Source organism: Lolium rigidum, chromosome 2, assembly GCF_022539505.1.
Source record: "Lolium rigidum isolate FL_2022 chromosome 2, APGP_CSIRO_Lrig_0.1, whole genome shotgun sequence".
Classification (NCBI taxonomy): Eukaryota; Viridiplantae; Streptophyta; class Magnoliopsida; order Poales; family Poaceae; genus Lolium; species Lolium rigidum.
Window position 1 is genome coordinate 221,534,311 of NC_061509.1, and position 72,089 is coordinate 221,606,399.

At 45.3% G+C, this 72,089-nt stretch overlaps 2 protein-coding genes and 1 pseudogene across 2 annotated transcripts; 1 reads left to right on the plus strand and 2 right to left on the minus strand.

The window, feature by feature from the left end:
* Window positions 1–19,456: 19,456 nt before the first annotated feature.
* Window positions 19,457–24,969, plus strand: LOC124690578 (annotated as a pseudogene).
* Window positions 24,970–25,491: 522 nt separating this feature from the next.
* LOC124693013 (GPI-anchored protein LLG1-like) lies at window positions 25,492–27,751 on the minus strand. Its single transcript, XM_047226455.1, has 3 exons — window positions 27,352–27,751; window positions 27,199–27,258; window positions 25,492–26,122 (listed from the first exon to the last, which is right to left on the minus strand). The coding sequence occupies exons 1-3, from the start codon at window positions 27,434–27,436 to the stop codon at window positions 25,773–25,775; spliced, it is 495 nt and encodes a 164-aa protein (XP_047082411.1). The 5' UTR covers window positions 27,437–27,751; the 3' UTR covers window positions 25,492–25,772.
* Window positions 27,752–29,033: 1,282 nt separating this feature from the next.
* On the minus strand, window positions 29,034–34,514 carry LOC124693012 (phosphatidylinositol/phosphatidylcholine transfer protein SFH13-like). The gene is made up of 14 exons (XM_047226454.1): window positions 34,403–34,514; window positions 34,003–34,309; window positions 33,803–33,902; window positions 33,366–33,632; window positions 32,201–32,278; window positions 32,016–32,117; window positions 31,889–31,938; window positions 31,691–31,790; window positions 31,478–31,576; window positions 31,255–31,374; window positions 30,866–31,028; window positions 30,375–30,733; window positions 29,745–29,819; window positions 29,034–29,517 (listed from the first exon to the last, which is right to left on the minus strand). Exons 1-14 carry the CDS (start codon window positions 34,407–34,409, stop codon window positions 29,497–29,499), a joined length of 1,848 nt encoding a protein of 615 aa, XP_047082410.1. The 5' UTR covers window positions 34,410–34,514; the 3' UTR covers window positions 29,034–29,496.
* Between the last annotated feature and the right edge of the window lie 37,575 nt (window positions 34,515–72,089).

A 72,089-nucleotide genomic window follows, 5' to 3' on the forward strand; every position in this document is an offset into this window, starting at 1 on the left:
ATGATGGGCTAAAGTTAGCTCATGAGGCAAGTATCACTAAGGTAACATCTTGTGAGCCTCATATGGACATTAGCACAATCTCTACTACAAATGCTATATTGCCATGTGCTAGTCCTTGTAATCCATCTAGTCAAACTAGTGATACACCTTGTGTTGGATTACTTGCTTTGCCTTGTTGCTCTAACTATGAAGCTTCTACTTCCTCTAGTACTTGTATTTCTACTAACCATGTAGAGGAAATAAAAGAGCTCGAGGCCCAAGTCCTTTCTTTAAAGAAAGACTTGGAAAAGCGTCATGAAGGGAAATCCGCACTTGACAAGATGTTGAGTATGCAACAATCCCCCAATGACAAGAGTGGACTTGGATTAAATTCCGATAACAAGAACAAGTCCAAGAGCAAGAGCAACAAAAAGAAGGGCCAAGACAAAGTCAAGGATCCGGCCAAGTTGGTTTGTTTCAAGTGCAAAGTTGAAGGGCATCATGTTAGATCATGCCCATTGAAGAAGAAGAAGCACTTGAGTGAGAAACAACAAGGGAAACGGCCACAAGGTCAAGGTCAAGCTCATGCTCAACCTCAAGTTGAAGATAGGCCACTTCCCAAGAAGAATCAAGATATTGTTCCCCAAGAGAAGAAATCAATAAAGAAGAGAAAGGGGAACACTTGCTACTTATGCCGTGTGAAGGGGCACTTTGCTTCTTCATGTTTAGGTAGTACCTTATCTAACCCTATAATTGTTGATGATGATTATTCTCTAGGGAAGGATAAGGATGGCAATGTGTTTGCCAAGTTTGTTGGAACTCAAATTGGTCTCAAGAAAAGGACCATTTGGGTTGCCAAGACTATTGTGACTAACCTCTTAGGACCCAACTTGGTTGGGGACCAACAAGCTCAAACATGATCAATAGGTACATATGGAGGTCATTGTAGACTTGTCTAATTCATGAAGAATTAAGGGATCTTCATATATTATTTGACCAAGCCAAGTCGTATGGATCATTATCTATATCTTATATCCAATGTTCCTCCTTGCGGTAACTTATACTTCAACTCTTCATATTCATTGTAAGTTACTTGCCCCTTTTCATGTTTGGTTTTGTATCAAATATGTGTTTGTATGTGTTGAGTCTTACTTGCCTATCTTGTGTATTCAAGTATGCTTGTTTGACTCATCATATACTTGTGTATTGTTTTGAGCCTAATGCATCTTGATGATATCTTATTTGGCTCTCTTTGAAGTGATTAATGGAACATCCCATTTTGGGGGAGTGATATGCTTTGCGCATCTTTTCTTTAAAATGTGTGTTCATGTGTACCACCACTTAGTATTGATATTGCAAGATTATCTAGTCACTATGTGGTGTGTCATACACATGAGAAATTCAAATTCTAAATGTCCATTAATCATCTCTAGTTGAATTTTAGTTGCCTCTTGTTTAGAAGAAATGTTTTATCACATTATGGGGGAGTAATATGTTTTGTACATATCACAAGCCTAGAAAATGTGAACATATGAGGTTATGCCACTTAGTGTTAATACACGTAATTATCTTGATCCTAGGTGGCATTTTTGCTCAAACAAGCTCCACTTGTAGTAAAAAGCTTTTATTGCTCATCTTTTGGTTCTTGTTTGAGTAAGAAATTCTTGGTACGGTTCTTCCTCAAATACATATCTCTATATCTTATTTGGGACACCGTTTGCTTCAAGTTATTCTAATCATTGCCGTGCGTGATTGTTTGACTAGTTGAAGCTATCAAGAATCTTCATCCGTGCATAGTGCTTAATTCTATATACTTATCCTATGCCTTTTATTGTGAAATTGATCCTTGTTGTAAATTCACCACCGGAAATTATTTCCAATATACTCATTGTCTTTGACAATTGATAACCTTGTATGTGGTTGAATTCATGGAACATCTTCATCTTGGATTGCTTCTTATTTACTTATTTTATTTCCAAGAAATCTTTGTTGCTCCCATGTGTCTTCTTTGTCCCTTTAAAAAAAAATCTTTTGATAAATTCTTTTGATTCATACCAAATGTTTGTTTTGGAAGACAAACCTTTTCCTTACGGTACATTGTGCCATTGTGAAAAGTGTAGAGAGTTAGGTTTAATTGTTCGAACCTTGCTCTTTTGGGAGTTTTGCTATCTCATTCCTTCCTACATAATTTATTTGCTTGAATGAGATAAATCCTTGAGCATGTGTGCTTTATTTCATCCTTTATGCTCAATGGTTTCTTCTTAGTTCATTTGTTGAACTTTGTTGAACAAATCTTTTGTGATTTGCGTCTTTGATATAATTTGGACAACAAATTTGTTTGGTCACACCTTTTATGCCTTATTCAATTCATTTGGTGTTTTGTCCAAAGTATATCTCTCTTGGATCTTTAAAAGTCTTTGTGCGTGCTTATATGTAATTTATTTATATTTATAGCATGCTTTCTTTCTTCGATCCATTATATAGGGTATACTCCATCAAATCCTAAACGGCTAAGATGTGCATGAAATTCAAATTTCATCTAAATATGCACATATTGATATGGAGTGTATCCTATGTATTGTGGTTAGTCTAACCATTTTGGACCCAATGAGTTTGGGGACCAAGATGTACTTGAATGTTGTTTTAGGTACATTGGAGATGCAATGGAGGCTTGTCTCATTTATAAGGAAGGTGTTGTCACCATATGATAATTGGAGTCAAGCTAGGATGTTCGATGAACTCGTATCTACTACATCATGCCATTGCTATCTCGGTAACAAGTATCTTATCCATGCATACTCATATAGCATCCAACCTCTTGTAGGTTGCATCTTGGCATGAAATTCTTTATTTCGAAAATATTGCGATTCTTGAAAAATCCTTTTAAAGAAAACTTCTTATTGTACATTTGAGTAATTTGAGAAGATGCATATGATAGGAATATATATATATATCATGTTTATGATTCACCTATCTCAAATATGCCCTCTAGCAATTTATTGCATATCAATTCCTCAAAGAGCTCTTATGTCCAATATTGATGAAATTGCGAAATAAATCCATATTTATGATACTTGTTGCCTTTCTCAAAACATTCTAACTAGCTTTACTTCCCTTATTGTTGGTTGTGATGTTTTTGAGATTTTCTTAGTTGAAGCTCATTCATATACCACTAGTGAAAATTGGAGCCATAGGCTATATATGCTTTTAAGCAAACATCCTTTGGAATATTTTATGACTTCATTTTGGATATCTAGTCCTATTTATTTTGTTAACCTCTTGTGTGTGCATGTTTCTTTATGGATCGTTTTGTCCACTTTAGAAACTTATATACATAAGAGCGTTAATCCATCACCTTGATATCTTTGTTCTTTGCCAACCATCTTTTATCCTTTGTTTCTTAGTGGTGTTGGTAAAGGAGATTTATGAGTGCTTGGTTTATTTGTTTTCCTTCTTGCAGTCATATCTCGTAATTGTTGGACTAAAGTTGTTCTTGATAAGCATATTCTCTTTATCCTAGTTGCGTTCTAAATGATATATAGGGAGTGAGGATTCCATGTTTATGCATATTGTATTCAAATGCAAACATTATAAATTATGCATGAACCTTGGGGAGCTTCCTTATTTTTATTTAGAGCACTATATCTCTCTTATCAAGATATGTTTGTTCGTCCAATTGGATCTTTGATTGCTTGCTTTATTTGTTAAAACTTCCTTCACCATGTTATCCTTGTGCAATCTTTGATCCTCAATATAGTTTGACTTCCTTCAAGTATTCATCATTGGATATGTGCATTTGATTCCACTCAAATTATGAGAAGTGCACACCTTGGGGAGGAACTCACATTATATTGGCTTTCTAAATTTTTCATCCATTTTGACAATCGATGCCAATGGGGAGAAGTTTAGAGGGTTTAAGGGAATGGTTTTATACTTAAGTTTGGTTTGTGCTTAAGTGTTTTGCCTCTCATGCATTCCATATTTATATGTCTTGCATGGTTGTATATATATAGTGGAAATTGTCCCAAAGGTTAATCTTGACAATGTATGCAATGAATTCATGTTCATCACACGTGCATACATTGTGGGGGAGTTTGCTCTATATATATATTGGTTCTACAAACATCCCTTGCATTAGTTGTAGTTGTGTGAGTAGAGTTGGTTTTGATATGGGATAGTAGCTTTGTGTTACTTGACCATATCAAATACAACCTCTTGTATACAACTTACTCTCGAATAAGTTGCGTACTTGTCTCTAATATTCATTATATAAACCCTCTTATTGTGGTTGTCATCAATTACCAAAATGGGGGAGATTGTAAGGGTATATTGCCCCTATGTGTGGTTTTGGTAATTAATGACAACCCCTATGGACTAATGTTTTCATTGAGTTTATATGAAGGAATATTCCATAGGTTCTACTTGTACTCCATATGTTGGATTCAAGTATGGATGCCATGAAGATAAAGATATACCTTGTGTATTGGCATCAAGATCATCGGTTTGAAGATAAATATGTGATATGATCAACAAGAAGAAATGAAGATGGAGTTCTTATGTGGAACTCAATATTAGCCATGCTCTATCTTAAGTGAGTATGAGAAGATACAAGGTTGAGTCGTGCAAGTTCAATATGAGCATCTCAAGTGGATCACATGCTTGAAGCTTGCCGTCCATTTGGTGACATTGGACATGTGAAGATGTGCATCAATGGAGCTTTCCCATCATAGTGTATGGGGGAGCATTTGTGAGTCTTCACAAAGCAACATTGGTCAAGTGAGGCATTCCGGCTTGAGTGGAGCGTGAAGAGCTATCATCAAGATCAAGCGGGATGCGCAAGGCAAAGGTATGACCTTGCTAGGTTTTCCTTTTACCGGTCTCAAGGTGGTTGTTGGGAGACCGGATTATAGGATAGATAGCCGCACTATTAAGAGGGGCTTTCGGTTGGGTAGCTTGACCACATCGTCTTAGGGAGCTCAATCCTTTGCATACTTTGCATATTCTTATTGCTTCTTGGTATTTCTCGGTGTGAGGTTCTTGAGCTTGTTGCTAGCTTTACAACAAGCCCAAGTTCATCGAAAACGAAGTTCACATGCATCTTCTATTGCGTTTTCGAGGTTGGGTGATTTTACCGGTTATTCATGATATAAGGTTCTACCTTTTATATTCATGATAAAATCCCCTCCTACAGATTCTTGGGTTTTCACTTTCTATAAGATAGCATTTGTTGTTATCTTCCAAACAAAATTGGTTTCATGCGATTCAGAGTTCGGGAGCAATAGTTATTAAAGAAAAAGGAAAAGGAGAAAAGAATAAAAGGAAAAAGAAAAAAAGGGGCCAGCTGACCGGCCGGTCTGACCGGACCGGCAACCGGCCCACCCGGTCCGGACCGGACCTGGCACTGATTTCATCCGGGCTGTGTCCAGGGGCTTTTGGCCCAAGTCCGGTCGCAGGCCCGATCCGTGACCGGCCTGCCCGGCGCTCCTTCCGGCCTGACCGGGCTCTGCTCCGGCTGGGCCTCACCGCCCCGCTTGGCCCACCGCAGCGCAGCCCGCGCGCCCTGAAGCCTCCGCGCCGCCCGTGCGCAACTGGGCCGTTGGCTTCACCGGCCCACCCGCGCGCCCTTGGCTGGCTAGCCTCCCGGCCGGTGCTCGGGCCTCACCTCCCCGCCGGCCCGGCCCGCGGCCCGGCTTCCCCGGCGCGCCGAGGCCTTTTCCACCGCCCAGCGCGGCTGCTGCTCAGCCCGGTTGCTGGGCCGGTCGGACCGGCTGGGCCGCCGGCTGCCTCAGCGCAGAATCCGGTCGACCGGCCTGGTGACCGGCTGGGCCGTTTTTCTGCCCGAATTTGCTGCCCGTTTTTCTGTCTTTTTCCCCCAACAGTTATTTTTCCACTTGGGCTATAAATACCCTTCTTCCACCTTGAGCCAAGTTAGTTCTTTCATTCTCTCTCCTCCATTATTGCCTTTGAAGAACTTGCTCTCTCTCTTGATTCCCCCATGATTCTTGCTCATTCTTGAGGGATCTAAGAGAGGAGATCTAGATCTACAACCTCCACCAATCCATTTCTCCTCTAAGTGAGGGGAACTCTTGGGATCTAGATCTTGGAGTCTTTTGTTGACTTTCCCCATTGTTCTTCCTCTCCAATCTCATCCTAGCATTTGTTGTTTGGGTGGGATTTGAGAGTGAAGGACTTGAACACCTCTAGTGTTCTTGCTTTGCATCATTGCGTAGTGTTGAGCTCTCCACCACGATTAGTTCGAGTAAGAGACCGTGAGCTTGTTACTCTTGGAGGGAAACCTCCTAGTTGGCTTGGCGGTTGGTGCTCCGGTGATCTCTTCAAGAAGATTGTGAAGAGGCCCGGGCTTCTCCTTCGTGGAGCTTGTGAAGTGGTTGTGGAGCTTGCCATCTCCGGAGCGGAGGAAAAGCTAACCATAAGGAAAGGGCCATTATCCTTCGTGGGTGTGGTTCGGAGAATAGGGTGAGCCTTCGTGGCGCGGGGAATCCTTCGTGGGACCTCCACTCCTCCAAACGTGACGTACTTTGTTGCAAAGCAAGGGAACACGGGAATACATCCTCGTCTCCGCGTGCCTCGGTTATTTCTATAGCCGAGCTCTCTTTCCTTGTGATAGCCATCGTGCTTGAAGTACATATATCTTGCTATCACTTGTGCTACATATATCTTGTGCCTATCTTGCTTAGCTCTAGTTGCCATTGTTACACTTAGTTGAGCTTAGCATATTTAGGGTTTGTGCTTGTAAACTAAACATTAGTTTAATTCCGCATTCTTACAAGACAAATCCGCAAGAGTTTGTAATTGCCTATTCACCCCCCCCTCTAGGCGACATCTCGATCTTTCACAAAGATCTATTATGCTCTAAGGTTACTTAAATAGGAATGCCGAATGTTGTGGCGCTTGTTAACTCCGGCTTGAGGGAGCTCTTGTAGCCCTACACAACGAATAGTGTTTGTCATCCAACAAAAGAGTGTCAACAAAAGAGTGTATGTAGCACAAATGAGAGAAGTTATTATTTATTATGCGATCAATGTTGAGAGTGTCCACTAGTGAAAGTATGATCCCTAGGCCTTGTTTCCAAACATCGAATCACCGCTTACTTACTGTTCTGTTGCATGTTTACTCGCTGCCATATTTTATTCAGATTGCTATTACCACTCATATACATCCATACTACTTGTATTTCACCATCTCTTCGCCGAACTAGTGCACCTATACATCTGACAAGTGTATTAGGTGTGTTGGGGACACAAGAGACTTCTTGTATCGTGATTGCAGGGTTGCTTGAGAGGGATATCTTTGACCTCTTCCTCCCCGAGTTCGATAAACCTTGGGTGATCCACTTAAGGGAAAACTTGCTGTTGTTCTACAAACCTCTGCTCTTTGAGGCCCAACACTGTCTACAGGAAAAGAAGCGTGAGTAGACATCAAGCTATTTTCTGGCGCCGTTGCCGGGGAGGAAAGGTAAAAGGCACTCATACTCCGGTTCCAGGTAACTAAGTTATTTTCTGTTGCCGTTGTAAGTGCTCGAAGCTATTTCCTTTAGATCCTGCAATTGCATCTTTTGGTTTCTTGTTTACACTAGTTAGGCATAATGGAAAGCAACAGTGAGCTTCTTATTCTATTTCCTGAGTTAAGACATGGATTGTTTGCTGCGAAAATTAAAAAACCTATGGAATCTTATTTGCATGCTAGTAGCAATGATATTAGTATGAACGCTTTGAACACCATTGTTGCTAATGATATGGAAAATTCTAAGCTTGGGGAAGCTGGTTTTGATGAGCATGATATTTTTAGTCCCCCAAGCATTGAGGAGAAAATTTTCTTTGATGATACTTTGCCTCCTATTTATGATGATTATAATGATAGTGGTCTTTTGGTGCAGCCTACTATGGAGAGTAAATTTTATTATGATTATACTATGCCTCCTACACTTGATGAGAATAATAATGATAGCTACTTTGTTGAATTTGCTCCCACTACAACTAATAAAATTGATTATGCTTATGTGGAGAGTAATAATTTTATGCATGTGTCTCATGACAAGAATACTTTATGTGATAGTTATATTATTGAGTTTGTTCATGATGCAACTGAAAGTTATTATGATAGAGGGAAACATGGTTATATGCATCTTAATAATATTAAGTTTCCCCTCTTTATGTTGAGAATCTTGAAATTGCGCTTGTGTTGCTTTTCTATGCTTGCCACTTTGTTCTTCATGAATTTATTTGTGTACAAGATTCATTTTCACAGGAAGTGGGTTAGGCTTAAATGTGCTTTGAATTTGCTTCTTGATGTTCTCTTTTGCTTCAAATCTTAATTCTTGCGAGAGCATCATTAAAATTACTGAGCCCATCTTAATGGCTATAAAGAAAGAACTTCTTGGGAGATAACCCATGTGTTTATTTTTCTACTGTTTTGTTGAGTCTTGGAAGTTTTTTACTACTGTAGCAACATCTCCTTATCATGTTTTTGTGCCGAGTAAAGTCTCTATGGTAAAGTTGATGCTAGATTTTGATTACTGCGCAGAAACAGATTTGATGTCTGTCACGAATTCGCGCAGAACTCTCTGTAGGTAACTCAGAAAAATCTGCAAGTTTACGTGTGTGATACTCAGATATGTATGCAACTTTCATTAGTTTAGAGTTTTTCCATTTGAGCAAGTTAATTGCCCCTGTAAAATTCGTCTTTACGGACTGTTCTGTTTTGACAGATTCTGCCTTTTATTCGCATTGCCGCTTTTGCTATGTTGAATGAGTTTCTTTGTTCCATTAACTTTCAGAAGCTTTGTGCAATTGCAGAAGTGTTAAGAATGATTGTGTCACCTCTGAATATGTGAATTTTTTATTATACACTAACCCTCTAATGAGTTTGCTTAAAGTTTGGTGTGCAGGAAGTTTTCAAGGGTCAAGAGAAGAGGATGATATACTATGATCAAGAAGAGTGAAAGGTCTAACCTTGGGGATGCCCCGGTGGTTCATCCCTGCATATTTTAAGAAGACTCAAGCATCTAAGCTTGGGGATGCCTTGGGCATCCCCTTCTTCATCGACAACTTATCAGGTCACTTCTAGTGAAACTATATTTTTATTCCGTCACATCTTATGTACTTTACTTGGAGCGTCTATGTGCTTTTAATTTCGTTTTGTTATTTTCATTCTCTGAATAAATTCATGCTCATGTGTGGGAGAGAGACACGCTCCGCTTTTTCATATGAACACTAGTGTTCTTCATTTTTGCTTTTAATGTTCAAGGGCGAAAGTTGATCGCTTCACTTGTTGCTATTTGGTTGGAATCAGAAAATACTTCATATGGTTTGGAATAACTTGATACTTGGAAATTGTTTTGAGCTCTCATTAGATCATGTTTAAGCTCTTGCATCATGTAGTTTAATCTATTAATGGAGAACTACCGTAGAGCTTGTTAAAATTTGGTTTGCATGATTGGTCTCTCTAAGTCTAGATATTTTCTGGTAAAGTGTTTGAACAACAAGGAAGACAGTGTAGAGTCTTATAATGCTTGCAATATGTTCTTGTGTAAGTTTTGTTGTACCTGTTCATACTTGTGTTTGCTTCAAACAACCTTGCTAGCCCAAACCTTGTACTGAGAGGAAATGCTTCTCGTGCATCCAAACACCTTGAGCCAAAACCCATGCCATTTGTGTCCACCATATCTACCTACTATGTGGTATTTTTCTGCCATTCCAAAGTAAATTACTTGAGTGCTACCTTTAAAATTTCATTCCTTTATCTTTGCAATATATAGCTCATGGGACAAATAGCTTAAAAACTATTGTGGTGATGAATATGTAGTTATGTGTCTTAGTTCTTATAAGTTGCTTGTTGAGCGGTAACCATGTTTCTGGGGACGCCATCAACTTTTTACTTTTGTTGGATATCATGTGAGATGCTATGCATGTTCGTCTTGTCTGAAGTAAGTGCGATTTCATGATCAAATGGTTTGAGTATGCATATTGTTAGAGAAGAACATTGGGCCGCTAACTAAAGCCATGTATCATGGTGGAAGTTTCAGTTTGGACATACAACCTCAATCTCTTATGAGAATAGTATCTTTTGTTGAATGCTTAAGCATTAAAAGAGGAGTCCATTATCTGTTGTCTATGTTGTCCCGGTATGGATGTATAAGTTGAGAACAATCAAAAGCGAGAAATCCAATGCGTGCTTTCTCCTTAGACCTTTGTACAGGCGGCATAGAGGTACCCCTTTGTGATACTTGGTTGAAACATATGTCATGCAATGATAATCTGTGTTATCCGAGCTGATTAGGACAAGGTGCGAGCACTATTAGTATTCTATGCATGAGACTTGCAACTTGTAGGAAGTATTATGCATAGCACATATGAATTATTACTACCGCTGACAAAATTGTTTCTATGTTTTCAAAACGAAAGCTCTAGCACAAAAATAGTAATCAATGCTTCCCTCTGCGAAGGGCCATTCTTTTACTTTATTGTTGAGTCAGTTTACCTACTTCTTTCTATCTTAGAAGCAAACACTTGTGTAAACTGTGTGCATTGATTCTTACATGTTTACCTATTGCACTTGTTATATTACTCTATGTTGACAAATATCCATGAGATATACATGTTACAAGTTGAAAGCAATTGCTGAAACTTAATCATCCTTTGTGTTGCTTCAATGCATTCTGCTGAGAATTTATTTCTTATGAGTTAGCTCTTATGCAAGTCTTGTTGATGCTTGTCTTGAAAGTACTATTCGTGAAAAGTCTTTGCTATATGATTCAGTTGCTTACTCATTGTCTTCATCATTGCTTTGAATCACTTCATTCATGTCATATGCTTTACAATAATGTTGATCAAGATTATGATGGTAGCACGTCACCTCAGAAATTATATGTGTTATCGTTTACCTACTCGAGGGCGAGTAGGAACTAAGCTTGGGGATGCTGATACGTCTCCAACGTATCTATAATTTCTGATGTTCCATGCTTGTTTTATGACAATACCTACATGTTTTGCTCACACTTTATAATGTTTTTATGCGTTTTCCGGAACTAACCTATTAACAAGATGCCACAGTGCCAGTTCCTGTTTTCTGTTGTTTTTGGTTCCAGAAAGGTTGTTCGGGCAATATTCTCGGAATTCGACGAAACGAAAACCAAACATCAAAATTCACCGAGACGGACCAGGACACCGAAGGGGAGTCAGAGGGGAGGCCTGGGGCCCCCACACCATAGGGCCGCGCGGGCTCCACCTCTTCGCCTATTTAACCCCTCGTGACCTAAATCTTCGATACCGATTGACGAAACTCCAGAAAAGCTCCAGGGGAGCCGCCGCCATCGCGAAACTCCAATTTGGGGGACAGAAGTCTCTGTTCCGGCACCCTGCCGGGACGGGGAATTGCCCCCGGAGCCATCTCCATCGACACCACCGCCATCTTCATCGCCATCGCTGTCTCCTATGATCAGGAGGGAGTAGTTCTCCCCCGGGGCTGAGGGCTCTACCGGTAGCTATGTGGTTAATCTCTCTCTCTGTACTCCAATACAATGATCTCATGAATTGCTTTGCATAATTGAGATCCATATGCTACTAGTCTATGTGCTACTCATGTGATGTTATTAAAGTAGTCTATTCCTCCTGCATGGTGTAAAGGTGCCAGTGTGTGCACCGTGTGGTTCTTGTCGTAGGCTATGATCATGATCTCTTGTAGGTTATGGAGTTAATTATCATTATGATAGTATTGATGTGATCTATTCCTCCTTTCATAGTGTAATGTGGACAGTGTGTATGCTATGTTAGTTCTTGGTTTATTTTGCAAAGATCTATTATGCTCTAAGGTTACTTAAATATGAATGCCGAATGTTGTGGCGCTTGTTAACTCCGGCTTGAGGGAGCTCTTGTAGCCCTACACAACGAATAGTGTTTGTCATCCAACAAAAGAGTGTATGTAGCACAAATGAGAGAAGTTATTATGTATTATGCGATCAATGTTGAGAGTGTCCACTAGTGAAAGTATGATCCCTAGGCCTTGTTTCCAAACATCGAATCACCGCTTACTTACTGTTCTGTTGCATGTTTACTCGCTGCCATATTTTATTCAGATTGCTATTACCACTCATATACATCCATACTACTTGTATTTCACCATCTCTTCGCCGAACTAGTGCACCTATACATCTGACAAGTGTATTAGGTGTGTTGGGGACACAAGAGACTTCTTGTATCGTGATTGCGGGGTTGCTTGAGAGGGATATCTTTGACCTCTTCCTCCCTGAGTTCGATAAACCTTGGGTGATCCACTTAAGGGAAAACTTGCTGCTGTTCTACAAACCTCTGCTCTTGGAGGCCCAACACTGTCTACAGGAAAAGAAGCGTGAGTAGACATCAATCCTCCTCGGAATCCCGGCAGCGCGACGGCGTGGTGGCGGTGGTGGTGGAGAACTCTGGCAGGGCTTCGCCTAAGAGTTTGCGGGAGAGGTGTGAGGAGGAGGGCGGCTAGGGTTAGGGGAGAGGGGGGCGCCGGCCTGGGTGCCTTGAGGGGTGCGGCCAAGGTGGTGTTGTGGTGGCCGGCCCCCTCCCCTTGTCCCTCATTATATAGGTTGAACACATCTAGGGTTTGCCCAAGTCTTCGAATAAGACCCCAATTCAAAACTGCCATATGGACGAAACCTAGAGGGACAGGGACTCTCCCCTTCCCCCTTGCTTGGCCGGCCAAGGAGGTGGAGTCCTCCATGGACTCCACCCTCTTACTTGGTTGGCAAGTTAGGGTTTGTGGAGTCCCACCGGGACTCCACCTTCCATAGTGATTTCTTCCGAAAGGTTCTAGAACATTCTAGCGCCTTCCATAAATGCATCGGATCATTTCCAAACTTGGAAAGTGACTTCCTATATAGGAATCTTATTCTCCGGACCATTCCGGAACTCCTCGTTATGTCCTAGATCCCATCCGAGACTCCGAACAAAACTTCGAACTCCATTCCATATTCCATATCTACTTAAAACGACATCAAAACTTAAGTGTGTCACCCTACGGTTCGTGAACTATGCAGACATGGTTGAGACTTCTCTCCGACCAATAACCAATAGCGGGATCTGGAGATCCATAATGGCTCCCACATATTCAACGATAACTTAGTGATCAATTGAACCATTTACATACGATACCGATTCCCTTTGTCTCGCGATATTTTACTTGTCCGAGGTTTGATCATCGATATCACGATACCTTGTTCAACCTCGTCACCGACAAGTACTCTTTACTCGTACCATGGTATGTCATCTCTTATGAACCATTCATATGCTTGCAAGCTAATCAGACGACATTCCACCGAGAGGGCCCAGAGTATATCTATCCGTCATCGGGATGGACAAATCCCACTCTTGATCCATATGCCAACTCATACTTTCCGAATACTTAATCCCACCTTTATAACCACCCATTTACGCAGTGGCGTTTGATGTAATCAAAGTACCCTTCCGGTGTAAGTGATTTACATGATCTCATGGTCGAAGGACTAGGTAACTATGTATCGAAAGCTTATAGCAAACTGAACTTAATGACGTGATCTTATGCTACGCTTATTTGGGTGTATGTCCATTATATAATTCACCTAATGACATAACCTTGTTATTAATAACATCCAATGTTCATGATCACGAAACCTTGATCATCTATTAATCAACAAGCTAGTTAATTATACAAGAGGCTTACTAGGGACTCCTTGTTGTTTACATAACACACACGTATCATTGTTTCGGTTAATACAATTATAGCATGGTATGCAAACATTTATCATAAACACAAAGATATATTATAATAACCATTTTATTATTGCCTCTTGGGCATATCTCCAACAGCAATTCGCAAGACTTCATCAAGCAAGCACAATAAAGAAAGGTGTTCCATCTTGTTGCGGTCAAGACCGTCATCATTGAGCTCAAGTGGAATGCGCAAGAGATTAAGGCTTGCTCTTGATAGGGTTTCTTTCTTACCGGTTTCATGGTGTAGTTGGAGACCAATTTATAGTTTAGTCGCCGTACTATCAAGAGGGATCTCGAGTGAGTAATTCGATCATATCCTTCGAAGAGCTCAAACATTTGCATCCTTGCATCATATTTCTTGGTTGTTATTTGGATCTTATCCATGTGATTTTTTAGAGCTTTTTCTTATTCTAATGACAAGGTCTAGTTCATCGAGAATGGTTTTTGCACGGACAACTTGTTGCATTTTTGAGGTTGGAGGTTTTACCGGTATGTCTTTTTTAGATAGGTCAAACCTTTCATAATTTATTTCTATCCTACCTTACTGCACTATGATGGTTCCCTACATGACCTTGTAGATCTTTTTACTAGCTTCGAAACGAGCCCAAGATCATCAAAATCGAGTCCGGATGCTCAAGTTAATAGCATTTCTACCAATCGAATCCCTCTCTTTGTGAGTAGAATCCTCTAGATCTAGATCTTTGAGTTCTTTGTGTTCTCATATTTGTTCTTCCTCTCTTATTCCTCCAATAGCTTTTGTAGCTTTGTTGGAATTTGAGAGAGAAGGATTCGAGCATCTTTGTGGTGTTTCTTGCCATTGCATTTGGTGCCTCGGTTTGAGATTTCCACGAAGATTCGTGGTGGTAAAAGCAAGAAGGTTGTTCCTCTTGGATTCTTGGAACCCTAGAGGATTATAGGCCTTTTGTGGTGATTTCTTGGGAGCTTCCAATTAAGTTAGGGATGCGTGCCCCAAGCTTTGTGTAAGGCCCGGTTTCCGCCTCGAAGAAAATCCCTTAGTGGAACCGTGATGTAGGCCTTGTGGCGAGGGTCACCGGAGAATAAGGTGAGGCGCCTTTGTAGCGCTCGGTGCTCGGTGTGTGATGTGACTACCACATCTTGGGGTGAGGCCTTTATGGCGTTGGTGTGCATCGAGCAACCACACCTCAAGGTGAGGCCATTTGTGGCGTTCAGGAGCACTAAGCCACCGCACCTCTCCAACTGAGATTAACACTCGCAAGAGTGTGAACTTCGGGATATATCATCATCTCCCGAGTGCCTCAGCTATCTCTATACCCGAGCTCTTTACTTATGCACTTTACTTTGTGATATCCATCGTGCTTGAAGTTATATATCTTTCTATCGCATAGTTGCTTGTATTGCTTAGCATAAGTTGTTGGTGCACATAGGTGAACCATAATATATAGGATTTGGGCTTGACAAAGTAAATACTAGTTTTATTCCGCATTTGTGAAGCCCATCTCGTAAAAGTTTTAAACCGCATATTCACCCCCCTCTAAGCGATATCCGTGTCCTTTCAAAAACTACAAAAACAAATACTTGTAAAAGGAAGGTGTTAAGATCCCGTTGAGTAGCAGCACGCGTATTCATGCCTCGTCATCACTTAGGGTCTGATTGGTTGCCAACAATCCATTTTCTTCCACTGGGCCAAAATCCGGGCATTTGGTAGCCCATAACAAAAAGATTTCCTGCATAAAATGGTTCTCAAAGCATCCCAGATACAGAAAAAAGTTTGCCCAAGGAAAATACTCAATTTAAGTGTTTTTTCGTGGCCAGGCTACGAATAGCGCAAAAGTGGGCCCTTCCTGAGTGAAGGCATATGAGCACCTCTACGTAACCTTGGCACAAATTTGTATCATTTTAATCTCTCCTGATATACAAAACGGTGGGCCAGTTTGAAATATGTTGAACACGAAAATGATGCGTATTGATGTTGCGAATCAATTACCATGAACGGTTTTTGGTTTCGTGGAGTATTTGAATGGCAATTTCCTATCCCGTTGAAACTTTTTTAGCCAAATTTAGTCAAATTTTCCGCGCGTTCACGCATTTCAAAATTCCTTGGGCGAGTAGCTTCATCTCACTGTCGCACATGACTTTTGTGTTCATAGTTCTCCATTTTGACCTTCTTATACGAGTATATCTACGTCTTCCCAGTATATTGTATGTAGTTGTAGATCTATTCGTTTGCGAATGTCGAAACCGAAAACTTTGAACACGAAAGTAGTGTCGAATGGTGAGGTGAAGATACTCCCCAAAGGAATTTTGAAATGGTCGACCGTGCGCGAAAATTTGACAAAGCTTGTTCACAAATGGCTAAAAAAGGAACACGGAACCGAGTTTAAAACACTCGACGAAACGATGAACCGATGATGGGAATGGAATCACAATGTCGATGAGCATCTTTTCCATGTGGACCTTATCACGAATCGATGAATGGTTAGGCAGATTAGAGGTGATTATGATTGAAATAGTTTAGTTAACCACAATCCTCCTCGATATGCATACAACCAAACGAACTGCTTCTTGTTTTTCCGACCGGACCCAAGTGAAATTGTTGACATCTAGACATGGCCGTCCGGCCTGCCATCGAGAAGCGGACAGGACTAGTCCAAAAATAAATTATAATAAGTAGATAAAGGTTCATTTAGTTGTAGATTTATCATGTCCAAGCAGAAATCCAAGCAAAAAAAGTGGGAGACCTTCGATTTGGAAGGGTAGACGCCATCAGTGGCCTCAGGACGTTTACTAGGAACAAGGAAGAAAATGCCGCAAGGGTAACACAATATTTTTACTCGATGCAAGATTCTATTGCCATGTGCTTCAAGGAGGTCTTCGACCTTGACTCGTAATGAGTTGAGGGAGCAAAATATTGATGAGAGGTGGATGACCTACTTTGGGTGCAAGATAAGAAGACTAAGGGCATGTTTGTTTGGGCTGTGGCTGGCTGGCTGTGCAGGGAAAGCTGCTGTGCAGATAAAGCTGCTGTGCAGGGAAAGCTGCTGTTTTGAGTTTCACTGTTTGGCAACTTGGTTGGCTGTCTTGCTGTGAACAAATGAATTGTCTAAAATGCCCTAAAGTTTCGACAACATGTATTTTTTTTGTTGATTGAAGTGTATAACTGTATCTATAACTAAAATGAATACACACCAAATAATTGACTGGGATACAACTTTGTATCTGATACATATCCCTACAATTATACACAAATAAAATAGCATTCGTAATGAATATTACAACATCATCGCCAAGGTAGCATGTAGCAGTACTACAGCAGTAGGACCAAGCATCATCATCGAGCTCGGATCTAGAGTATAGAGGGATGGCTGGCTTGCTTCTCACTGCGACGAAGTCGGCTGGGGAGGAGATGAACCGCGGACGACGTAGGCCGAGGAGAGGGTGAGCCGGCGGTACGGTGACGATGTGAATCGTGCAGCCCCGTCGATCTGGGACTGCGGGCGTCAGGCGGGGAGGAGCTCCGGCGGCGGGGGTGAGGTCGTGCGTGGAGGTGCTCCGGCGGCGGGGGGAGGCCGGGCGTGGAGGTGCTCCGGCGGCGGGGGTGAGGCCGGGCGTGGAGGAGCTCCGGCGGCGGGGGTGAGGTCGTGCGTGGAGGTGTTCCGGCGGCGGGGGTGAGGCCAGGCGTGGAGGAGCTCCGGCGGCCGGGAGGACGTCGAGCGTGGAGAAGCTCCGGCGGCGGCGGGAGGTCTGGTGCGGAGGAGCTCCGGGATCGACGGGGTGGAGCACGGGATCGACGGGGTGGGATTCGTTAGGCCTTTTTTTATTTTGGCCCGGGGGATTTCTGGGAGATATTTTTGGAGGCTCAGGTCAATGGGGAGTGGCAGTATGCTCGTAATAACTTCAAAGGACATGTCCAAACCCAGTTAACGTTTCGGTCGCGTGGGAGAAAGCCGCGGGAAGCCGCGGGAAGCACGTCGAGAGGTGCTTTTCCTAGTTTGCCTATTCGGCTCGCAGGCTTTGGCAAAGCCCGAAGCGCAGCCAACCCGTTTGGTTGGTTTGCCTGGCTTTTTTCAGTGGAAAGCCACAGGAAGCCCAAACAAACACCCCCTAAGATTAAAGTGGTACATGCTGAAACCAACAAGATTAAAGAGGAAGCGGCAAGAATCAAGTCTTTATAAGAGGCGACACAAATGGGGTTACAAAGCAAATAATTTGATGGCCGACACTAGCAACATCGACCCAAAAGTGAAAGCTTGGGTTGATCAAACTCGTAGGCGCATTTTAGGGTCGAAGATTGATTTCTATGCATAGGTGACTTAGTGTGATCGTTGGACTTGTTGCATTTTGTTGGCCGACCGTTGATTTTGGTTGCCGTGATTTTGGTATTTTAGCTACAAAATATGAGTTTTTAGTAAATGACAAGATATACGGGTCAAACTTTTATGTGTGTGTGTGCGTGTGCGTGTGCGTGTGCGTTTGTGTGTGTGTGTGAGTGAGGAGGGGGATTTGGGTGCAGGGGTGGTGGTGGTGGTGATAAGCGCAGAGATCCCCATCTCGATGAACAAATGTCGTTAAGGTGATCCATCGAATTGTGGGTTGCCAGACAATTTTTTGAGAGCGTAGGTGGAAATGCATTTAGTGGCCTTGTTGCGTTCTTGTCGTTAAGGTGATCCATCGAACCCGGCCTCTGCGGCAGCCACTCACAACGGCGAAACCGATGAACATGTGGGTGTGAAAGTTTGAATATTGCACCAGCACTTTGTTGCGATCCAAGTGGATCTGTTTCGGGTTCTGTTTGATACAGATATAGTCCTTCATGTTGTTATTGCTTTTGTTAGGTACTTAGGTGTACATCACATTGTAGCTAACTTTTGCTACTTTGTAAAAAAAATGTTACTTATTACAATGTGTCAAGTGTCTCATGTGTGTGTCGTATGTGCGTGGGCACCATGCCATGTGTTGCGGTGTGTGTGCCGCTAGCGTGGCATATATGGTCTGCATTTAAACAAGGCACCCGAACTAAATTTGCGGTGGATTTTTTAAGCTGTGAAAAAATGGGCCATTATCACAAAAACTATTTTTAGTGCATCGCACACAATTTAATTTCAAAACTATCTCTGATTGCCCTTATATTGCACATATTTTTTATAAAAAAAATCTTATGCGATGTAAAGCAAACGGTTTCGTAGCGGAGAAACATGTGCAATTTTCTGGAATCTCCGCGTGGGTAGAAAACTGGAGACGTTTTTATTTACACATCTCACACGAAATTAAAAGAGCTTCCTTGTGTGATGTGGAGTCATAAAAGGCAGGATATGTACTAGTGTGACCACGGTCGGACCTGGTCTGGGTGGCGGCCACCTGCGACGACGAAGCAGGTCAACATGAGCGCATGAAAGTTGGGATATCCTAGTGGTTACTTTGTTCCAATCAAGTGGAGTTGTTTCATGTTTTTATACAGATATCGTCCTTAACTATTAGTTCATGTTGTTGTCGATGTTTGTTAGGTACTTATGTGTACATCACATATTGTAGCTAACCTTTGCTGCTTTGTAGAAAAGAATTTTTAGCTCTTACAGTGTGTCATCCCTCATGTCATGTGTGTGTCGTCAGTCGTGTGTGTGCTGCCGGGTGTGTGTGTGTGCCGCTGGCCAGGCCTCTACGGTCAGTATTTAAAACGGTACGTTAGCCCCGGGTGGCGCGAACAGACAGGCAGACACACACAGAATCCACCCCGTTGTGTTTGAATGGCGGCACCGGCGGCAGCGCAAGGTGGCGAGGAGGCGCCGCTGCTGTACAAGGACGCGTCGGCTCCGGTGGAGGCGCGCGTGCGGGACCTGCTGGGCCGCATGACGCTGCGGGAGAAGGCGGGGCAGATGGCCCAGGTCGAGCGCGTCGTGGTGTCGCCCCGCGCCCTCACGGAGCTCGGCGGCGGCAGCGTCCTCAGCGGCGGCGGCAGCGCGCCCAGCGAACGCGCCACCCCGTCCGAATGGGCACGCATGGTCGACGACACGCAGCGCCTGGCCCTCGCGTCCCGCCTCGCCATCCCCGTCCTCTACGGCGTCGACGCCGTCCACGGGCACAACAACGTCTACGGCGCCACAGTCTTCCCCCACAACGTTGGCCTCGGAGCCTCCAGGGACGCGGAGCTCCTACGGAGGATCGGCCAGGCCACGGCGCTCGAGGTCCGCGCCACCGGCTACCACTGGACCTTCGCGCCATGCCTCGCCGTGAGTCAAATTCAGAAACCTGGCCTCCGGACCGGATTGGTGCTGATTAAGTAGCTGCATACTATTGTGTCTGCTGATGCATTTGGTGTGGAGCAGGTGTGTAGGGACCCGAGGTGGGGAAGATGCTACGAGAGCTACAGCGAGGACCCAGAGATGGTGCGCTCCTTGACCACACTCGTCACCGGCCTGCAGGGTCAGCCACCGGCAGATCACCCTCACGGTTACCCCTTCCTCCACTCGCTTAGGTACTTGCTTTTATTTCCGAAATGGGACAGCCCCAGCTTTTGAATCAATTGATGCATACGGCTCTTTATTACTGTATCGAGAATTTAAGTTACACAATCATTACAAATCACGGATCACTTAAAGTCTTAACATGGATAAACCAAATGAAAATGACAAAGAGGACAAGACGCGACAAATTGTTCATGTATGTCGTCTCTCAGAAGGCCAGCCGCACCGACTGTATAAATGCCGTGCTACCGTCACCAAACGGTTGCACCCAATATCCATGTCCTTGCGCACATACTACGACTGAAGATAGAACTACATATAGATCCAGTGGGTAACCAAAGAGATAACGTGCAGAAACGATGGCAAACTTTTTTGTTAAAGAAAAAATCATTTCGGACATTCCATACTGCTCATAGGAGAGCGCACACACTCATTGTAATGTGATTTTTTTTTCTTTTTTTATCACACAAATCAGCCAGTTACCAAACAAATTCTTGATATTAGTAGGCGGTGAAATATTGAAAGCCATGTGAATCATTCTCCAAAGAATTTTAGCAAATTTGCGTTTTGTAATGTTATCTTTAGTGAGTATGACTTTTCTATGAAAGAATCACATAAAAATTCTGATTTTAAGTGGCACTTTAATCTTCCACATATATTTCTTAGAGTATTCAGAAGGTTCTTGAAGTAAATCGAGATACATAGATCTGACCAAAAATAATTCCGAGGAAGTGAGTCCCAGCAAAAAAAAAAAAATCCTCGCTATCAGAAAGTTTCACCCTCATAAGCCGTAAAACGAGATGAACCCATCTATTCCATTTATATTCCGAAAGAACCCTTCTAAAACCTATGTTTAAAGGGGTACCATTCATAACATGAGCCACATTGACATTTGGATAATTCACAATGCGACAATGTGCTGGGCATCACGACTTCATTGTTTGAAATTTCCCAATTCGAAAATTTCGTTGATTTTTTTCCGGTCAGATGAATTGAACCCTGGTAGCCTATGCATGCACAGCCCATTCCCATAGCCCGACGGTCAGATAGGGCTCGGGCTCTTTCTGCCTTAAGAATGGCCCAAAAGCCCGAAGTGCATAAATTCTATTGTTTTTGTTGAAAGATAGGTGCAGTAATTTTTTATTTTACTCGATCTTTTTAATTAAAAAAACTAAATTAAATAAACAGACAATTGTTTAATGTTTTGAGCCAGATTGGGCTCAGGCCTCGACGGCTTCGGTTCCGGGCCCGGCCCAAGGTATGCCCAAATATAGGGCTGAGCGTGACTTTTGAAACTATATTAAAACAATTTTAAATTTGTAACCTTTCTTCTAGTGAACTCTCTTTAAAATCTGATTTTTTTTACCTAGTGAACAATTTTTTCCTAGCGTTTTGTTTTAAATCTGAACCTTTTTTTAATAGAGAACCTTTATTTATAGTGGCGCAGATGATCAGGATTTCTTTATATAAGTATACAGGCGGTATTTTGGTAGTCAACAAAGAATAAAACGGATCTCCGCGATCTCTTCATGGATAACGAAATGCGTCAGGGTCAACACTTCATGTATCTGGTTTCAGCTTTATTTTGACTCCTTATATGTGCACATGACAGTCCTATAGGGAACAAAGGCTTTCCAGTAACAAAGAACGGCTTTTACCCACTCTTGTGTACAATCTATCGCACCACTCCCAGGGCTGGCATTAAAGAACCGAATGGATTGCACCTATCCTACCTTTCTTTACGAACCGTCTTTCAAATTGGAACATAGTCGACTTTCCAATATATGTGTTGATCCCATCTTTCAGAGAAAGAGCAGAAGGGAACGGTTGCTCGTCATACTAGGTACTTGGCTGGCAGATTGCTTTTGTTGGCTGGCTGATTGCTTTCCTTAATCGCGCCACGGGCTAGGCCCGTAAAGCCGGAGTACGTGAGCGAGGCGGCGCTTCAACTTTCTAAAAGCGAGACATAGGGGGTCCTATAAGATGTCCCTAATTTGGATGCATATAGACACATTTTATAATTTGGAACGTAGGGAAAGTTTTTTGTTGAAAAATAGGTGCAATAATCTACTTTTAGTTCAAAACTAATTAAATTAAATTAACATGCTATTATTTATATTTCAAACCAGGGCTCAGGCCTTGACATTTTTGTTTCTAGGTCGGACTTTATAAATCCTGGCCGAGGTATCCCGGCCGGGTATAGAATTGGGTGTGACTTTTGTATACGTTTGTACAAATGAGTTTTTGTGGTTTGCAGCGATAATGTGCTTGCTTGTGCCAAGCATTTCGTAGGAGATGGTGGTACTCATAAGGGAATCAATGAAGGAAACACCATTTGCTTTCCAGAAGATCTAGAAAGCATCCACATGAAACCTTACCCTGATTGTATAACTCAAGGGGTGGCGACGGTCATGGCATCGTACTCTCAATGGAATGGGGAACCTTTGCATGTCAGTCGCTATTTTGCTCACAGATGTTTTAAAGGGCAAGCTAGGCTTCCAGGTAGTGAAGCCTATGGTGTTTGGCTAATTGGTAGATTGATGCAAGCTTTGGTTATGAACAGTGAACATGACAATTTGTGCAACTCTTGGTTCATAGGGTTTTGTGGTGTCAGACTGGGAGGCTCTCGACAGGCTCAGCGAGCCTAAAGGTTCTAACTATCGCGAGTGCATTGCAAAGTCAGTTAACGCTGGAATGGATATGGTACAATTCATTAACTGGTCACATAAAATATATTCTGCTGCAACCAGTTCATTCACATTTGCTCAGAGCTCTACAGATTATGATCCCTTTCAGATTCGAGAAGTTCTTGGAAGATCTCGTGTCCTTGGTGGAGACAGGGGAGATACCAGCGTCACGGATTGATGATGCTGTGGAGCGAATTCTAAGGGTTAAGTTCATATCTGGAGTGTTTGAGCATCCCTTTTCAGAACCGGCTCTACTCGACGTAATTGGTTGTAAGGTAAAATGCATTTTTTTTTTATAAAGGGCGCTTTATTACTTTTAAAGTAAAAGAATCCGGCCTCTGTATAGTTAGGATGCACACAGCCGTAACAGTATAGTTATTACAACCACAAAGTCACAAACTAGTAAGAGTATACGAAAGCAAAACTGTGTGAGAATACAAGACATACATAAAGTCTAAGCCGGAGGACCTAGACAGGTGTCACGCTGTCACCCATGTTGGGAAAAAATATCCCTCGCTGTATCCTCCAATCGTGTAGATACCTCCATAAAGAGGTTGCGATGTTCCACCCGTTAAAGAGGCAACCGTAAACGTAGAGTAGCCGTGCACCAGTATATGACCTGCATGAGCTTAGAAGATATATTGTTAAAAACCTTGTCATTTCTAAAATGCATGTTTGTGCATCAATGAATATGTTGGTTCCTGTCAATTCTTCTCATTGTTGCTGTCCGTTTGAACTGCCTCACATTTTTCACTTACTATGTTTGATATGAATACATGACCAATTATTAACCTTTCAGGAGCATCGGCTGCTCGCACGTGAGGCCGTTCGAAAGTCTTTAGTGCTTCTGAAAAATGGCAAGAATCAGAAGGAACCATTCCTTCCATTAGCCAAAAACGAAAAAAGAATACTCGTTGCAGGGACACATGCTGACAATATTGGATATCAGTGCGGTGGATGGACGATAGCTGCCACTGGAGAGAGTGGAAGGATAACTCTTGGTAAGAAAAGAAAAACTCAAATCCGTAAGAATATATGCATGACATTTTGTATTTGATGGAACACTTGCCATAAACCTGTGTACTAGATAAAATGTTTCTCCTTTGAAATTCTAGATAGGCTTCTAGCTGATAAGTAGCTACGGAAAATCTATTACCTGTATTCAGGTGTCATGATCCATAAAAACGTGAAACTGTTGTTTAGAAATTGAAGTTTAAGATGTTTGAACTGGATGTAGGGACAGTTTCATTTTTAGGCTAAAGTGTTTCATGTCTTGTACTGAAAGCCAAAACAATATACGAAAGACGCCACGATACCAATTTACTGGTCTATATCAAAACAACAGCATACAAGATGCCTCAAAAGAAGCTACAACCAACCACAAGGCAGAACTGAACAAGCTGTGGGCATTTCATATTTCCATAACTGGATTTTGGGTGGAAATTAAGCTCAGACACAATGTTTCCTTGATATGCATATAGCACATTTCCCTTTTCTTTTCAAGCCAAAGCATCATCATCTTTAGTAGCAGTGGTATTTATTTTAAACATTTTCTTGTTAAGCCTGCACTGCACAATATTATTTTGAACTCAGCTATCTATGTTACCTAAACCAACAGGTACAAGCATATTAGAGGCCATACGGGAATCCGTTGGAGTGGAAACTGAAGTCGAGTATAAGGAATGCCCAACAGAATCTGCCATTGAAACTGGCAAATTTTCCTATGCAGTTGTTGTTGTCGGGGAGGTTCCCTATGCTGAATCTTCGGGAGATAGAACCGACCTTAGTATTCCATTTAATGGCTCTGATCTGATTACTCGTGTTGCTAGTAAAGTCCCCACCCTGGTGATTGTTATATCTGGAAGGCCCTTGGAGATTGAGCCACAAGTTCTTGAGAAGGTAGAAGCTCTAGTTGCTGCCTGGCTACCCGGAAGTGAGGGCATGGGAATTGCTGATTGCCTCTTTGGAGACTATGATTTTGTGGGCACATTGCCTGTGACTTGGTTTAGATCTGTCAACCAACTGCCTATGAATGTTGGAGGATCTAACTATGATCCATTATTCCCTCTTGGATATGGGTTGAAATGTTCACAAGTGATGGACATTTAGCATAATCTTGTGAATGATTTGGTGTCACATTTGAACAGTCTCTACAATGTTACATTCATGTGCTGTAAATTTGAGTTTTGGGTTGTGTAAAAGAGAAATAATGTCTTGCTGAATAGTACATGGTATAAGGTATTTGTCCTTTCTATTTCAGTGTCAACTATGCCAATGATCGTAAATACCTGAAGTGGTCTATTTACTTGACTGGTCAGTTTTTGTTTGCTCGGTCTAATATTTGTTACACGTGCTGATGCCCAAGGAAAATGATTTGAGCCGAACCCGAACAAATATTGACCTTATCATGAAATGGCACTGGCGGAACCATCAAATGGATTACGAAGAGCCATTTTTCCCGGCGGATAGACAGCTCAATCTCTATGAAAATTCACTTAGAGAAAATAAAACGGGCAACTTAACGGCAAAAAAAAAGCATCTTATAAATAGGAAAACCTATTGTCGCAACTTTTTTTCAACACTTCCAGTAGAAAATTTCTGACACTAGCATAAGCTAGGGACACTGGGACATGATGTTTAACAAATTCCTTTCTATGACCAACCAAAATAGATACCATTATACACGTGAGTGAGACATAATATAGTGTAAGAGGTACAATACAACGGAAAATGGATGAATTCTAAGTTGGCAATCAGCTGAGACTCCAAAGAATATGCAACCGGACATAAATTAAAATTACAAGCGATTTTACAACAATGAAGATGTCAAGATCCCGTTGAGGAGCAGCAGGCGTATTCATGCCTCATCATCACTTAACAAATCTTCGGAGAAATAGTGGTATTATCATCACTCAGTGGAACAGCAATGATACACACACGAGAGTAATCAAAGCAAGCAAGCTGCCTTGAGCTCTTTGGCCACTACTAGCAACAACCTCTCGCTGGGGGACTCCGTCGCAAGAAAGCCCTTCCTTGCCTTCTCTGCACTCATGGGCAAACAGGCCTGGTGGGTACTTGCCATAGAGGTTGATGTAGCTGAACATTGTCGACGCACAGTCATTGCTCTCGTCATTGATGTACGTATTGAACGGGCATGCAAATTCTTTGAAAGAGCCGCAGCACTCCTTAGCAGGAAATTTCGGCCCTTTGCACTGGCTTGTGATGATTGTGTAGTTTTGGAACTCAAAGTTCATCGGGCAACCTGATAAGCATAGGTATGAGTAATAAACAGAAAGTATACTAGATCAAGGTACCAAAAGTCTTAAACATTTTTTTCCCTCCGAAAAGTCTTAACCATGGATAGATGTATGCCACAGACAGCACACATCACAATGATGGTTGATGATTGAGGGTCTGGATCTAGCTTGACGTTAGTTGGTACTGCAATTTTATCTTGTATGTATTATTTACTGAAGAGAAAATACAAGAATATGTACTTATGAGCTGCCTCGAAACATTTGGTTATTTGCAGCTAGAAGCCTAGAACAAACGCGCCTAATTAATTTTTGCTAACTTGCAGAAACATGCTATGATCACCTCAGCTAATTTGTTACAATAGCATAGTACTTCTTGTTAGACAAACAGCTTAACGCTTCTAACCGGACAACCAAATAGAGGCTTTTCACTATCTGGACACCGCACGTCTTACCATACAGCAACTTCCTGTTGTTTTACCATCACAAGCTGAACAAATATCCTTTGCAGCACTATATTACTGTGTTCTCTACCTACGGATGAACATAGTAATTAAGAAAACGCAAGCATCCTTTCATCTAGAATACGGTGGCAGCAAACAGCCAGTTCGAAACACCACACCACATAGAAAGCCGGTCTCTAATCTCCAAATTAGATGCTATTATCAGTCAGAGCATGAAATGCGGTCTGGTAGGCAAACCATCTCAGGACTTCAAAATCGGTAACATCATCGGAAAGCTATGGCCCTCACATCCCCCAATTCCCCCACTCATCTACCTCAACCATCACAGTATTCCGGAGTTTGGTTCACAATAACCATCCCTTATTCCTAAATTGCTCTCCATCTGCAGGAACAATGATGAAATCAATCCAAGGCACCACCAGTGCTAGGTGCTACCCCGATCTGAAGACATGGCATGCGTTTCTTCGGCCTAGCACGGATCAGGGAATCCGCACTCCCTGCATCTACGCGGAGCATCTAACTAACAGCACCAGAATTCAACCTCGGCTTTAGAACAAATTCCGAAACAAGCATGAATTAGAGGGTGGAGCTTAGACAGGAGGATGAGAAAGGGAACTTACTCTTCTTGGCCTGCAGCAAGCTTCTCCCCGTAGATCCGGCGCTCCCCTGGAACACGCTGTCTGTTCAAGCATCAGCACAACAAACTATGTCAGAAACCAAAGCGAGCGATCGAGGCGGAAAGGAGTACCGAAGCAAAGAGCACGCAAACGCACCGGAGATGAAAGGGGAAGCCGAGGCGAGTCCGACCAGGACGGCGGCGGTGAAGAGGAGCAGCAAGAACCCACGGCCCGCGGCCATCGCGCGCGCGTCCCTCCGACCCAGCGCGAGAGCTTCCGCGCGCTGCTCCTGCTGCTGCTGCGACTCCCCGAGGTTGGAACCCCGCTTCGCCTTGTCGGATCTAGACCGCCGGTGGCGGACGGCGCTGGTGGAGGAGAGGAGAGGAGAAGCTGCGACTGCGAGCCCACGTGCGCGCCTCGACGTTCCGCGCTGGTGCTTGTAAGCTCTGTTGCTGCTGCCTGCCTACAGCTGCAATTAATTAGTGGCGCCGGATGCTGCGAGCTGGAGGAGCTGGAAGAGGGAAGGAGAGAGGACGACGCGACCACGCGGACGCGTTTTGTTCGGCGTTTATCGGTGTGGTGTTTTCTCCCATTTGTTTATCTGCCCTGATGACGGTGAGATGATTCCGGGAGCGAGCGACAGAGGTTTACGGTAGACCTGGGACTGGGACAGAGACGGCAGATAGGCGAAGCGGTCAACATTTTCATTTCATTAATCTTTGTTGCTAGTGCTTCTTGTGGCAAGAAAGTTCTTCATATGGTAGCTCCACAAATGGCAGGTGATAGGTTGATCAGAATGCAAATCAAATTACACGATCTCGTGAGTGGTAAACCTAGCCACCGCCTCTCCTCGAAGACCCCTCCTCTGGCAGGCTTTGACGGCTTCGAGAAGTGAGGAACCTGATCTATGAGATGAGTTTCTAATAAAAATATAGCTTTCAATGGATTAGTTTAAGTTTTTGTCCGCCATCTTCTATCAATAGAGATGGCATCATCTTTTGTCAATAGAGATCGCATCATCTACAATAAGTGATTTTTATCGAAAAATACATGATATTTATTCTTTAACACATCGTTCGACTACGAGATCTTCTTGCCGGTGTCAATGGTGGCATTGAAAGGTTTATTTTCTCGTCTTTCATATTAGATTTTTTCTCATGGTTACCGCGAGAAGCATTATTCTCGCAATATTTATCCCGATAGCTACATCTTTAATAATGGTGATTCGTATTCTCAGCTCTCCAACAATTTAAACATGTTGTTTGATTGCTTTTTCCTGAAATAATGGTGTTGGTATTCTGAAAGATCGAGCGGAGGCTGTACTTGTCATGGACGTAGTCAAACTCAAAATGGTTGTTGAGCCTTTCAACAGTTCAAAACTTCTACCGTGATGCCGTCTCCACTCGGGCAGCTGGCTGCTTCCTACTAATAGCAAAGATACCCGCAAGAACGACGTGCCAGTTGCCAGCTAGTCTGGTGGATATCTTCCAAGTGCCCCACAGCTCACGGCACGGCAGAATACCACTTCATCGACATGCGATCCACCACCAATGATGCTTGTACCAATCAACGACGGTCATCAATAAAGTAAGTGCCCATTTTTGTCAAACAGAACGTGGCCAAGCCAACCCAAGACTGTTTCTCTTGGGTGAGAAAATCGCTTGGCCTGTCACTGAACAAAGGATGAAGTGACAGTATTAAAGAGCAACACTCAATGTCACTTTCTGGCTATTTCACCATATGCAAAAAAAAATGATGTAATGTCATGTCCAGCTTGTTTTGTTTGCTGCGGCACAAAAGAAGGAAGTACAAAGTGGGACGAAAAACTGGTATATGTATTGAAGCTATCAACCAAAGAATGTTGTTAATTATGAGAGCAAAGCCTCAACTGTTCTGACAATGACAATGACAATGCAAAGGAGCATTGGGGCGATACATACAGGCAAGTAGCAGATCAGGAGGCTCAAAGGGGCAGAGGAAACACAGAACATAGACATACGTTCAGCTGTGCGTTTGGGTTCCTCTTTAAATTACTTTTGGTCTATATATATGCCGGGAAATTCAATTTACTCAGTATCTTCCAGGACGCTCTTCTTTGACTATCCGCTCAGTTTTTCTCAGGTCACCAACTATCTATCCTTCTTATTAACACTAAGCATCGCTCATCTTTTTGATTGGCCAAAAAGAAAAGCGAGATAGCAACCATATACAACGCACTGCTGGTTAACTTTCTGTCAGAAAGCAGAGACATTGAAGCCGCCATCTCTGTTTCTCTTGTTCATGTACGTTCTTGTAAGTTTATTATGTACAAAATTTCCTTCTCTGCACCAAGCCCAAAAAAGGAAAGCAAACTTTAGTGTCTAACAAATTTAATGGCTAATATAGTAAATCCAAGATGCATACTACTAAGTGAAAAACTGAACATGTCCCTTTTAGATCCCAAATCAGTATTACTGTCCGCTGAAGAATAACTGAAAAGTAGTATCCAGCGCTGAAATTCTATATGTGGAATTCTTGAAATTGCAACTACACAGTATGGTATTGCTTACCCTATGATCAGACTCCTTCACAGACTCCAATGTCTCAGCCATCTGCATTTGTTTGATCACTGTTGCATGCAATACCTGGAAGAACAGATCCAAAAAAGACTACATAAATATGCAAACATTTGAAATAATACAAGAACAAATTAAGACCAGATTATCAGTTATATAATAAAAAATGGATATCTGATGAATTGGGACTCAAGTATGCACTGTGCCCGTGGCAGTGTGCTTTTTTTTAATCAAGATGTTATGCAGTTTCATAATAATGGGCCTCACAATAGCAGTGGAAGATTTCAAAGTTACAAAGTGCACATGGAATATTTATCTAGCGGTCCTTAAGAAGATATCTCTTGGTATCGTGATACTGTCTTGCAAAGGCTGGACACTCGGTTCTAGCGAACTCCTTTCGGTACTTCTTTGACTAGGTGCTACAGAAGTTCAGGTGTATCACAAACCTGCATATTTCAATAAATAATAATATTTTATAATCCCTTGAGCCTATATTGTTTATTTTATAAAGTCAAGCAGAACAGAGGTTCCACTTTACTACTACAAATCACTACACAATTCTAAACCATAAACCTCGAAATAACTGTAAGCACCATAAGGCTGTAAAACGTGTTAGACAAATACCTTCTTTGTCTTTTCAAGATCATACTCAATGGATTTTATTCTATCAAAAGAATCCTGTATAGCACGATCCTTATCCTGTGGGATCTCGGGAGGCTTTCTGCTGAGTTGATTACACATCGACTCAAGTCTTTCCAGACGCTCCAGGCAAGGATTTACTCTGTCTTCCTTAACTATCTGAAGATTCGCTGGATTACTGGGTACGGTTGCAGTATGCAGATGAACATTTTCCAACTGTTGCCGGTGACGAGTGAACAAACGCAATATAGAGAGCACTTTGACAATTACAGCAAGAACTTTTCTTGAGAATAATTTCAAAATCCCCTCGGCTGCATCTCCTTCATGGTCATTCAGGGCGCGACCTGTTAGTTTCAACTCACATTTTAAGTATCAGAGGGACTATATAGGCACCTTATTGAGATAACTGAGTTGAAATATTAACAGCGCCCAGTGAGCTTTTGCTTAACCAGTACATACAGACTACGTTTAGATACCTGGCTCAGGTGAAACTCTGTTCCTCGATGTATTTTGTCGTGAGTTGTACTGGCTCAATACATTTCCAGCAATGTTATATCTTTTATTGGACTCAACAGCTTTATCCACTAAAAGAATCTGATCCTCAGAACGGCCATATGTTGTTGATCCTGATTCCCTGGCCTACATTATAAAGACAGGTGACAGATTTTGTTAAGAAATGTCACAGCATGGTTATGACAGCTCTATATAGCAACAAACAAACACTTCAGTTGTGAGGGAGCAACAACCTAATCATTAAGATTTAGACATGCGGAAACCAAAAGGAAATATCTTCTATTTCCTTGTGTTCTTCTGAATACATATGAGCTATTGATATAATGGCAGAATTAAGGTAACAATAACTTACTTCCTCACGGACTGGAGCCAAACCATGATACTTAACATCTTCAGGGGCTATCGGGGATCCAAGATCGTCAACATCTGAACTTGATTCAGCATTTGATGTATCACTGATTCTTTCTGGTAACTGAAATAAGAAGGAACAGCACATAAAACGTTAAAACTGAAAAGAACAGACTAACTGATTGAATAAATGAGAGCTCACAGATAGAATATTTCAAAAATCTTGCCTTGAGTGCACGCAATCTTAAAGAGCCTGTAATTGTTTCCTCTATATCAGATATTTGCGCAATTTCCCTCAGCGAAGATGATTCCATGCTATGTACAATCTGCAATAAGAAGTAAAGTTCATAAGCAGCTGCAGCAGATAAGTTAGTTGTCCTCTTGTACCATAAGGAAGATGATACCGTAAGAAAGCATCAGCAGATTCAGAAAAAAAATACCTTCATGATTAAAGGATCACTCCAAGGGCCTTTGTTGGACCTCAGGCATCCTCCCTGGTTAGAGCATGTGCACAAACCACCAAAAAGATCTGGTAATTGGCTGCAGATATAATCTAGTAAGCTTTGTACCACAAGCATGAAAAATCAATCTTACACTAAAGGATCCAAATAAAATACTATGAGATTACGGTCACCAACCTTGCGTCAATAGCTTCAAGGAGCCTGCTTTGGTATTTTGTTCCTAGAACCTGTTATTGAAGATTAGGTATGAAGCAACAAAAACATCACAATGTGGTAAACGTGGAAAGCTTGCAAGAGTTTTTACATGAATTTTAGATGATGTTTTGGGGTCAATAAGTCCCTTCACAGTGCTCCAGATCAGTTTGAAACCAGCTCCGGCATTTACAATGAACATTTGATGTAGTGTCTGCATAATTTAGCACACTGGTTGGTAATCAGAAAGGTGGAAAACTGGAAACAACAGGCATATATTTAACCGGTAAAACTTACCTCAGGATAATAATCACCATCTATTTTCTGCACGCAGCGCACTAAATCCCTTGCAATCTTACCAAAGTTCTTCCAGCCCTACACAACAGGCAACACAACAAAAACATCAACAGTTACAAAAGTCATTTCAACTATTTTGCAGATGGCACAATGTGCTAAACAGCACTAGAAGAGATAAAGTTAAAAAGATTATGTTAAAATAAACATCTCCTGGTTCATACATGCTTAATCGCTTATAGTTGGACTGAAATAGCAGAGCTACATGTCTCAAATGTTTTTCATTGTGAGCTCTGCCCAACGCATGCCACAGAGGACTGGCTTCATCTGTTTTTTCACTGCAGACATGGAATTATTTGCAGATTGAGTGGGAGCTGGATGGCACTTTCGAGCTCATTTTTTCAGCAGTTAAGAGAAAGTTTAATAGACCATTCTTGTAAATATTTGTACAGTGCTCTCTTCTTTTTTCTAATAAAATACTGTGGGGCATAAGCCTTACAGTTCTTGCTCCAAAAAAAAAAGCAGAGCTACTGGACCAAAGCAATTCAAGCAATATCGGAAGTTCTGAGGAAATTTACAGCTGTATTATTTTGTACAGGGTGTATTCATCCCAAACTCTTGGGAAATGGAATCTAAGTATTAGAATCAAATCCGTTGTAAGGCTGAACTACGGGGTTATAGAAAAGGCACATGTTGCTATTTTTTCTCTAACTTCCAAGGATCTCATGCCCCCAAACTGCCTAGTTAATTTAGTCACTAGGGTTCTCTTAAAGAAATTTCACAAATCAGTAATGTATATGATTTTTGAAAGCACTGACAGCTCCACAAATCATAACTGTCACTTTTTTGTTAGAGCATATAACCTAAGAGAGTAAGAGTTGCTAGTTTGCTACATCTGCCAAATTTCTAGTTGGTGCCGTAGCATATTATCTTCTGAGAAGATGCCTTCTATGGATAGGGAAAACAATGTTTCTAACTTCTTGTAACTACAATACAGCCCCGGTACAGATTGTAAGCATAAGAAACAACAAAAGGTAGCTTCAAAAGAACGCTGCAACAAAGAAAAGCAAATAGTGCTTCTTTTCGGTAATGTTTTTACATCTCTATAGTGTAGACAAAATTTACTGGAATGAAGAAACCATATTTAGGCAGAAGACAATCAACATACCACACCCTGCACATCCAATATCGTGGTTGTTGTATCAATGTGCTTTTTAGCAGAAATTGAGCAGGCAGGAAACTTCTCACGGAACGCTCTCTCGAACTCTTGCACATGGTACTTGATATATCGTTCCATCGTTGTGGCTTGCACAATCTTGGTGGGTTCAACTTTCCCCAGCAACTCGATATAGACAGGCCTTCCGTCCTTGTCAACCCCATGATAACCCTGGGGATAGTATTGCAGCACCTCCTCTAGCTCATGGAATTCAAAATCCTTCAATGAGTAAAGTTATTATCATCAGTATTCACGGCAATGTAAGGCAAACTATATGGCAGGCAATCTTTCAAATTCATACTGTGGTGGATGTTAAGCACATCTAAATCTGTACAGAGTTTCATTTCTTTTCATATGACAACTTGTGAGAATAGACAAAGTATTCTTACTTCCAAAATTGTATCTGTGCCAAACTCATTCCTCCACTGCAGCATCTCCTCCCACATTTGCGCTGCTTTCTCGAAGTCAAACTTCCTAGCCTTCAAAAACCTGCATACCAGTGGATACATCAGAACGAGTAAATCACCAACCGGCATTCGACAGGTTAAAACACTACTGATGCGAGCAAAGCTCCATCTGATATACTAACCTCAGCATCATATGGTAATCGTCATGCCTCTCTGGCAGCAGGCCCCTGGCGAACAGAACCTCTCGGAACGCGCTGACGGCCTGCTCCTCCTCGGCATCCCTGACATCCTCTATCGCGATCCTCGGCACCCTGCAGTCGACCTTGCGCTTCCCCCGCTTCTTGAGCGAGTGCGTGAGCCTCGTAGACGCGTGCAGCGCCTTCTTCCGCAGCGAGCGCATCCTGCGGTGCTTGGGCTCGTCCTCCGAGTTGTCGGCGTCCCTCCGCTCGTCATTGCTGCCCGATACCTCTATGCCGTCGATGTTGCTCTCTGCGACAGTGCGTCGTAACACGCGTAATGTTAGCTGCATTGCGTGATCGGGTGAACCTACGTGCATACAGAGCAATTGGCAGGTGTACATACCTGACATTCTCCGCAAATGCAGGGCAAATGATCAGGGGTTTGGCTTCGCGCTCTCTGTTGTGGAACTGATCAGTGATCTGACAGTCAGTCTGTGTGTATATAGCCGCTCGAGCCTCCACTCTGCGACAGGCAAATACAGATAACTCGTTTACTTTTTCGACAGAGGTTATTATGAAATACAGGCATAACTCATGTACTTCTTCTCCGAGGGAGATTAAACAAATAGAGGTTGTAACTCGTTCAGAGAGTTGCAGTGGAAAACATCAAACTCGTGGCCAGTTTCTCCGATTCGTAGCAGTGGGTGGAGCTGCAGAAGCAGCGCATGGAAGCAACCCCCAGAGAAAGGCGATTCCAGAAAGGAAGGGCGATCGCGTAATCCACAATAAATGCTCCCGCCGCGCGCGAGATCCCCCAACCGCCTCGGGAATCACGCAGGATGCCGCCGCAGCTAGATCCAATCGTTCCGAACCCCGAGGCGCGCGAACAAAACGGAAATCGGAAACCCGAAACGGGGGCGGCGATCCGTACCTCGCCGCGGGAGAGGGAGATCCGCCGCTCGGGGGAGCGCGATCCGGACGGTCGGGAGGCCGCCGCGAGCGCCTCCACCTCCTCCGCCGCCGGTGGACGGAGGAACCGAGGCCCCCGATCGCTGGAACGGAGCTCGAGGCCGGCGCTCGTGCGTGTGTTGCGTTTGATCCGGCCGAGGCGATGCGAGGCGAGGTCGCTCTCCGTCCGCCTCCCTCGCGCTCACGCTTCCCTTTCCGCCTACTCCTCCTACTACTCTGCTGCTGCTGCTGCCGTTGCTAGTGCCTCTTTCTCGGCTGCTCGGTTACTGCTGCTGGGAGGAGTTGGGCGGGCAGGCGGCGGGGCCCAGCCGTCGGTGGCGTGCGCGTCGCTGTTGACCGGGACGGCTGGCCGCTCTCTACCCGCGCGCGTCGCTTTTGCGTGACTGCGTTACGCAGCAGGAGGCGCCGACGCTCACGTGCGATCGATCGGGCTGACGCGTGGGGCTCCCTCTAGGTAGGCAGACCGGTGGTGATGTCGTTATGGATGGATGCGCCTTGGATCGCGTGCGTGATGCCAACGTACTCACGTACGGCACCTTCCCCGACTCTAGCTCTACGCGCCCCCGCTCGGTGGGGCTCGGTGGGGTGGGGTGGAGGATCATGCGCCGTTCGTGTGAGCTTTCAAACGCGTCGGATGTGTAAACTCGATGAAATTCAAACTGGTTTTCGCGTGCAATTTTCTTCCATCTGTAAACCACTGTATATCCGACCGTCAAATGACTACAACCTCCCTTCTCTTCTACAAAGATGTTTTGACGTCTGATTGCCTTTGCCAAACCGTTTCATATAAGATAACGGATAGGGTACTTTCCCCGCAAAAAAAAAACGGATAGGGTACTTCTTTATCAATACTACCTCCATCCCAAGACTTAAATCCTATATTTTTCTCAGAAAGCCAAACTATGTTAACTTCGACTAAGTTTTTATCAAAAATCACTAACATGAAAAGTACAAAACTAATATCATTAGATAGATAATAAAATATATTTTCATATGGTATCTACAAAATATCATATTTATTCATAAATTCTTCTAAATATTTGATCAAACTTTACTTGGTTTGGCTTTCTGGAAAAAAAATATAGGCCTTAAGCCTTGTGATAGAGGTAGTATTAGCGATCATTTGATTCAAATATAAACATTTCTGTTTGTGACTTAGACATTTTTTTAATGCCAGGTATTTGGAAGCTACTCGGTTTGAAAGAAATCATCTCGCGGTTCTGTACCGTTGAGTTAGAAGACGTTTCAGTTCTTTTTTTTTTTGTCGCGCGAGGTTTCGTAGAGGTTTTGTTTTACCATTGTCGCAGGGGAGGCCAGTATGGGAACCTCCTGATTTTATTTAGTCCTCTCTCGCTTCCATCTACTTTATGTCCTATCAATTGATGCATATGAGATCTTCACTCTTACTATTGTGCACTAGTGGTTTGCTAGCCTTGGTCTCATTCTAAAAAATGTCCTCTTAGGTTCAGTGTTTTACGTCTATATATGTCGTTGCCTAATCGACGGTACCTCGGAGGAGGGATCCTCACGAGGGGGAGAAGAAGTAGGCGCCATAGGGCGGAGTGCACACGGGACGGTGCTACGCGAGTTACCCAGCTTCGGAACACCTGCACGATGACAGGGCCTACTGCTGCTTGTCTGAAATTATCTGGGCGCTTTCGTGTTGTTACAATGAGTTGTGGTTGTGCCTCTAGGGCTCCCAGGATCCGGCTTATAAAGGCGCACGGATCTAGGGTTTACATGGAGAGTCCTAGCCGGAATACAAGTTGCCTAACTACGGTACAATGTCTTGCCGTGTACGTCAAGGATCCGCCTTCCTCTAAGTACGTGCTGGATCCGGATACTTCATGGGCCGTCACGGATCCGGCCTCCTTCGTAGGTCGGTTGAGATCCGGCTTCCTGTTCCTGGGCTGGACTTCATCCTTCGGGATCTACAAGCAATCGGGCCGCCCGATGGGCCACATGCCTCACCACCATCTATGGGCCACCCGGGCTTGCCGGATCTGGGCCATGCCGTTGATATACCCATAAAGGATACCCACAACAGTAGCCCCCGAAGTTCTCCGAGATTCATCATTCCTCCTACTTCATTCAACTCGGATCCGAAGAGAATCTTGAAGAGCTTCAAAACTTTTACTTGATTCCGGGTTCATTCACTCGGAAATCCTTCGTCTTCAGATTAGGTATCGCAACGGAGATTCCTTTTTTCCCGCGCACAACCTCCTTTTTTCCCGCGCTAAATTTTCGCAGATGCAAATCTTCAGCCGGAAATATCGGGAGTGCATGGTTAAGTTACCTCCACGTCGTTTTACCGCACTTGACCTAAAACACGTGTCATCCATCCAACGGTGCGACCGTTCCGTTTCCACCGTTGGATCCGAATCCCGAATCTCCGCGCGTGGCCTATAAATACCCCGCGGCTCGGTAACTCCTCATTCTTTCACCGCACCTCACCACTTCGTCTTCTTCCTCGCGCCGCGCCGCCCATCAGATCTCATCTCCGGCGAGCTTTGCCACGGTGAGCTTCTCGCGTCGCCGGCCCAGGCTTCTCCTCGTGCCAAGATTCCCACGGTTGAACGGGAAATCCTGTCCGCCGCCGATTCGTGGTCACGCGAAGCGATCCCCTGCAAGTCCGGCGAGCTCGACTCCACCGGAGCTCCGTCGAACCACCGCGCCATTGACGGTACGTGCGCCGGTCTTGTAGAAGAAGCAGTAGCTGTAGTATAGATTTTCCGGTTACTCAAATTAGCTCGCATGGGTGCAGCCGGAAGCATGCCTCACGGTTCTCCTCACTGCACTGGTAGTTCTCCGAGTAACCCGGAACCCAGATGCCGTGGAACCAATTTGCCCGGATCCCATTGCGTTCCTACCACCATATGTTTCCGACATCCGGCTAGCTCAACCATTTTCCGCATCTTCCAGCACCACTCCAGGCCGGATCCCTTCCCTTAAAGAGCTCCAAGAAGAACTCGAAGGTCAACCAAGGATGGCAACCAAGGTACAGGAAGCGGAAAACAAGAGGGCTTCTAAAGCTCGGATCCGCGAAGGAGAACGGGGTCAATGGTGGCCCTGTGAAACCACTGATGTGGAGCTCAGAGAGCTTCAGAACGAGGGTATGATCTCCGTCTACTGGAGCTTCATACGTGACACCGACGTCCCCAAGCCCGGAGCTGATGAAGTGGTCATGACCAAAGCTTGGGTGGAGCGTGGATTGTCGCTCCCCTATTCAAAGTTTTTCCTCTCCATCCTCAGCACATATGGGCTCCAGCCGCACAACATCTGCCCAAACTCATACCTCCTCCTCTCCAACTTCGTTACACTTTGCGAAGGGCATCTCGGAATCCGTCCGGATGTCAAGTTATGGCAGTTCTTCTTCCGAGTGAAGAAAGAAACGAAGGAAAAAGTAATGGTGAACTGTGGGAGCATGACGTTCATGCTCCGACCTGGACGCATGTATCCACCTCACGATTCTCACGAATCCGTCCGAGCATCGGAACGCCGGATGGTTCTATGAAAAGAAAATCTCGGTTCCGAACGTCCACGACGGCCTGCCCAAATTCGTCAACGAGCCTCCGGAAGAACTTGCGAGGCTGGAGCTTCGTTCCCTCACTCGCCCAAACTCCGATCTTGGAGAAGGCGGCGCGGAGAATATCTTGGCTAGTCCATGATGGGCTAACCGGAGCTCAACTCACACTTAGCTGGTTTACCCGGCGGATCCAGCCACTGCGGCATAACGCGCGATTAATCTGCGCATACACCGGGGTGGACGACCTGCTCCGGGCTACCCGCCACGACCTTCCGGCTGACTCTCTGAAAAGGAGAATCAAAACGCTCGTGAAGATAGGCCGGGGCCAGCCGGTCCCGGAATTGATCAAGGATATCTACACCAACGACCAGTGTCCTCCGGTAAACTCAGTTTCCTTTGTTACTTCAATCTTCACAAGTTTTCAGATATTGATCTTAACTTATATGCTTATTTCTTCCAGCTCGATACTCTGGCGGAGGAAAACTTTCGCACCATTCTTCGTGTTCCTGTCAGCGGCGACGGGGCGGAGGAGGTTCCGGACGACGAAGAAGAGGAAGAGGAACAGGCACCCCGCAAGGCGGCCCCTCGACCTTCGAAGCGTCCCCGCGCCAAAGCTTCCGGCTCAGAAGCCGGAGCTAGCGGCGAGGCCTCCGCCAAGAAGCCAAAGACCGTGAAGCCCCCTCCGCTAAATTCAAAGAGAGCGGAGCAAGCACGTTTGAAAATGCTGGCAACAGCTGGCAAACGCTCGCGCCCCATCATCCCCGGCGCCCCGTAAGTTTCCGAGTATGGTACATCTCTACTTGGATAAAGTTGTTTATGACGTGAACCCCTTCGCTTGCATGTAGGAATCCAAGCACCGCCGCCACCCGGACCACCAACCAAGAGCCCATCACCAAGTACATGAAAAAGTCTCCGGCTGTAGGTCCACCCACTCCAGCCTCCGCCAAGCACGTCTCATACTGCTCCTCAAGCGTCCCCTTCTCAAGCTGATCGTTCTCCCCCTCCTGCCGCCAATACTCCACCGGAAATTGTTCCGATTAGCAGCGAAAAGGTGGGCGGAGAAGATCCTAAAGACAAAGGACCTGCTCAAGATGAAACAGGAGTACAAGGTCAAGGAGAAACCGAGGTTACTTCTTCCGAAAGAACCGGAGCCGGTAATGTTGTCGTATTTCCGAAGAATTTTGGAGATCCGACTGACCTCACTTCCACCCCCAAGGCATACGCAACTAAGTTTTTCAATAAACTTACTGAGGCGGAGAAATGGGAACTTGAACAAGACTTGCTCAACGCCATGTTGGACAACGCACGGGGAAACCTGATATCGCCACAGCGGAGATTCAGGACTTCAAGAAGAACGTCGGCCATTTTCTCGACAAACTCGTCTGCAAGCAAAAGGTACTCCCCAGTAGCCCCCAAGCATGTAAGCGGAAACGTAGATGTACGTTAGCTCTTAGATGCTTAGACGAATATCACTTCTGGAAAGATTTTTAAGTCGATGCAGTAGCCCCCAAGCATTATGGCGGAAAAGTTCCGGCAATAATGCTTTAAAGGAATCCACTGAAGCAGGCGGAATTTTTACTCCTGCTCTGTCTAACTTTACAGGAACAGCAGGCGCTGCATTATGAGCTGCATAAAAACATTGCCCTTCAGCGCCGCGTTACCTTAAGTCAAGCGGAAAATATCCGGACTCTGAAAGATGCGAATGCAGATCTAAACAAACAACTGGCGGAAGCCCAAGGTTGGTTTCCGCCCTTTGCTTATCACTGAATTCGTATTGCGATTTTAACCTGTGTTATTATAGGTGCATCCTCGTACCTTGCCACAGCCTCCTCGGAGCTTGAGAACCTGCGCTCCTCGTACCAAGCATTGGAGACGAAACTAAAGGAGGCGGAACTGAAAAGGGAGCAGGCCGAGAAACAGCTGGCGGAGAAAAACTCCGAGCACGCCAGGGAGAAGGGCGAATTTGTATTGAAAAGAAATGCTGACAGCGAGACCATCAAGAGGCAGCAAAAAGAACTCACTGGGCTCCAAAAATATATGGAAACCGCGGAACATCATTGGGACGTGCTCAGTGAGAACGTCTTGGGTATTATTCTAGAACCTTATACAAATGCTTGCTCCGACCTTTCTCGTGTGCTCAAACTGTATACTTATATCCGATTATCTCGTGCAGAACCTCTTGGGTATCCGGAAAAGCGTCGGAACTTGTTCCCCCGAGACGATCTCCTTCAACTTGCAGGCGATGATTGCAAAGACCTCATCTCCGCCTCCCGGAAGATATGCTACAACTTTTCCATCAAAAGGAGTCGTACTTGCAAAGTTCGCAAGCTTATACAAAAGATGGACGTTCTTCCGGAGCTGGTGACGGATCTTCAAGCATCATCAGCCCGAGGCGCAGCTGCGATGGCCTTGACCATGTGCTTGGCGCATAACCCGGAGCTTGATCTTGACCAGGTGACCTCCGGAGTTCCTCCGGACGCGAATGTCAATGCGCTCTTAGATGCAGTAAACGGCTACGACACCCGCAACGCGCGCAGGATCCGGCACGAAGAATTCTACGACAAGTTCGTGCTTCCCGCGGACGAACCCCTGGAAGCAGAACTTCAGGAGAAGCGTGACGCGGAGGCACGTCCTGCGGAATCCGGCTCCCAGTTTACCTGGACCAGCTCCAAGGATGCTCCCCAAGAGGAACCCAAGGACGGCGCTGCGTCTTCGTCGGAAGAAACTGACGAGGACGTGTCTTCTCCGGCAAAGGATGCCGAGGAAAGTGACCCGAAGGGCAAAGCTTCTCCTGCTAAGGGGGAGTGAAAACTTTCTTCCTGCGGAAAAAACAATGCATCATTTTGGCCCCAGCGAGGGTTTGTAATAAGACTTTAGATTCTTAAGTAGCTACGGACGAAACAACTATGCATGGGCGGAAACAACTTATCCTGCTATCCCTTAATATTATTTTGCATGTTTCGTTTTGTTTGAAAGCAAGTGCTGATTTTGATGTTTTCCGGCTTACTCGCTTGACCTTCCGCGAGCCAGAAGACCTTTAGCCGGGAGCCCAATGGCAATCCGTCAATAACCGCGGAAACAAGCCCCCAGCCAAGGTGCCGGAAACCGCTACTAGGAATCCACGAGTTCGCAACAGAAAACATTTCGATCTGAAAACTTAAGCTTACGTCCTGAGGGACGATTTTTGAAAATCGCAACTTTCATACACGCCTAGGCGGAAATATCCAGCTCTGCGGTTTTAGTCGGAAAACATACACGATCCAGAAATGAACAAGTAAAGGAGGTAAATGACTCATAGAGTGAACCAAAAGCTTTATTTCATTGATCATGTATAATATTGTTACAAAGTATGTAATTCTATGCTAAGTGTGGAAAGGACGTAGCTGTGCAATGTTCCAAGGACGCTCTGTTTCGTCGTAGATATCACCCGGATCCTCCCTTTTTCGTTTCCGGTGCCAGTTAGCAGGTCTATCCTTTAGCTCTCGGAAATCGACAAGGTAGTACGATCCGTTGTGAAGCACTTTGCTAACGACGAAGGGTCCTTCCCATGGGGACTGCAACTTATGGTCTTTCACCTGCCGAAGGCGGAGAACCAGATCTCCGGCCATGAACGAGCGATTCCGGACTCGACGACTGTGATAACGTCGGAGCTTCTGCTGGTAGATGGCGGAGCGCTGGTCAGCTAAATTCCGAGCTTCTTCGATCAGGTCCACAGATAGCTGTCTGGCCTCGTCGGCTGTTTCTTCATTATAGGCGGAAACTCGCGGTGAGTCGTGGATGATGTCGGAGGGAATCACGGCTTCGGATCCGTATACCAGGAAAAATGGTGTAAACCCTGTTGACCTGTTAGGGGTAGTTCGCAAACTCCACAAGACAGCGTCCAGCTCGTCAGCCCAAGCTCCAGCTGCTCGTCGCAGCGGTTCTTCAAGGCGTGGCTTGATTCCTGATAATATTAGACCGTTAGCCCTTTCAACTTGACCATTGGATTGTGGGTGAGCCACAGATGCAAGGTCCAATCGAATCCCCATTGTCTCACAATAATCCTTCAATTCTCCCTGAGCGAAGTTTGTGCCATTATCTGTGATGATGATGTGTGGGATGCCGAATCTCATCACGAGGCTACAGACAAATTTTAGCGCCGTAGCACCGTCGGCTTTTCTCACTGGCTTTGCCTCGATCCACTTGCTGAATTTGTCAACAGCGACCAAGAGGTATTCAAAACCGCCAGGAGATGATCTTTTTAACTTACCAACCATATTGAGCCCCCAGACCGCAAATGGCCAGGTGATAGGTATGGTCTTCAGCTCTTGGGCTGGAGCGTTTGGTTGAGTAGCGTAGTACTGGCAACCTCGGCAGGTCTTGACTATCTTGTCAGCATCTTCTTTAGCTGTGAGCCAGTAAAAGCCTAGCCGAAAAGCTTTTGCAACGAGTGACCTGGGAGCGGCATGATGCCCGCAATCCCCTGCGTGGATCTCTCTGAGGATTTCAATGCCATCTTGATTAGAGATGCATTTGAGAAACACCCCTGTTGTGCTTCGTTTGTAGAGCTGTCCATCAACAATTGTGTAGGATCTTGCTCGTCTAATGATCTGTCTTGCGAGGACCTCGTCCTCTGGCAACTTCTGATCAATGAGGTAGTCCAGGAAAGGCTGCGTCCAAGCCGGAATGATAGCCATCACTTCTCTAGCCGGAGATACTGCCACCTCTGGGTTTTCCGGGTTAGCGCCCTTCACCGAGGGTATCCGTAAATGCTCCAGGAAAATTCCAGGCGGAATTGGCTTCCTGCCGGATCCGAGCTTGGATAGCATATCTGCCGCTGCATTGTCGTCTCTCCGGACGTACTTGACTTCGTATCCTAGAAAGCATTTGGCGATCTCGTCAACTTCGTCTCGGTAAGCCGCCATGACGGAATTTCTGGCGTTCCAGGTTCCGGCTACTTGCTGTGCTACCAGGTCGGAATCTCCGCAGCAGATAATGTGCTTGATCCCTATTTCCTTAGCGATGCGCAGTCCGTGTAGTAGAGCCTCGTACTCTGATGGCGTGTATTTCACACGTTCGTTGGGCAACCCCAAGAGGAAGGTATGATGCGCACAGCAGCAAGTTTTCCCTCAGAAAGAAACCAAGGTTTATCGAACCAGGAGGAGCCAAGAAGCACGTTGAAGGTTGATGGCGGCGGGATGTAGTGCGGCGCAACACCGGAGATTCCGGCGCCAACGTGGAACCTGCACAACACAACCAAAGTACTTTGCCCCAACGAAACGAGTGAGGTTGTCAATCTCACCGGCTTGCTGTAACAAAGGATTAACCGTATTGTGTGGAAGATGATTGTTTGCGGAGAAAACAGTAAAACAAGTATTGCAGACAGATTTGTATTTCAGTATTAAAAGAATGGACCGGGGTCCACAGTTCACTAGAGGTGTCTCTCCCAGAAGATAAAAGCATGTTGGGTGAACAAATTACGGTCGGGCAATAGACAAATAGAGAGGGCATAACAATGCACATACATGACATGATAAGTATAGTGAGATTTAATTGGGCATTACGACAAAGTACATAGACCGCCATCCAACCGCATCTATGCCTAAAAAGTCCACCTTCGAGGTTATCATCCGAACCCCTCCAGTATTAAGTTGCTAAACAACGAGACAATTGCATTAAGTATGGTGCGTAATGTAATCAACAACTACATCCTCGGACATAGCGCCAATGTTTTATCCCTAGTGGCAACAAGCACAACACAACCTTAGAACTTTCGTCACTCGCCCAGGTGTCAATGCAGGCATGAACCCACTATCGAGCATAAGTACTCCCTCTTGGAGTTAAAAGTAAAAACTTGGCCAGAGCCTCTACTAGAAGCGGAGAGCATGCAAGATCATAAACAACACATGTATAATAACTTGATAATTAACATGACATAGTATTCTCTATCCATCGGATCCCGACAAACACAACATATAGAATTACAGATAGATGATCTTGATCATGTTAGGCAGCTCACAAGATCCAACAATAAAGCACAATGAGGAGAAGACAACCATCTAGCTACTGCTATGGACCCATAGTCCAGGGGTGAACTACTCACTCATCACTCCGGAGGCGACCATGGCGGTGTAGAGTCCTCCGGGAGATGAATCCCTCTCCGGCAGGGTGCCGGAGGAGATCTCCGAATCCCCCGAGATGGGATCGGCGGCGACGGCGTCTCGGTAAGGTTTTCCGTATCGTGGTTTTTCGCATCGGGGGTTTCGCGACGGAGGCTTTAAGTAGGCGGAAGGGCAGGTCAAGGGGCGTCACGAGGGGCCCACACTATAGGTCGGCGCGGCCGGGGCTTGGGCCGCGCCGCCCTATAGCTTGGCCACCTCGTGGCCCCACTTCGTGTGTTCTTCGGTCTTCGGAAGCTCCGTGGAAAAATAGGGCCCCGGGTCTTCGTTTCGTCCAATTCCGAGAATATTTCGTTACTAGGATTTACGAAACCAAAAACAGCAGAAAACGAGAGCTGGCACTTCGGCATCTTGTTAATAGGTTAGTTCCAGAAAATGCACGAATATGACATAAAGTGTGCATAAACATGTAGGTATCATCAATAATATGGCATAGAACATAAGAAATTATCGATACGTCGGAGACGTATCATACTCCGCCATGTTGTTTGTAGCTTCGAAGTGGATCTGCGGGACGTACTGCAGTTCTTCTCCGGTAGGGGACTTCAGGGTGACTCCGGCTCCTGAGCCTTGATGCTGCTTGGATCCATCGAAGTGCATAACCCATGTCTCTGGTTCCGGCTCCAGACTAGCATCCGGAGCTTCTGTCCAATCTGCAACGAAATCCGCCAAGACCTGTGATTTGACCGCAGTCCTGGCTTTGTAGCCGATATCGAAGGCGGATAATTCAATGCCCCATTTTGCTGTGCGTCCTGTTGCGTCGGCGTTGTTGAGAATCGTTGACGGCGGAGCCTTGCTCACGACCATTACTCGGATGTTCTTGGAAGTAATGTCTCGGCTTCCTGCTGCCCGGGAATACTCCGTAGGCTAACTTCCGAAAGTGAGAGTAGCGCTGTTTGGATTCCGTAAGGACCTCGCTGATATAGTAAACTGGCCTTTGGACTCCATATTCGTGACCTTCTTCCTGTCGTTCCACCACGATGACGAGGCTGATGACCCTGTTGGTGGCTGCCAGGTAAAGGAGCATAGGCTCTGATTCTCCTGGAGCTGCTAGGATAGGCGGGGAGGTAAGTATCTCCTTCAACCCTTGTAGTGTTGCATCAGCTTCCTCGTCCCAGACAAACTTGTCTGTTTTCTTCAATAGCTTGTACAGGGGAAGTGCCTTCTCGCCAAGACGGCTAACAAACCTGCTGATTGCTGCGACACAACCAATGAGCCGTTGCACATTTTTGAGATAAGTTGGCCTTTTTATGCACAAAATTGCCTTGATTTTTTCCGGGTTCACTTCAATGCCCCTGTTAGAGACAATGAAGCCAAGGAGTTTTCCGGCTGGTACGCCAAAGACGCACTTCAGCGGATTCAACATCATCTTATACCGACGGAGATTCTCAAAGGTTTCTGTGAGGTCGCTGATCAAGTCGGATCCTTTCCGAGTCATGACCGCGATGTCGTCGACGTAGGCGTGTACGTTCCGGCCGATCTGGTCCTTCAAGCACCGCTGCATCGTACGTTGGTAGGTGGCACCTGCGTTTTTCAAGCCAAAGGGTATAGTAACATAGCAGTAAGTGCCAAATGGGGTGATGAATGAGGTCGCCTTTTGGTCAGACTCCTTCATCCGGATCTGGTGATACCCGGAATACGCATCAAGAAAGTTCCGCCCCTGCCGTCGAATCAATGACTTGGTCAATGCGCGGCAGGGGAAACGGATCTTTCGGGCAATGTTTGTTCAAGCCGGAGTAATCGATGCACATTCTTAGTATTTCAGTGTTCTTTTTGGGTACAAGGACGGGATTTGCGACCCAATCAGTATGGATTACTTCTATTACAAAACCTGCCTCTAGTAACTTTGCTAATTCCATTCCTATGTTGAGGTAGTGCTCGGCGAGCGTCGCATAGCTTGCTTCACCGGTTTAGCCCCCGGGTTTATGTTGAGGTAGTGCTCGGCGAGTTCCCTTGGTACTCCGGACATGTCAGAAGGTTGCCATGCGAAGATATCCATGTTAGCGCGGAGAAACTCGACGAGCGCGTCTTCCTATTTGGGGTCCATGTTGGCTCCGATTGAGACTTGCTTGGTAGCGTCATCTTCCTTGAAGTTGACCTTCTTGGTCTCTATCGCGGCCCTGAAGGAGTTTTTCTGTTCGGAGATCTGCTTCTTGGTGGTCTGCATTTCAGTCGGATCCACCGCGGCTCTGTAGCCTTTCAGCTCTTCTCCGGATATCACAGACTCTGCGAAGGCGGCTTCGCCCAACTCGCACTCATGAGCCTTTTTGTAGTCTCCGGTTATGGTGATCATACCGTTAGGACCCGGAATTTTGAGCTTGTTGTAGATGTAGCAGGCTCTTGCGTGGAACTTGTGGTAGGTGCGCCTGCCGAAGATGACATGGTAGGAGCTCTTGAAGGGCACAACTTCAAACGTGATCTTTTCTTCGCGGAAATTGTGAACATCGCCGAAGGCCACGGGAAGTGTGATGCTGCCGAGGGAGTTTGCCTTCTTACCCGGAACCACGCCGTGAAACTCAGTGTTGCCTGTGTTTGAGCTGTTCCTTGGTGAGGTTCATCCGCTCCAGAGTCTCCAGGTACATGATGTTCAAGCTGGCCCCACCATCCATGAGGCACTTGGAGAAGTCATACCCGTCTATGCGGGGACTTACAACCAAGGCGTAGTATTCTTTTGGCACAATGGCGGGATGATCCTCCCTGTCAAATGTGCATGAAACTTCCGACCACCTGACATACTGCGGCACAGCCGGAAGCTGTGGCGTTCGGGATCCGGGTAGCTGACTTTGTAGCGCGGACTGTTGGGGTTCCGAGGAAGGTGTGGTAAGCCCCCACGCTCTTTTTCTCGAAGGGGTTGGATTTACTTGCGGATCCGGCTTTGGGATCCGGCGAGTTATCATCCTCGTCCATCGCCTCGGAACTGTCCTCCTCCTTGTCTTTGTTCTTGCCCTTGCCTCCTTTGCTACGAGGGCGGTGCTTCCGAGCTCGCTTGTATCCTGCTTCCGGGTCGTTCTTTAGATCGTTGACCCACTTGCAGTTGCGGTTGGTGTGAGTGGACTTCCCTGTAACCGGATCCAAGTGGGCCAGGCAGGGCATGTCTCTATACTCTTCGTAGGTTTGCGGGGCGCGGGATCCGCCGGCCGTGACCTCGGTGCCATGCTGCCGACCCCTGCCGGCTCCGCCTCCACGGCCGCGTCCTCTTCCGCCTCCTCGAACCTCCGCGTTGGAACGCCATGGCGACCATGTCGGATCCGCCACTCTTCCGGTCATCGGGGTTTTTGCGTTTATGGCCGTCTGTTGTTGCCGTTATCACGGTTCTTCTTTTGTTGGTGTAGGGGGATTGCTCGTAGCTGCGATATCACCGCCTGCGTCATCATCGGCGGCAGTATGGTCGCTGGCAATGGAGATCATCTCATCCAAAGTCAGTTTATTTGCGTTAGCCAAACAAGTGAGCTTATGCCTCAGCAATCCTCCCCTCTGCAGTCCACCAATGAAGGCGTACATGGCGGTGGTGTGGTCGACGTTTTCGCACTCGTTCCTGCATGCCAACCATCGTGTGAGGAAGTTTCTTGAGGATTCTCCCTTCTTCTGGATACAAGCTTGTAGGTCGCTTGCCGTGGCAGGTCTTTTGTAGGTGCCCCTGAAGTGTTTCTCGAAAGCGGTCTTCGGGTCAAACCAGCAAAAGATGGAGTTCTTCTCGAGGTCGCTGAGCCAGATCCGGGCTGGACCTACAAGGTACAACTGGAGCATGCGGCAGGCGATATTAGGGGTTCCTCCGGCAAAGGTTACTGCATTATAGTAATCCTCAATCCAGGTATCCGGCCTTTCGGTGCCATCATAATGCTTCAGGTTTCCGGGTAGCTTGAGGTTCATCCTTGGCTTTGGTTCCTCTCGAATCATCCTGCCAAAACACTTCGGTCCGATGTAGTCGGTTCTGTATTCGTTGAGGCGTTCCCGCGCGTCGCGCGAGCCGTGGCGGGGGGATTGTGAGCGAGAGCGAGATCTCCGGCCGCCGCCTCCGCCTCCACCTCCGCCGCCACCGCTAGGTGGTGGTGAGGAGATCTGCGAGGGGGCCGATCCGACCTCTTGCTTCCGCCTTCAGATTCTCCCCGGCCCTCCCGGTGCCGGCTCCGGCCTACGTGGCTGCCTTCGCCGTGGCGCTGGCTGCCCTGGTTGTTCCGGCTCCGGCGGGGCTCCGGGTCGCGCTCCTCATTCCGGCTCCTCCTAGGCTCGGGCTCACGATCGTTGTTCTGATTCCGGCGAGGTTCCGGCGTGCGCTCCCTGTTTCTGTTTCTTGAGGGCAGCACGTTGTCGCGGATAACAATTACACCATGCCCTTGAGGCCTGGTGTTTCCGGCTGGACTACGGCGGCGAGGGGGACGCGGGTAACCATTAGGCGGAGGAGAGGGGTTGCGGTACTTGTCTCGTCCAGAGTACATTGCATCCTTTCCCTTTCTCGGATCTGACGGTGGCGTCTTTGATGGTACGGGGATCGAATTTGGGTGTTCCCTGGCTTTCCTTCTGCGTTCCGAGGATCCGGTTCGCGATTCGTCATCTCGATGGCGATTGTCGTGGGCGTCCTTCTGCGCAGTGGAGACGCAATGCTCCGGGTTAGATTCCAACTTGCGCGAAGTGTCTGCCTTGCTCTGCTGTTTGACCGCTGAAGCGACGAGCGTGCGAACGTAGTCGATGTCAATCTCCTCGTTACTTTTCTTCAAGATCTCTGCAGCTTTCGTCATATTGTCCTTTGGGGTTGCGAACGGCTGCTGCTCCGTTGGAGTTGCGAAGGTGATCTTGCGGGGAGCTATCAACTCACGCCGGACCTTTGCGACCTCCTGATGAGCTTCAACGATCTTGTCCTCCCAATGCTTTCGGAGTTCCTTGACTTTCGCCCGTCCTTCGTCCACCTCCTGCTCACGCTGGATGAAGTCTTCCACAAAAACTGCGGCGTGCTTCCTTTCCTCCAGCATGGCGGCTGCGGTGTCCTTAAACTTCTTGGCTGTCGCCAGCAGCTCCACTCTCTTAGCTTCTAAAGCTTCTACGTCTTCGGGAGTGATGGGTTTGTTAAGAATATCCGAGCGATAAACCGCATCCATGCCTGCTTATGCGACCATCTCTTCGAGCGACAGGAGGCTCTCCGAGGAAGAATCCCTACGGGGTCGCTCCCGCGACATTGGAGATCCGTGGTGGGATGGCTGGGGGTCGGATTGGGTGCCTCGCCTCTTCTGATCCGTTTTCTCCCAGCGCCGCTACAGTTGCAAGTACCTGCTTTGGCTGGGTGGAATCAACTTCAGGCTGTTCACCGTATCCATATTCCTTCACCTTGCGATCGAACTCTTCAGTGTCCATGGATTGGGTGTCTCCGGAAATTGGGCTTAGATTTCCCAAAATCGACTCTTCAGTCGGAGTTCCGCTTTCTCCGACAGCCTCTTGCTGATCCGGAGCAGCGTTGTTTTCCGGGACCACGACCTGCTCGGGACCAGCTCCGGCTTCTTGAGGGGCGGTTCCGGCGGTATGGGCCAAGAAGTGCACGAAGTGACACCTTTGCTTTTCTAACACCTGGGAGACCCAGGCGGATCTGCATTGGTCTTCCACCGTTATTTCCTGCTCGGGGCGGATTGGGTGGGATTTGATTTTTTCGGATCTAAGGCGGAATCTTCACCAGGAAGTTCCTGCGTCTCGGATCGGATCTTCGCGGCTGCGTCCTGCTCGGCGGCGGTCGCGTCGGCGCTACTTACCAGTGGGTTTCCGTCGGAATCGACGGTTTCCCCGATGAAGATGTGTATGCCGCCAACCGGGACGATGGAGAGCTTGACGGGGTCGGTTTTAGCCGGAATCCAACACTCATCCGGAGGGACGATTGGCAGATTTCCGGCGTAAAGAACACGCCCCACAGCGATGGTGTCGTCGTAGCTTCCCATGGCGGAACCCTCCCGGTTCCGGCCTCCAGACGCCGCAGGCCCCACGGTGGGCGCCAACTGTCGTTGCCTAATCGACGGTACCTCGGAGGAGGGATCCTCACGAGGGGAGAAGAAGTAGGGGCCATAGGGCGGAGTGCACACGGGACGGTGGTACGCGAGTTACCCAGCTTTGGAACACCTGCACGATGACAGGGCCTACTGCTGCTTGTCTGGAATTATCTGGGCGCTTTCGCGTTGTTACAATGAGTTGTGGTTGTGCCTCTAGGGCTCCCGGGATCCGGCTTATAAAGGCGCACGGATCTAGGGTTTACATGGAGAGTCCTAGCCGGAATACAAGTTGCCTAACTACGGTACAATGTCTTGCCGTGTACGTCAAGGATCCGCCTTCCTCTAAGTACGTGCTGGATCCGGATACTTCATGGGCCGTCACGGATCCGGCCTCCTTCGTAGGTCGGTTGAGATCCGGCTTCCTGTTCCTGGACTGGACTTCATCCTTCAGGATCTACAGCAACTGGGCCGCCCGATGGGCCACATGCCTCACCACCATCTATGGGCCACCCGGGCTTGCCGGATCTAGGCCATGCCGTTGATATACCCATAAAGTATACCCACAACAATATACAAAAGGCTGAGTATGGATAATCTACACTACCCTGTATGTATGTACTACATTATAAGCTGCTGCAGCAGAGTGTTACTGACTTTTACAAGTCTACATCACCTTGAACGACATCAAGTAGAGCCCATCTATAGTTACCCTTTTGTCAAAAATATGTCAACTTTCTTTAGTACGCAGACTAGTTCTAGTAATTCCATGGTTCCATATATGGGAATCTATGGTTTATGTCTATCCTCTCACAGTTCATGCATTCTTGGAATATTTTGTCTATATGCAATGTACTTTCCTCTCATGGTTTGTGAATTGTTCTTTACTATTGTTAGTATTACTAGATTTGCACGGTAAGACAAGTTGTAGGACTAGAATACCCCATTTTATAAGAAGTGGGACTAATTTGCACATCTCATATAAGTTGTGGGACTAAAGATGTATATAGCTCATTTATATGCGCACTTCACATTTTTTGTTAGTGTACACATATCCGGTTACTTGTGTTTTAATTGATATATAGCCTCAATATGATGTCAATGTATCTCAGTTAAATGTTATCCAAATGCAAATTTGTTGTCTTATTAAATGTTTCACATATTTCAAGACAATATATACCCATCCGTCTGATGACCCACATCAGCGAGGAGATGGAGATGTCATAAGCGGCATTGATCCAGGCGATATATACATGCTTGAGGCATTTACTGTGGAGGAGGACATCTTGGTCCTCCTTCATCGACGAGGTCGCGGTGAATCTGAAGGGGAAACCTTGACGATTTTGCAAGGAGATCTCTTAGCAGGAGTGGCCCGACCAGCGGTTAATCAATGATAAGTTTTCCAAGAATCATGGCAATTATTTTAGCAGAAGAGTTTGTATGAGAAAATCCCTCTTCCTACATATCGACAATGCACTAGGTGAGTGGGATCTCTTATTCACTGCTAGGGTTGATGTCCATCAACGCCAACGCCCCTATTCGTTGCAGAAATGTACAATAGCTATTCGCCAATTGGGGCGTGATTGATTGCTTGCAATCCCGTTTCTCGCTTCCACTAGGACGAAAATCGAACAATTGGTTGGCAAGGTCGCATGAAAAAACTGCACTGCACGATGTTTATAGCGGCTCAAAAGTTAGCCGCGAGGAACGCTCGATTCAGCCGTTTTTCTGGGAACAGGCGCTGGCGAGCGCAAGTCGGCAAAACTCCTGCGCGGGGAAACGCGGCGGGAAGGTGGGATCTGGAAACTTGCTCCTCGTTTAAGCGCACAAAGTACCCTCACCACCCACCATAGTCGGTTACCACCTATTGAAAACGAAATCCCCTTAGACAAGAAGGCGACGACGGCGACGATCTAGATCTGCGGCGGTACGGTCGACTGTGGAGATCCCCGAGACCGTCTCCGTCAACCTCTCCGTCACGCTTTTCTGCTGGTGTGAGAGTGCCCGATCTTCTGGAGCGGTGACCCATCCCGACCTCCATCAACCTCTGATCCCCTTCGTCTCCGGCTCCGGCAGAATGAGGACGTCTTCAAAGAAAAATGTAAGCTCGAGCAACCCACTCCCGTCCCAACTCTTACTGCTTTAGCTTAGATTCATAGAGAAATAAATAAAAGAACATGTTGGTTTGCTTGTGTGTGTATTTATAAACGACGTGGAGCGCTAAAGTTGTAATCGCGAGTCGAGAAAAGTTTTCATAGAGAAATAAAGAGAAGAACAGGTACGACACACACCCTTGGCGATAAGATCTTTCTTACATGTTTGTTTGTCTAATTTGATGTGATACCATCCGTGGGCGAATCCCAACAGTCCTACCGCGGGGGCATTTCATAGGGCTATAAGAATAGGTCTCTTTCCTAGGGTTGTATGCTTCTTGTTGGAGATCTTTCAGCAAGAACTCTGTAGACATATTCAAACACCTAATTCTGAAAGCAAGAAATGTACACAAGTTTTCATTTTGTTTAGATTTTTAGGTGCTGAAACATTTCTTACTGTCGAAGGTCAGAACACTGCTATGAGCAAAATGTTCTTCCTTCAGGTTGAGGTTGAAACTGATTGACATGTGTTTGACTTGAGGTTGAAACTGATTGACAGGTGCTTGACAAAAATTCTCTGTTCAAATTATAGACGCCAAACCTTAAGAAACCTGAAGAAGCTGTGGAATTGGTGATCGGGCATCCGGCCAGTGTGGGTCTCGTTAGCGTCCTTGAGTCCCCGGCGTGCAGGGAGGCCTCGATTCCGTGTCGTGCATGGCATCGTCGATTGCCCTGCGTGGAGGGCGTCGGCGTGGCGGTCGTCTTCGTGGAGGCGAGTGGAATGCAGGGGATTCCTAGCGTTGAGGCCATAGGGCGACGATGACGAGAGGGCGTTGGTGACAACGACGATAAGGACTGCTGCAATGACAAGAGTGGTGGCGGCGACGTCGAGAAGTACTGCTACGGCGGTAGGGGAGGCGACAACATGAGGCGGTTCCTTCGGTAAATTGGTGTTAGTGAGGAAAAGAGTAAAATCGATTAGCGCTACGCAGTGATGTTGTCGGTGGCTGTAAATCATGGAAGAGATGTGAGGTGTTGTATATTTTGATTGTATGACTAGAATGCATTGGATGGGACTCTCTGGGTTTAAGTAGTGTAGATAATGAAACCTTTTACCACTCAGCACAATGCAGACACACATGCGGGTGAGGTGTTTACGGACATCATGCTTAATGCAAAGACGAAGAAAATCCCCTCGAAAAGCTCAGGATGGGATCATCTCACAACAATCACATCTCCTGCTGTGCGTGCAATTAGTTACTTGACCACCTTCTCTTTCCGGTAAGCTGCTGGTAGCTTACGAACTTGTGTCAAACAGGCATACAATCAAGTTTAACTGAGCCAGGGTCCGAAAAGCCATTGTAAGAGACAGTGATGAGAGTCCACTCACAAAATAACCATGGTCCCCATCCCACGACCTTCTCCCAATCAGCTAGACAAAACACGCCGTAACACAAAACTGATTCTCCCCTACCAGCCATACGTTGATCTCCTTTGATTTTTTTCGATAAAGGGAATATATTAATATCAAAAAGATATCAATTACACCCAGCCTCTGCAACAACGCACCACCCTAATGGCACTACGGATGCACACAGCTAAAAAAAGGAAAAGAAAACTAAGAAATAAAAGTCCCGCTACAGAATCTCGGGCCTAACAACAACAATACATCCACCGCCAAGACAACACCTGAAGTACAGACTCTCCAAAAACGACGCCTCCAAGAAGGGAACAGTGCTCTAACACCGTCGTCGCCCGATCAACGATCTTAGGTTTTCACCCTGAAGATAGTCCCCACTCTCAAAACAATGCCTCCAACAAGGTCATTGCCAGGCACAACCCCTGAAAGGTAGGACTTTGAACTTCACATATGTTGTCGCCCCCACTATCATATTACATCTACTTAAGAAAGTCTTGGCGGCTGAAATTCTTCATGTAATTTAGGCAACGAGTACTCTCGATCAGATCCACATCATTCTCTTCCAGCACAAAATCATCATAATCATCATCCCCTATATATCTCAAAACATTAGAACAGGGTGTCCATTCCCCCTTCACCAGGAGGACGCCGCCCTTGAGATCTCTCTCCCGAGATCACCCTTTCCTCATTTGTTGCAAGCATTTTCCGTACCAGAAAGAACCGTTCCACGGTCATCAGATGCACTCAAAGACGACCTAATATTCAACATGATGGAAACTTCAAAACCATAACCCTAGCCACATTGAGAAACACAGATCGAGCGAGAAAATCCGAGATCCTCGCTTAAAGCTGGAGAGGTTTGATCACGGGGACGGGGAGTTAGTTTAGGAAACGGAATTTTGGATGGAGGATTATCACCTGGATCGATACGAACTTGTTGTCGAACGAGGCATGATGGGGATGTGCCCAAGGGGGGCCACCATTGGTCTCACTCGCCGTAGGAGAGAAGGCCCAAAAGGGGGTCCAGTCGGCAGGGCGACTTGGCCTAAAACCCTGAGCGACTGGGCCTAAACCTTGAAGAACGGTGGCTAGCCCGGAGGCCCAGGCGACTGAAGTTGTAGATAACTTGAACGCGGGATAAAGGATCCCGGCCTTATAGCAATCATTGAGATATGATCTTATCTCCATGTAAACCCTAGATCGGGGGTGCCTATATAAACCCCCGAGCTAGACCTAGAAGGGATCCGATTTCACTCTCCCTCACCTCCATAGCTCTCGGTTCCATAGCTGGCTGAGCCACCCCATTGTAAACCAATCTGAACAATAGATCTAGCAGGACGTAGGCCTTTGTACTCTTCGGAGGGGCTGAATATGGATAAAACCCTTATCTTGTGCACCTCGCTCCGCAGATGACTATGCCACCTTACCTCCGCATCGATGAAGTGCTACGCCTCGTAGTACCTACCGTGATCATATCCACGACAAGGCAAGAGTACAAAACCCTTGACAAGTGGGTAGCGTGACTGCAGTTTTCTAGTGCACATACTGTTGTACCCATAGAAGTTTTTTTACGAGCCTATAAGGACATGTACAATGATATCTACTCAGCTGTGTATAGTAGGTGACACGTAAGATTTTGGATGAGGTGGAGGAGAGAAAACAAGGAGAGAGAGAGGGAGATCGTGTGTTATCTTGCAAACAGTCGGTTTCCCAGAAAATCGCTAGCTATCGAGGGACGGTTCCCCCATCGAACTGCCCCTCCACGACCCAATCCCGTTGTGTGCGCAGGTGTCGTTGCCAGATCAAGACCGGCCTAGTCCGGCGAGGCTTGCACACCTGCTGTTCGCCATGGTGCTTGGATGAACGTCAAGCAACCACGAGCCGGCCGAGTAGCCTGGGCTCCGGCACTCTCGTCTAACCGATTCCGGATAGATCAATCAGATCCCAGTCGATGTACAAAGCTGGCCGACTAGCTTAGTATGAATCCAATCTTCTTGGCAGAAAAAGTTGATCAATCTAATCCTGCAATCGGCTTCAGCCAGCCACTACGATAAAGAAATGCACTTCCTTGTACTCAAATCGTTGAACTTTTTTGTTGTTGTATGCAGTGGCCGTGAGATCCTAATAACTGCCTAAGTGCCTATAGACACCTGTAGGGACCACCTGATGTACGAAATGTAGATAGTGCCATCTACAGGTGACATGGACATGTGCCAAGAGCATCCCAGCCGTTGGGGCTCCCCAGGCCGAAATCCGGCGTTATTTAGCGCCGGATGGATGTATTTTGTGGCCTGGGGAGGCCCATTTTCCCAGCCGCGAGCCCATGGTCGCCTTCTGACGCGTACCCACCGCGTGCATAGCGACGGTGCGAGTCACCGGGAAGGGCAATCGTCGAGTGCCCTCGACGCATTGAACCGTCGCGAAGTGGTCCGGAGAGCCGAAACGACTCGTCGGGAACGGTCGAAGTGGCCTCGATGCGAGAACCGCCGTAATGGAGCACGAACTCCGCGGAAGAGCAACCGCCGCTCTCTTCGTCGAGAGACCTACATATACGGTTTCCGACGGCCGACGCCATTCATCCGTTCTCTCCTCACCATCCTCCGTCAACCATGAGCGATCTCTCTTGGCCATCGGACACCGACATCGAGGGGAAGCCGCCCGGATGGCGCCATTGGTGGGATAAAGCCGCATCGTCCGGCAGCCGACGATTCCCCCCCCCGGCCAGCGAGGACGAATGGGATGACGACGAGGAGGAGGACGCATGGGATGGCGACGAGGAGGAGGACGAAGAGGCCAAGGAGCATGCCGAGGAAGAGGCCGAGGAAGAGGAGGAGGAGCAGCAGGAGGAGGACGACGAAGAGGCTGAGGACACTGACGAGGAGGAGGACTCAACTTCCTCCGACGAGGAGGTGACGAGCCGGAAGCGTCGCCGCCACGACGATGAGACGGGGCCACGTAGGAAGAAGAAGTAGTTTAAGTTTGTTTTAAAGTTTTTATATGTAATTTTTATGTTTATTCGAATTATATTCGAAATATATATAATCTATCTATGTTGCACCACTTGAGAGTTCAAAGCTTTCGTTCGACGAGGGTATTGCCGTAGATCGGGAAGACGAGGGTATTGCCGTAGATCGGGAAGACGAGGGTATTGCCGTACAAACCCAGGCCATTGTCGCCGACAAGTTGGGGCCACGCGTGCTTTTGTTTCGTCCGGAGTCCCCGAAAGCTCCCCGGGGGGGCGGGGATGGCGTGGGATCGCTGGATGAATTTAGGCCCAAATCCGGACGAAAACGAGGAACCGGGGACGCGACTGGACCGAATTACGCCGTCCGGATGAAAAAAAGGCTCGCCGGGGGCCTCGTCGGGGGACGAGTGGAGATGCTCTAAATACGCCTGCCGTCTAAACTATGCACATGCCCTAAAAGTAGTTGTGAACTTGTGATGCAACATTAATTCCGACGTGGTGACATAGATGCAACGAGGGTCGGGAGACGTGATTCAGCGCTGTATAGCTTCAAACGGCAAAAATTCCCATGAAAGGACAAAGTGATCTTCCACGGCCGGTCCATAGGGTGGGGCAGAGGGCGCTCGCCCTGGACCCTCAGTACCTATTGGACCCTCGTGCAAGTGCATACATAGTGTATTTGTATGTATATTTTTATTAGAAAATATATGAATGTCTTAAGCTGCAGTGCCTATATTCTGACTCCTCCTACCAAAACAAATATTTTAACATTAACTCTCTAGATCGTACGGTTTAGAATAATTTTTGAAAATATGAAAGGTCGAAGCTGCAACTTACTATGTCTCTACTCTGACTCTTTTTAACAGAAAAAATACTTTAATGTTTCTAAATAATTTCCCTGAAGACACAATTTCTCTCTAGTATTCCCAAATGTGTAAGACAACACCAACATGCATAATTTTCTGTGATTAATTCTATACATACATATGTATATACACATGTACACAAGTATCTATTGTTAGAAATAGGAATCATGAAATATAGTTAGCTCGATCAATATAAATAAATAGTTTCAAATGTTTTCACCGAGATTCTTAAGAACATGAATCTTTCAAATGTAGATATTATTTAGTTTTCTATTGTATTACCATCATATTTCTCTTGCGAAATACTAATATTTTTTTAAGTATTTTGTGCGTGACCGAAGTTGCAAGCTTGATGAGGATTGTTAAGGGGCCTAAAACACCAATCATGCTTAAACTTTGAGTACCATTTAAAATTATATAAATAGATATATCTAAGAGCATCTCCACCGACGGCCCCGATAGCTATTTGGGGGATGGGGCGAAAATGGGCTCGCACCGGCGCGCCCCAAACGGCGCCGGCGATTTTTGGAGCCCAATAGAAGCGCCGGCAACCCCGTGCCCGCCCTTTCGTCAAGGGCGCGAATCGGGCGTGCCGGCGCCTCGCGAGGCTGAAAAATTTGGGCGTGGAAGCCGCCTGTCAGCCACACACCAACAAAATATACATCTTCTCCCCCAAAACCCCGTCCCCTCCGCCGCTCATTTCTCCCGCCAGCCGCTCAATCTCCCATCCAGCCTCGAACCCGAAAAACCCTCGCCGCCGCGCCATGCCACCGAAGAGAAGGGCTCCGGCGAAGGCAGCGAAGCCTCCGACGAAGGCGCTGCCGAAGACGCGCACCGTCGCGCCGAAGGAGAAGTCGGCGACCATGTCGCAGGAGGACTGGGAGACGGAGATGGAACGCCGCGCCTTCGTCACGGCCGACCGCAGGAGGCGCCGCATCGCCGCCCTTGATGCAGCGAAAGCGGTGGCCTCTGCGGAAGCGTGCCTGAGCTTGGGCGGCGGCCTGAACAGCATCTCGAGCTCCCCGTTGTCGCCGGGTTCATGTCTCCACCGCCACCGTCCGCGTTCATGTCTCCACCGCCACCGTCCGCGTTCATGTCTACCCCGGCACCGTCAACGTTCATGCCTCCCCCGGCGACCGTGGATCCTGTTGCAGCGATGGAGCTGCCGCCGGCCGCCGACGAGGAAGCCATCGAGGTTGCGCCGCCCGTGAACTCCTTCGTGTGATCATGTGATCATCTGGCTTCAAAGCCCTTTTTTTTGCGCTGGAAACGACGATCTGATGGCCGTCTGTTGGCCCAAACTTCTTATTTCAAAACCTATTCGTATTTGGTGGCCGTGTGTTGGCCCAACTTCATATTTGTAGACTTATTCGAATTTTTATGGTTGTGTTTGAGATTTCAAATTCAAATTATCTATCGGGGCCGCCTGTTTGGGGGCGCCGGTGTGGGAGCAGCTCGCCCAAATGGAGGATGTTGTGCCGACGCCCCCAAAACGGAGGTGTCAGCGCCCCTGCCGGCGCCTATTTAGGGGCTACCGGTGGAGATGCTCTAAGGATATTTCTAGATTAGGGGGGCAATTGCCCCCTACCCTAGGAAATCTTCGCCATTGTGAACAAGGGTCCCATGATGTTGTGTCTCCCTAGGCCCCCTTAAATCTATGGACCGGCCTTGTGTGGAACCAACACGTACGCAGCGCAAAAGTATAAAAAAATTGCAGATTAGCCATCGATCTGGTGACTGTATATTTCTTCTCAAAAATCCTGCAAGTAACTCGAGCGCTCACATGGCTCCGATCTCGCGACAGTCTCTCCTCATCTGCATCAGCTACCTCGTTGTTGTCCTTGCTCATGCATCAGCGGACGAGCAGAGCTACAAGGTTTTCGCAACCACCTACCTGCATCCTGATGTTGTCTGCTCCATGTCCAAAGGTATGGCAAAACCGATCGACGATGCAAGCGCGCGCGTAGTTAATTTGGCTTGTTATTCGATTCGCGACAGTGTTCTAAATTCTAATCCTCTCGGCCTGTTCATTCTCTGCAGTGATTCCAGTTTCACCGAGGCGAGCCACGGTGGCGTTGAATCACCGACATGGCCCGTGTTCGCCAGTGCCTTCTTCCGGTGAGAAGCCAATTTTGGCCGACCTTCTCAGTCGGGACGAATCTCGAGTAAACTACCTACGCTACATCGCCAGTTCTCGGGGAGCAGCCGCGCCGGGGGCCTCCACCAAGCTGACCTCGTGGTGCCCACCATGCTCGGCTCGTTCGCGGGAACCCTCGAGTACGTGATCACGGCCGGCATCGGCTCACCGGCCATGACCCAGACCCTCATCAGTCATCATCGACACCGGCAGCGACATTTCGTGGGTGCGCTACCGCTCCTCGGTCGGATCGACGCTCTTCGACCCACACAATCGATCACTTTTTTTCGAAATGGATCGCCCTGGCCTCTGCATCGAAATGATGCACACAACATTTATTTCATTGCAATGTTTAAGATATCAGTTTTACAACTCAAGAATCACTGAAAGTAGCAGCAAAAATCAGCCACCTAAACAAAGAACATAAATGGCATCTATGCATCTTGTATGCGGGATCACAATTTACATATCGCTCACTGTATACGAGAGATTTTGTTGCTATTTCTGAAACTGGCAAACGTGATTTCTCTCAAAGTCTACTTAATCGTCTTTCTAGCGGTTTGGACTTTGAGTGGATATCTAGTCCTCCTCGTGGTCGGTCGGGAGGTATTCTGGTAGGAGTAAGATCAGATACCATGTAAGTTCTAGCAAGTTCGAGTGAAGATTATCATATTAAGATCCATATTTGGAACAAAGCTGACAATTTTCATTGGAGTTTAGTTTCTATTTATGGGGCTGCTCAGGATGAATTTAAGGCTGACTTCAATTTGCTTAGGTTTCGCCACGAGAAAAGTAAAGGCCGGTTCGATGATCATTGGCCCTTCATTTTCAATGTTGTTATTGACAGCCTTGATCTGAAGGAAGTCAAGATGATTGGGAGACAATTCACTTAAGCAAATAGTCTCCCTAACCCCACATTTGAAAAATTTGATAGAGCTCTTATGGATGTTGAATGGGAATCTAAATTCCCTATGATATCTGTAAGGGATCTTGAGCGACTCGAACGTCTTTTTGATCATGCACCCATACTTTTAACCACTGGAGGGTCCAGACTGCCAATTAATCACCGTTTTAAATTTGAATTGGGTTGGTTACAGAGGGAATGCTTCCATGAGATGGTCAAAAATGTATGGAGCAGACCTGTACGAGCGCCCTCTCCAATAATAAGGTGGAAAAAAAGATGCGTTTGTTACGCAGTCACCTTACTGGATGGGCATGTCAGATAACATGCATTCTTAAAAAAAGAAAAGCTAAGGCTTTCAACCGTTATTGATGGTTTAGAAGCTTTGGCTGAGATGAGACCTCTTTCTACGCAAGAGATTGAACTAAAAAATCGATCAAATGCTGAGATTGCGAGATTACTCCGTGAGGACAAAATCAAATGGTACCAAAGGTCTAAAAGCCAGTTCATCCTTGAAGGAGATTTGAATACAAGGTACTTCTATAGCATTGCCAATGGCAGGCATAGGAAGAAACGTATTCATAATCTCATTAGGGACGAAGGTATCATTGAAGGTCAGGAACATCTTAAGGCTTATATTACCAGTTATTATAAAGATCTGTTTGGAGCTCCAGATGAAGGATCCTTCTCTTTGGATGAATCCCGAACAGATGATATACCTCAAGTGTCTATGGAGGAGAATAACCTTCTTACCGCTCAATACTCTGAAGAGGAGGTAAGAACGGCCGTTTTCCAAATGGAACACAACAAAGCTCCAGGTCTGGATGGTTTCCCAGCTGAATTCTATCAAATCTTTTGGGACAGTATTAAATCGGACCTTCTTGCTTTATTCAGCTGTCTTCACGATGGACAACTGGAGTTATTTCGTCTAAATTTTGGAGAGATAATTTTGTTACCGAAAGTTAATGAGGCGGAAAGGATACAACAATACAGACCCATATGCCTTCTTAATGTCAGTTTCAAAATCTTCACGAAAGTGGCCACTATTGGACTAAACTTAGTTGCAGATCATGTAGTTCGACCTTCTCGGGCTGCTTTTATGCAAGGGAGAAACATCATGGATGGGGTGGTCACCTTGCACGAAATGTTCCATGAATTACATACTAAAAAGTTGAATGGGGTTATTTTAAAGCTTGATTTTGAGAAAGCATATGATAAAGTGAAATGGTCTTTTCTCGACCAGACACTCCGTATGAAAGGCTTCTCTGTTGAATGACATGCTTTGATTAATTCATTTGTGTCTGGGGGTAGTGTAGCCATCAAAGTCAATGACGATGTTGGCAAATACTTTCAAACACTAAAAGGTCTCAGACAGGGTGATCCCTTATCACCAATGCTATTTAACATAGTAGATAATATGCTTGCCATTATGATTGAACCTGCTAAGATGGACGACCTGATTGAAGGGGTAGTCCCACATGTTGTGAATGGGGGACTTTCTATTCTTTAGTACGCCGATGACACAATTCTTTTCATGGAACACGGCCTTGTGAAAGCCACAAACCTGAAAATGATTATTTTGTGGTTTGAGCAATTATCAGGTCTAAAAATCAACTTCCATAAAAGTGAATTGTTTTGTTTCGGTGAGGCACAGAATGAAGTCCATGCTTACACCGAGTTATTCGGTGGTGGGAAGGGCCAGTTTCCAATGAGCTATTTGGGTGTTCCGGTTCATTTTCAGAGACTCACGATTGCCGAATGGAAATTAGTCGAGGAAAGATTTCAGAAACGTCTTAGTAGTTGGAATGGCAAGTTAGTATCCATTGGACGAAGATTGATTCTAATTAATTCAGTACTAACGAATTTGGTACTGCATATGGTCTCTTTCTTCCTCTTGCCGAAAGGAGTCTTACAAAAACTGGACTACTACCGGTCAAGATTCTTTTGGCAAGGAGATAACGAGAAGAAGAAATATCGATTGATAAAATGGAGTGTTGTTTGCTGTCCTAAAGACCAAGGAGGGCTGGGTATTCACGACCTAGAGGTCAAGAATACTGCTCTCCTAGGTAAGTGGTTGTTCAAGCTGCTTACTGAGGAAGGGACCTGGCAAACAATGCTTAAAAGGAAATATATTGGCACAAAAGCATTATCACAGGTTACTTGGAAACCATGTGATTCTCATTTTTGGGCTAGGCTAATGTCAACGAAGAATCATTTCTTCCATCATGGTATATTTTCCATTAAGGATGGATCAGAAATTCATTTCTGGGAGTTTAGATGGCTTGATGGCATACCCCTCCGAGAACAATGTCCCGCTTTGTGTTCTATAGTGCGTTACAAAAGTGAGACCATCGTCAAGGTGATGGACAATTCTCCTCCAAATGTAACGTTCCGTAGGGATTTGTTGGGACAGAGGTTGTTGGACTGGAACGTCTTACTTCAACGTTTGGAGAATGTTCATCTACAACCTGGTCATGATTAATTTCGTTGGAATTTACATGAAAATGGTAAATTTTCGGTAACTTCCATGTACAATGCACTTATTCATCCGGATTTACCAATCGATACACCTAATATCAATAAACTTTGGAAGTTGAAAATCCCTTTGCGGATAAAGGTATTTGGATGGTACCTCCGCAAAGATGTTATTCTCACCAAAGACAATCTAGCTAAGGGAATTGGCAAGGGAGTAAACAATGTGCTTTCTGTCACCAGAGGAGACAATAAAGCACTTGTTTTTCAATTCCAGGTTCGCTAGGTCTATATGTGACGAGGGAACGCCTTGGCAATGCCTACGTATTGTAGACTTGGGTTTCGGGAGAGAGCGAGGATGGAGATTCCGGGAGCGAGATTAGGCACACGACGTACCCAGCTTCGGGTCCCCTCGGTGGAGGATCCCTACGTGCTGCTAGCAATCCAGTATATGATCATAGATGTGTTTACAGGGTGCCGCCGTAGGCGGAGCTATGTTGTCTATCTGCTATCTATCTGTTGACCTCCTTATTTCGGGTGCCCTGGCTAGCTTTATATATGCAACCAGCCTAGGGTTTTACAAGAGTCCTAGTCGACTACTTCTTCGGGTTGCCTTGTTGGGCCTTCTCCATATTTGGTCTTCTCCATATTGGGCCGAGCCAGGTATACTAATAATGGGTACCCGAAGGGTATGCCCATGTCAATATGGTCAGTCATTCAGTTAGCTTCGAGCTTGTATCAGCCACGTAGTGTTACCAATACCTTCGGGAATTGGCTAAATGGCATTGATCCTAGGTTCAAGAAGCATATTAGGGTGGGAGCGATTGCCATTATTTGGTTGCTTTGGCTATGTAGAAATGATAAATTGTTTAATGGTACTAATTCTTCTCTGTTGCAGGTTATATACCGGTGTACCAACACCCTCCGCTTATGGTTGTCGTTCGATCGTGTGGAGCACCGAGACCTGTTTACGGAGGTCTGTTCACGGTTGGAAGCTACATCGAGGGATACTTTTTCCCTACATGGATGACAGCATAATCTAAGGATCGAAGCTCATCCAGTTTAGGTGTCTTTACAATTTCTCAATATGATATGTAATCTCGCCTTTTATTTTGGTGTCAAGACTAAACAACGGCCGTGTGCATCTAAGATATGCAGAGGTCGGGTGTAATGGCTTAAAACTCTGAAGTAATAAAGCGTCCCTTATCGAAAAAATGCATCTTGTATGCTGATACGTCCCCGACGTATCCATAATTTCTGTCGTTCCATGCTTGTTTTATGACAATACTTACATGTTTTGCTTGCACTTTATGATGATTTCATGCATTTTTCGGAACTAACCTATTAACAAGATGCCATAGTGCCAGTTCCTGTTTTCTGCTGTTTTTGGTTCCAGAAAGGCTGTTCGGGCAATATTCTCGGAATTCGACGAAACGAAGACCAAACCTCCTATTTTTCCCGGAAGCATCCAGAACACCGAAGAAGAGTCGGAGAGGGGCCAGAGGGCCACCACACCATAAGGCGGCGCGGCCTGGCCTGGGCCCGCGCCGGCCTGTGGTGTGGCGCCCCCAGGTGCCCCCCTGCGCCGCCTCTTCGCCTATAAAATCCCTTTCGACCTAAAAACACCGTACCACTTGACGAAACTCCAGAAAGACTCCAGGGGCGCCGCCACCATCGCGAAACTCCAATTCGGGGGACATAAGTCTCTGTTCCGGCACCCTGCCGGGACGGGGAAGTGCCCCCGGAAGCCATCTCCATCAACGCCATCGCCTCCATCATGCTCCGTGAGTAGTTCCCCCATGGACTACGGGTTCTAGCTGTAGCTAGTTGGTATTCTCTCCCCAATGTACTTCAATACAATGATCTCATGAGCTGCCTTACATGATTGAGATTCATCTGATGTAATCGGTGTTGTGTTTGTCGGGATCCGATGGATTGTTACATTATGATTGTCTATCTACAAAGTTTATGAAGTTATTGTTGCTGCAATCTTGTTATGCTTAATGCTTGTCACTAGGGCCCGAGTGCCATGATCTTAGATTTGAGCTCTATACTTATTGCTTAGATTGTATCTACAAGTTGTATGCACATGTCACTGTCCGGAACCAAAGGCCCCGAAGTGACAGAAATCGGGACAACCGGAGGGGATGGCGGTGATGTGAGGGACACATGTTTTCACCAAGTGTTAATGCTTTGCTCCGGTACTCTATTAAAAGGAGTACCTTAATATCCAGTAGATTCCCTTGAGGCCCGGCTGCCACCGGCTGGTAGGACAAAAGATGTTGTGCAAGTTTCTCATTACGAGCACGTACGACTATAATTGGAAAACATGCCTACATGATTAATGATCTTGATATTCTGTCTTAATGCTATTTCAATCCTATCAATTGCCCGACTGTAATTTGTTCACCCAACACTTGTTATTGGAGAGTTGCCACTAGTGTAGATAGCTGGGAACCCCGGTCCATCTTTCATCATCATATACTCGTTCTACATGTCAACTGTTTTCTGGTGCCATTGCTCTCATACTACTATTACTGCTGCTGTGTTACTGTTACTATTGCTCTCATATCACTGCTACTTTCACATCAGCCCTGTTGCTAGTGCTTTTCCAGGTGCAGCTGAATTGACAACTCAGTTGTTAAGGCTTATAAGTATTCTTTACCTCCCCTTGTGTCGAATCAATAAATTGGGTTTTACTTCCCTCGAAGACTCGTTGCGATCCCCTATACTTGTGGGTCATCAAGACTATTTTCCGGCGCCGTTGCCGGGAGGCATAGCTCTACTCATAAGTTCACCTGGGGAGTACACTCTACATCTCTCTCTATTTTATTTTATTTTGTTTTGCTTAGTTTACTTTTGTCTAGTTTATTTGTGCTTAGTTTATTTCTGTCTAGTATTAGTTTGCTTAGTTTACTTTTGCTTAGTTTATTTTTGTCTTGTTTTATTTGTCTCATATACCCAAAAATCCATAAAAATTTGAAAAACCAAAGAATTAAAAACTGCTGTTATGGGAGAACCAACAACCTACTTGGAGCTTATAGAATGTTATAATTGTTATAGAGAATCAAGAACTGGTAAAATAATGAGTGCTATGATAGAACAATTGAATACAATTGCTAAAATCTTGCTTAAATGCCATGATATAAACTGTTGCTCTCAACAGGATACTAAACATCTTAAATTTCAATGTGGCTTTAGTGAGGAATTTTTAATTAAGAACTATAATCGGAATTGCTATATTCATTATGGGTTCGAAGAGGTAGAACAATTTATCTTATTTATGGGAGCCTCCGAGATAGAATCCTTCATGGTTGAGAATTATGAAACTTGTGTTGTTTGTAAGGACCTTAAAGATTATGTCTCTACTATCCTTAATTCTTGCATAGAATGCTACAGTAGGAATCCTTATATCCTTGATTATAAAGAGAGACACATTAATGCACAAGAATGCACTCACAATTTGCAGGAACCGATGGAAGAAGAAATTGATGAACCTGAAAGCTCATTGGATGAAAAAGAGGAGGAAATTGATGAACCTGAAAGCTCATTGGATGAAAAAGAAGAGGAGAGCGATGAACAAAAGGAGGAAGAATGGATTAGCTACCCATGCCAACCTTCTAATGAGAGTAACTCTTTATCTCTTACACTATTTGATTGTCCTCCATGCTTACCGGAAAAGGTTGAATGTTATGTTCCTGTGGATTCTCTTGAAATATTCCCTATGAGTAAAACTTGTGAGAATAATTATGCTACTGTTATTTATGATAATCCATGCTACTTTGATAAATCTTATGATAATGCTTTGTTTGTGCCTGATGTCGAAATGCATGGTACTAAAGAATTTTGTTTGGCAAATGTCTATGATAAAGCTCTAGATGATGGTCCTATGTTACTTGATAATATTAATTGTAATACTAATGAAAATGGGATTGGAGAGTTCTTGACTTATTCTATGAGTCCCATATCTATTGAGATTGATCAACTACCTTGTTATATTATTAATAAAAATAAGTTTGAAAGTTTTAATTCCACTATTCTTGAACTTGATAAAAATTATGTGTTTGGAAATCATGAAAAGTATGCTGCATGCGATAGCTATATTGTTGAGGTTGTTCATGAAGCTACTGAAAATTACTATGAGAGAGGAAAATATGGTTGTAGAAATTTTCATGGTACTAATACACCTCTCTATATGCTGAAATACTTGAAGCTATTCTTGTTTTATCTTCTTATGCTTGTCACTTTGTTCTTCATGAATTTATTTGTGTACAAGATTCCTTTGCATAGGAAGCATGTTAGACTTAAATGTGTTTTGGATTTGCCTCTTGATGCTCTCTTTTGCTTCAAATACTATTTCCTACGAGTGCATCATTAAAACTGCTGAGCCCATCTTAATGGCTATAAAGAAAGCAACTTCTTGGGAGATAACCCATGTGTTATTTTGCTACAGTACTTTGTTTTATATTTGTGTTTTGGAAGTTGTTTACTACTGTAGCAACCTCTCCTTATCTTAGTTTTGTGTTTTGTTGTGCCAAGTGAAGCCTCTAATCGAAGGTTGGTACTAGATTTGGATTTCTGCGCAGAAACAGATTTCTATCTGTCACGAATCTGGGCTGTTTTCCCTGTAGGTAACTCAGAAAAATATGCCAATTTACGTGCGTGTTCCTCAGATATGTACGCAACTTTCGTTAGTTTTGAGTTTTCTGATTTGAGCAACGGAAGTATTTTATTAAAATTCGTCTTTACTGGCTGTTCTGTTTTGGCAGATTCTGTCTCTGTTTTTTGCATTGTCTCTTGTGGACTTTAAGCGAGGTTTTCTAGACGTGGAGAGCTGTAGCTAATGTTTTATTGAGTTCTTGCAATGTGCCACTACAGGACCAAGGTGGATTCAAATTTTTTGAGTACTAACCCCTCTAATGAAGTTTATGAGAAGTTTGGTGTGAAGGAAGTTTTCAAGGGTCAAGAGAGGAGGATGATATATGATCAAGAAGAGTGAAAAGTCTAAGCTTGGGGATGCCCCCGTGGTTCATCCCTGCATATTTCAAGGAGACTCAAGCGTCTAAGCTTGGGGATGCCCAAGGCATCCCCTTCTTCATCAACTTATCAGGTTCCTCCCCTGAAACTATATTTTTATTCGGTCACATCATATGTGTTTTACTTGGAGCGTCTGTGTGCTTTTATTTTTGTTTATGTTTGAATAAATTCGGATCCTAGCAATCCATGTTTGGGAGAGAGACACGCTCCGCTTTTTCATATGAACACTCGTGTTCTTCGTTTTAGTTTTAATGTTCAATGAATAAAAGTTGGAAGCTACAATATTTATCTTTATTTAGTTGGGAAAAGAAAATGCCTCATATGTCTTGGATAATTTGACACTTGGCAATTGTTTTGAGCTCTCAAGTAGATCATGATTAAGTTTTTTTCATGTAGTTTAAACCTATTAGTGGAGAACTACTGAAGAGCTTGTTAAAATTGGTTTGCATAATTGATCTCTTTTAAGGTCTAGATATTTTCTGGTAAAAGTGTTTGAGCAACAAGGAAGACAGTATAGAGTATTATAATGCTTGCAATATGTTCTTATGTAAGTTTTGTTGTACCGGTTCATACTTGTGTTTGCTTCAAACAACCTTGCTAACCTAAACCTTGTATCGAGAGGGAATACTTCTCATGCATCCAAAATACTTGAGCCAATCACTATGCCATTTGTGTCCACCATACCTACCTACTATGTGGTATTTCTTGCCATTCCAAAGTAAATTGCTTGAGTGCTACCTTTAAACAATTCAAAATTTATCATCTCTGATTTGTGTCAATGTTTTATAGCTCATGAGGAAGTATGTGGTGTTTATCTTTCAATCTTGTTGGGCAACTTTCACCAATGGACTAGTGGCTTCATCCGCTTATCCAATAATTTTGCAAAAAGAGCTGGCAATGGGATTCCCAGTCCCAAATTAATTAACCAAAATAGACACTCCTCCATGGTATGTGATTGTTGGACGGCACCCGAGGATTCGGTTAGCCATGGCTTGTGTAAGCAAAGGTTGGAAGGAGTGTCATCATGATGAAACTAAAATAAAAAGGCACTCCTTCATGGTATGAGATTGTTGGCAGGCACCCGAGGATTCGGTTAGCCATGGTTTGTGAAAGAAAGGTTGGAAGGAGTGCCACCCAAAAATAAAAATAATTCATGGGAGCCGCTCTTTGAAGGTTTGTCTAGCAAGGGGGTTAGAGTGCCCACAACCATTCGTTGACAACAACAAACACCTCTCAAAACTTTACTTTTATGCTCTCTTTATGTTTTCAAAACCAAAGCTCTAGCACAAATATAGCAATCGATGCTTTCCTCTTTGAAGGGCCATTCTTCTACTTTTATGTTGAGTCGGTTTACCTACTTCCTTCCATCTTAGAAGCAAACACTTGTGTCAACTGTGCATTGATTCTTACATACTTGCATATTTGCATTCATCATATTACTTTGTGTTGACAATTATCCATGAGATATGCATGTTACAAGTTGAAAGCAACCGCTGAAACTTATATCTTCCTTTGTGTTGTTTCGATGCCTTTACTTTGAACTTATTGCTTTATGAGTTAACTCTTGTGCAAGACTTTTGATACTTGTCTTGAAAGTACTCTTCATGAAAAGTTTTGCTATATGTTATCTATTTGTTAGCAACTATAGATCATTGCCTTGAGTCACTTCATTCATTTCATATGCTTTGTAATAGTATGATCAAGGTTATGTAAGTAGCATGTCACTACATAAATTATTCTTTTTATCGTTTACCTGCTCGGGACGAGCAGGAACTAAGCTTGGGGATGCTGATACGTCCCCGACGTATCCATAATTTTTGTCGTTCCATGCTTGTTTTATGACAATACTTACATGTTTTGCTTGCACTTTATGATGATTTCATGCATTTTCCGGAACTAACCTATTAACAAGATGCCACAGTGCCAGTTCCTGTTTTCTGCTGTTTTTGGTTCCAGAAAGGCTGTTCGGGCAATATTCTCGGAATTCGACGAAACGAAGACCAAACCTCCTATTTTTCCCGGAAGCATCCGAACACCGAAGAAGAGTCGGAGAGGGGCCGGAGGGCCACCACACCATAAGGCGGCGCGGCCTGGCCCGGGCCCGCGCCGGCCGTGGTGTGGCGCCCCGAGTGCCCCCTGCGCCGCCTCTTCGCCTATAAAATCCCTTTCGACCTAAAAACACCGTACCACTTGACGAAACTCCGAGAAAGACTCCGTGGGCGCCGCCACCATCGCGAAACTCCAATTCGGGGGACAGAAGTCTCGTCCCGGCACCCTGCCGGGACGGGGAAGTGCCCCGGAAGCCATCTCCATCAACGCCATCGCCTCCATCATGCTCCGTGAGTAGTTCCCCCATGGACTACGGGTTCTAGCTGTAGCTAGTTGGTATTCTCTCCCCCATGTACTTCAATACAATGATCTCATGAGCTGCCTTACATGATTGAGATTCATCTGATGTAATCGGTGTTGTGTTTGTCGGGATCCGATGGATTGTTACATTATGATTGTCTATCTACAAAGTTTATGAAGTTATTGTTGCTGCAATCTTGTTATGCTTAGTGCTTGTCACTAGGGCCCGAGTGCCATGATCTTAGATTTGAGCTCTATACTTATTGCTTAGATTGTATCTACAAGTTGTATGCACATGTCACTGTCCGGAACCAAAGGCCCCGAAGTGACAGAAATCGGGACAACCGGAGGGGATGGCGGTGATGTGAGGGACACATGTTTTCACCAAGTGTTAATGCTTTGCTCCGGTACTCTATTAAAAGGAGTACCTTAATATCCGATGAGATTCCCTTGAGGCCCGGCTGCCACCGGCTGGTAGGACAAAAGATGTTGTGCAAGTTTCTCATTGCGAGCACGTACGACTATAATTGGAAAACATGCCTACATGATTAATGATCTTGATATTCTGTCTTAATGCTATTTCAATCCTATCAATTGCCCGACTGTAATTTGTTCACCCAACACTTGTTATTGGAGAGTTGCCACTAGTGTAGATAGCTGGGAACCCCGGTCCATCTTTCATCATCATATACTCGTTCTACATGTCAACTGTTTTCTGGTGCCATTGCTCTCATACTACTATTACTGCTGCTGTGTTACTGTTACTATTGCTCTCATATCATCTGCTACTTTCACATCACCCTGTTGCTAGTGCTTTTCCAGGTGCAGCTGAATTGACAACTCAGTTGTTAAGGCTTATAAGTATTCTTTACCTCCCCTTGTGTCGAATCAATAAATTGGGTTTTACTTCCCTCGAAGACTGTTGCGATCCCCTAAACTTGTGGGTCATCATATGCGCTTAGAATGTTGCCAGCCACCCTGGCTGAAGATAGCCCGAACGACTGCCATCATTCGATTGCAGCCAGTATCCATAAGTCCCCGCTATTCCACATGAAGAAGGTAAGACCACATGTGGGTTGATGAAGCCTCCCTGTGTATAACCTGCAAAATTTTTGGTTTTGCCCGTCTCTTAAACACAACATCGTTTCGACAATTCCATATTGTCCAAACTAAAGCACAAACTCCCACGCGAATTCAAGCCTTTGTCACACTTTATTGTGAGCAAAAGAAATAT

Bases quoted from the DNA above. Each gene is read 5' to 3' on its own strand.
- LOC124693013 (XM_047226455.1), bottom strand. From the start codon at position 27,436: ATGGCCGCGGGCCGTGGGTTCTTGCTGCTCCTCTTCACCGCCGCCGTC. The intron at 27,259-27,351 runs GTGCGTTTGCGT...ATGCTTGAACAG, and splicing joins GGCTTCCCCTTTCATCTCCG to ACAGCGTGTTCCAGGGGAGC. The intron at 26,123-27,198 runs GTAAGTTCCCTT...TATGCTTATCAG, and splicing joins CTTGCTGCAGGCCAAGAAGA to GTTGCCCGATGAACTTTGAG.
- LOC124693012 (XM_047226454.1), bottom strand. The intron at 32,279-33,365 runs GTATGTTGATTG...CCTGTTGTGTAG, and splicing joins TATTGGATGTGCAGGGTGTG to GGCTGGAAGAACTTTGGTAA. The intron at 31,375-31,477 runs GCAAGATTTTTG...TTCTTATTTCAG, and splicing joins TAAGATTGCGTGCACTCAAG to TTACCAGAAAGAATCAGTGA.